The sequence below is a fragment of the Scyliorhinus canicula genome, chromosome 19, assembly GCF_902713615.1.
Source record: "Scyliorhinus canicula chromosome 19, sScyCan1.1, whole genome shotgun sequence".
Lineage (NCBI taxonomy): Eukaryota > Metazoa > Chordata > Chondrichthyes > Carcharhiniformes > Scyliorhinidae > Scyliorhinus > Scyliorhinus canicula.
Window position 1 is genome coordinate 18,565,732 of NC_052164.1, and position 54,184 is coordinate 18,619,915.

Genomic DNA, 54,184 nt, shown 5'->3' on the forward strand with positions numbered 1-54,184 from the left:
TCTGCGCTCCAACAATGCTGACATCAATAAAGCCAATGGCCTATTCTGACGGTGATAATGTCCTTCAAGATCCAGAAGAAAGCCTTCACGTCTCAAAGACGTTTTCACTGAGGGCCAAGAAAACTGTGGGAGATAGACTACCCCAAGATTGTGACTTGGGGAGAGGAAAAGTGGGAGTTGGAGCTGGGTCGAATTTGTAGTTTTTGGTTAGCACTGCTGCCTCACGGTGCCGAGGACCCGGGTATGATCCCGGCCCCGGGTCACTGACCGTGTGGAGTTTGCACATTCTCCCCATGTCTGCGTGGGTCTCACCCCCACAACCAAAAAAGATGTGCAGGGTAGGTGAATTAGCCATGCTAAATTTCCCCTTAATTGGAAAAAAAGAATTGGGTACCCTAAAATTTATATAAAAAAGAACCTGTAGTTTAGATTTAGATTTATAGATTTATTGTCATGTGTACCAAGGTATAGTGAAAGTGTTGTTATGCATACAGTCCAAACAGATGGTTCCATACATGAAAAACATAGGACATACGACAAGTACGCAATGTAAATACATAGACACAAACATCGGGTGAAGCATACAGAGTGTAGTGCTGGCATACAGAGTACAGTACTAACGTACTGACTAGAGTGCTACTGTCAAAATAGCAGTTGTCAAAAAGGGAGTTAAAGGAATGTAAATAGTTAAAGACAGAGTTTCATCCTGTTGTTAAAAAGTAGGATAGTATACCTGCAGAGGGGGTAGCATAACTAGTTAATAGATGGGATGTGTCAATTTATGACATAGATGATGATGTACTACTGACGTCAGTCAGTTGTGTGTTAGACTCATGTGTGTTAGAGAGAGAGGTTTAATAATTATCTTTAGTATTGTCCCAAGTAGGCTTACATTAACACTGCAATGAAGTTACTGTGAAAATCCCCTAGTTGCCACATTCTGGCGCCTGTTCAGGTACACTGAGGGAGAATTCAGAATGTCCAAATTACCTAACAGCATGTCTTTCGGGACTTGTGGGAGGAAACCTGAGAAAATCCACGCAGACACGGGGAGAACGTGCAGACTCCGCACAGACAGTGACCGAAGACTGCTCCCTGGCAATGGTGCTAACCACTGTGCTGCCAATACGCCCATAAAGTTTTAGAAGTTGTATCTGTCATGATATGCACTCATGCACATAATGAGATACAGACAGGCAGTGACAGACACCCAGTACAGCCAATCAACACACAGGACAGAACACAACCAATCACCAGGCAGAACACTCGAAGGGGGTTTCCCACTATAAAACCCACGATGCATCAGCACTCTCCCTCTTTCCACTGGTGACAACTGTAGTGACAGTCAGGGCATATATATCAGTTAGCACCTTCTACACGTGGCTCAGAGCTAGTCTGCTCTAGTTAGTTATAGTTAGAGCAATTAGATTAGTAGAGTGTCAACCCACAGCAAGCTGTGTGCACTGCTCCAGAAGTTCAATAAAATGTACTGAACTAACGTCTAAGTTTGGTGTCTACTTTCCAGTACAACTGCATCCAGTCGCAGTCCGTGTTACCTCAGGGTGAATAACACAACAGTATCAATAAACCAGTGTTAAGCAGACACCAGAGTATTTCTACAGTCTTTCTGAGAACCAAGTCCCAGGCCTGTCCAAGGCTGAAGGACGCATCTCAGAACAGAATGGATGAAAACAAAGGAGAGAAAATGGAGTGAACAGCAATACCTTACTATTCTCCTTCTTCACCCTCCTCAAACAGACCTACTGCGTGCAGTTCTGGTCACCACATTATAGGAAGGATGTGGAAGCTTTGGAAAGGGTTCAGAGGAGATTTACTAGGATGTTGCCTGGTATGGAGGGAAGGTCTTACGAGGAAAGGCTCAGGGACTTGAGGTTGATTTTGTTAGAGAGGAGAAGGCTGAGAGGTGACTTAATAGAGACGTATAAGATAGTCAGAGGGTTAGATAGGGTGGACAGCGAGAGTCTTTTTCCTCGGATGGTGATGACCAACACGAGGGGACATAGCTTTAAATTGAGGGGTGGTAGATATAGGACAGATGTCAGAGGCAGTTTCTTTACTCAGAGAGTAGTAGGGGTGTGGAACACCCTGCCTGCAACAGTAGTAGACTCTCCAAATTTAAGGGCATTTAAGTGGTCACTGGATAGACATATGGATGAAAATGGAATAGTGTAGGTCAGATAGGCTTCAGATGGTTTCACAGGTCGGCGCAACATCGAGGGCCGAAGGGCCCGTACTGCGCTGTAGTGTTGTACGTTCTATAACACTTCCTTTTTAATGAAAGCAATGCCACTTTAAGGGACAATGATGGCACTTTCTGTGGGTTTGTACTAAAGTGTTAACAGCCAGTGAGGATAATATGTAATTGTAGAAGCATGAAACCTAAATCATTTCACCGGACACACTAACAAGTATGAACTGAGTTTGGACTTGGTTCTTCAAAAGTAACTGAGAGTCTTTCAATAATTCATCTCGTGTGAATGAATGTTACAATAACGCTGCTCTTCTATCTAATTGGAACAAATTATTATTTTTTTTAATCAATTCACTTTGGATAATGTTTGACAAGCTGGCTTTACTAGAGTCACATGCTAGAGTTCTAACCATTGGTAGCTTGTTTCCCCTGTATTGCTTTTCCATGGGTGAACTTTCCAAAGGTATGCCTCAGCTTTTAATCAGTGAGCATATGTTTGTTTGCAATATAGTTGAATAACTTGCAATATTAAATAAGAATTCACCTGAGTGCTTACCGCATTGTAAGCGAGAGGCTTTCCCTTCCAATGCGGCATGCACTCAAATTAATATAATTCACAATATAATTTACTGTGCAATATAATTTCTGGCATGCCGAAAGGGGAGAGTCAGGAATGTACAACGACAAATGGGGGATTGAAAACAGAAAAGACTGGAAATGCAGAGTGGGTTAATTAACATCAGAGAATGAATTAGCCGCCATTTTGGGTAGCCCTTCACCAAAAGCGTTGGTATATTCCAACTGTCTGATTTTCCTATTGACATTGTTTTGCCCTCCTCCCAACCAGAAGAAAGATTAAGTTGAAACTCTTAATTCCAATAATTGTATGTTGAGGAAGAATGAGTCTAAAGTTGGCCAGCACCTTAACACAGGTTTATTTCCAAAACAGCAAACTTAAGTCACAGACACTACTAGTTCCTCCCAGACACACACACACACACACACACAGCGAACTGTTTTTTATACTCTTGCGATGATACTGTGGTAATGCGGCCCTTTTAAGGGGGCGGGTTTTGTGGTCCATGAGAGTGACTTGGGACCAAGCGTACAGGAGCACTTGAACCCCAGCCAAAAGGGAGAAAGTGCAGGACCCAAGGAACAGGGACCCAGGCAGTGTGGACACAGAGGCTTGAGTGTCAAGGCCTATCCCGGATTGCTCTGTGCCTGTTGACAGTTGCCTTTTCCGGCTGTTAATAAACCCCCTTTGTTGTTACTGGAAGGCTCCAGTGTAATGTTTTGAGCCACCATATCGGCGATGAGGTAAACAGTTTGATTGTTAATCTTCAGCAGTTCGGGATTTGAGGGGGAAGTAAGAACCCCCCAAAGACATGCAAGAATGGGGAACCATCAATCCGAAAGGTGAGTGAAAACGCCAATGATCAGAAAGTTAGAACCGTTCGATCAGTGGGCCGAAGACGGGAGCCAGTACATTGAACGGCTCCACTATTTTTACTCAGCGAATGAAATAGCAGCAGAAAAACGAGCAGAAGTTGATACTCTTGATGGTTTGTGGGCCTCGAACCTACAACCTGATAAGAAATCGTACATCCTCAGAGGGCCCCCGACTCAAAAGCCTTCAACCAGTTAGTCACGTCGCAATCGAAGGAAGAGGCCATATCCAGGTCTGTTCCCCAGGCAAGGCAGAGCGTGCCAATGCAAAAGAAAACATCAACAGGAGCAATCCATGACACCACTGACCTAAGTGGAGAAGAGCTCTGAGGAGTAGCACAATATGTAGGGCACGATTTAACTAAATGGGAAAAACGTCCCATAACGAGCATGTTTCGCTGTGTCATTCCTGGCTTTGCAGCGCAGAGAAACACAAGGCTATAAAATGCAACTTGCGTTTGATAAGGCGCCTCAACGGGGAATGTGCGGCCGAGACTGCACATAGCATTATTTTGTATACTGAGGCACTCTGCTCGCTGGAACTCCTCAGTGTAGCGAGAGATCAGGGTGCCATTTTTAAATGGCGCCCCAATCTCCAAGGCCTTCGAAGCGACCCCCGTCGCTTTCCAAGCTCCAACGCACTATAGGAGGATTCCCCCCCCCCCCCCCCCCCCCCAACACCCACACAGGGCACCCTGGCCCGAATGTTCCAGTGCAAAAAATGCTTGGCACTTTGGCAGTGCCAATCTGGCACCAAGGCAGTGCCCTGCCAGCTAGCAGTTCCATCTGGGTACCTTGGCAGTGCTAGGCTGGCACTTAGGTGGCATAGCCAGAGTGCCAGCCTGGCAGTGCCATGGTTCCACGGTACATGGATGGCACCAACAGTGCCAGAGTGCCACCCTGCCCAAAGGACGTGCACCTGGAGGCGCCGGACCCCCTGGGAGACTCCCACGAGTGCTGTTCCATCTGGTTCCCGTTTCTATTGTCCAGCACTGAATGGCGCTTGCCCGAGGCCTCCAAGGCAAGAGAGATTGATCCCTCGTCTCGGGTAACTCAGGAATCTGCACATTAAAGTGAGATTTGCTATCTCGATTTAATATGCAGATGCGCTAAAACATGACCTCGCCCACAATGGGCAGGATTCACATCGCAGTGTCTGGCAAGATTGCATTAGATCGCGTGAGGTGTTGCGAGCCGGGTAGATCCCGGGAGCAGGGTCTCCCAGCTGTTATCAGCCACACTGCGCCGCGGCGAGCTGTTTTTGGGTGCAGCGTGCCCAATAAATCGCATCTGAATGTTGTCAAAGTAAATAAGCCCCAATCAAAATAATTCTACCAGCGGGGGCGGCATGTGGCGCAGTGGTTAGCACTGGAACTGCGGCGCCGAGGACCTAGGTTCGAATCCCGGCCCTGGATCTCTGTTCGTGTGGAGTTTGCACATTCTCCCCGTGTTTGCGTGGGTTTCACCCACACAATCACAATGTGCTGGTCAGATGGATTGGCGACGCTAAATTGCCCCCTTAATTGGAAAAAAAAATAATTGGGTACTCTAAATTTAAAAAAAAAAGAATAATTCTACAAATTAATGGAAAACCTTTGAAAATGGAGGTTGATATTGGGACACCGGTTGCGGATGTGGGGGAGCAAACATTTGATTACATTCGAGAAGGGGTTCAGACCTGACTTTGGGGAGCACGATGGTCAAGCTATAAATCTATACGAGGGAATCCCAAAAAATTCTTGCGACCGCCAGTGCGGCAGTAACTTACAAAGAACGAGCTGCCTTTGCAGTAGAGGGGCACAGATGGAAAGGGACTAGTTACAGTGAATTAAACTAAATTGGCTGGAAATCTTTAAAATCTCAAACATAGTTTTTCACGACGTCCTACGAAGATACGAGGGCGTGTCCCGCAATGAGTTAGGCCGGATCAAGGGCATGAAGGTCAAAGGTTATGTCAATCCAGACTCGACGCCTAAGTTTTTCGGGGCTAGACCAGTCCCTTACGTCCTGCATCAAAAGGTCGAACAGGGGCAGCACGGTGGCGCAGTGGGTTAGCTCTGCTGTCTCACGGTGCCGAGGTCCCAGGTTCGATCCCGGCTCTGTGTCACTGTCTGTGTGGAGTTTGCACATTCTCCCCGTGTTCGCGCGGGTTTCGCCCCCACAACCCAAAGATGTGCAGGGTAGGTGGATTGGACATGCGAAATTACCCCTGAATTGGAAAAATGAATTGGGTTACTCTAAAAAAAAATTATAAAAGGTCGAACTGGAGCTAAAATAATGAGTGGAACAGTGAATAATTAAACCAATGCAATTTTCCAAGCGAGCAGCCCCCATAGTCCCATGCTGAAGCCAGACCAATCAATAGGAATATGTGATGACTATAAATACACAATCAACCAGGCTACCCAGGTAGATAAGTACCCAATCCCCTGAATCGAGGACTTCCACACCAAGCAGGCAGTAGGCCTCACCTACTCCAATCTGGGCCTCAGCCACGTGCACCTGCAGTTGGATTTAGACAAAGAGTCCCAAGTGTTCGCCACAATCAATACACTGTCATGTGAGAGTACCTTTAAGAAATGGGTGTTTATAAATGGGTGTGTATATAAATATCTGTAGCGAGAGCACCTTTAAGAAATGAGTGTTTATTACTGCAATGATGTCAGAGAGTGGGTGGAGCTGGGCTTTCTGTCAGCTTTTTACTTTTGTTTTGGGCTGTTTGCTGCAGGGTGGGTTTGGTTTCATTTTAGTTTTGGAGAAGCTGAAATCACAGCAGGATGTGTGTGAATCTCTGCAAGCTTATGAATGTTCATTTGGGATTTTCAAAGTGGCAACTGCTCTCAATAGTGAATTTAAACCTGGGGCGGAATTCGCCGACCCCCCGCAGGGTCGGGGAATCGCCCGGGGCCGGCGTAAATCCCGCCCCCGCCGTGGCCTGAATTCTCCGCGACCCGGGAATCGGCGGGGGCAGGAATCGCACCCCACCAGTCGGCAGGCCACCCGCGCCGGTCTGCAGGCCCCCGCAGCGATTCTCCGGCCCGTGATGGTGCGGAGAATTCCACACCTTTGGGGAGGCCCAACGCCGGAGTGGTTGGCGCCACTCCACTACGCTACGCCGGACCCCCAGCCCCGCCAGGTAGGGGAGAATTTCACCCCTGATCTTTGTGTTAAAAGGGTCTTTTGTCTTCTGAATGTTGTTTGGGAATTTATTAAGGATTACTTAGTGTTGTATTCTTTGGGAGGTTGTATTTGAATTGATGGTTGCTAAGATGTTCACTGTATGTTTTAAAAAGGTTAACTTGAGTTCATAGAATAAACATTGTTTTGCTTTAAAAAATACTTTTCCATTTCTCCTGTACCACCCCTGTAGAATGGACCGTGTGCTCCCCATACCACAAACTATTAAAAGTTGTAGGTCAAGTGAACTCCATGATACACTTTGGGGTTCTCCAAACCTTGACCCATAACAACACATAAGGGCATATTTCAGTACACCTGGCTATCTTTCGGCATTTCCTCGACCCGCGCTATTTTTCAGCACGCAATGGAAAGCTTCCTTCAGGGTATCCTAAAAGTAATGGTCTACCTACATGATGTTTTAGTCAATAATGCATGCGCGATGTGGGGTTCTCTTACGCTTCCGCCATGGCAGTCGCGGAAGAAAATAGTGCACCCAGGGCACTGGCCCGGAGTCTGATCGGGGGGCCCCGATCGCGGACCAGGCCACCGTGGGGGCACCCCCCGGGGTCTGATCACCCCCCCCCCCTCCCCCCCCAGGTCCCCAGGAGCCCGCTCGCTCTGCTGATCCCGCCGTTCCAGAGGTGGTTCAAACCTCGGCGGTGGGAGAGGCCTCCCAGCGGCAGGACTTCGGCCCATCCGGGCCGGAGAATCATCGCAGGGGTCTCTCCGATCGGAGGGGCGAGATTCCCGCCATCGCCACTTCCCAGGTGGCGGAGAATCTCTGCCACGGCGGCGGCGGGATTTTCGGCGGCCCCAGGCGATTCTCCGACCCTGCTGGGGATCGGAGAATTTCGCCCCAGTTCAGTCCATAAGAGGGTCATTCAGGAGTCTGGTAACAGTGGGGAAGAAGCTGTTTTTTAATCTGCTAGTGCTGTTCTCAGACTTTTCTATCTTCTGCCCAATGGAAGAGGTGGGAAGAGAGAATAACCCGTGTGGGAGGGGTCTTTGATTATGCTGCCCACTTTCCCAAGGCTGCGGGAGGTGCAGAGTCAATGGATGGGAGGCGGATTCGCGTGATGGACTGGGCTTTGTTCACGACTCTCTGTAGTTTCTTACGGTCTTGGGCCGAGCAGTTGCCATAGCAGGCTGTGGAGCCAGATAGGATGCTTTCTATGGTGCACTCGGCTTTCTGTGAAGATGTACTAAGTGCTGGCAAATGGGATTTGAATTAGCAGAGGATGCTGCCTGGTTTGCAGGATAGGTCTTATGAGGAAAGGTTGAGGGAGGTAGGAGGATGAGAGGTGACTTAATAGAGGTTCATAAGATGATGAGGGGGATAGATAGAGTGGACGTTCAGAGACTATTTCCCCGAGTGGATGTAGCTGTTACAAGGAGGCATAACTATAAGGTTCAGGGTGGGAGATATAGGAGGGATGTCTGCAGTAGGTTCTTTACTCAGAGAGTGGTTAGGGTGTGGAATGGACTGCCTGCTGTGATAGTGGAGCTGGACACTTTAGGAACTTTCAAGCGGTTATTGGATAGGCACATGGAGCACACCAGAATGATAGGGAGTGGGATAGCTTGATCTTGGCTTCGGACAATGCTCGGCACAACATCGAGGGCTGAAGGGCCTGTTCTGTGCTGTACTGTTCTATGTTTTATGAGGGCCACTGGTTTCCATGGAAACCACAAATCTGTAGGGCGCGATTCTCCGCCCCCCACACCGGGTGGGAGAATAGCGAGAGGGCCTCCCGACATTTTTCACGCCCGCCCGCTATTCTCCCCCCCGCACGCCCGAACCACGCCACTAATCGCCGCTCGCCGTTTTTTACGGCAAGCGCCGATTCTCCAAGGCTGATGGGCCGAGCGGCCGGGCCTTTACGCCCGTTTCAACATGGCAGCAAACACACCTGCTCGCTGCCGTCGTGAAACGGGCGCCAGAGGCCCGTTTGGGGCATCTAGAGACCCGATTGGCACAGGAGCACCACGACTGTGCTCGGGAGGGGACAGGCCCGCGATCGATGCCCACCGACCGTTGGGCCAGCATCCAAAACAGACCCACTCTTTCCCCTCCGCCGCCCGGCAAGATCAAGCCACCACGTCTTGCCGGGCGGCTGAGGAGAAAGACGCCAACTGCGCATGCGTGGGTTGGCGTTATCCAACCTGCGCATGCACGGCTGATGTCATCGGCCGCGTCAGCCGACGTGACGCTTGACGTGCGGCCTTGACGACCGTCGTCAAGGCCGCGCCGCCGTGACGCACGGGGCCGCGCTCCTAGCCCCGCCTGGGCGGGAGAAGGCTGCCGTGGGTCACGGCCTGTCCCACGGCAGCCTTTACGATTCTCCGCATTTGCGGACAATCTCGCCCGTAGTCTTTCACAATATAAGCAACACTTAAATGCAGTCAAATGAAATGTCCTTGCTTACCAATTTAACTAAAGCTTTGAGCTCCCCTTTTAAAAAAAAATTTAAGGAACTTTCTACATTTACATGAATGGAATTGTTACTAATATCACACAATTTGAAGCCAAGTCTGTTGGAAGAACTGGTGAAAACTGTCATTTTGAAAATGTCAGTTATCCAAATCCTTTAATTTCCAGGAATCACCAAATTGTTTGTTTCCTACATCACATCACCAACTCCTTTGCTGACCCTCTCTCTCTCTCTCTCCATGTGCCATCTAGTGGCCAGCGCAAGTCATCGTCCAAATTTCCTAAATTCTGAATTCTTGTTATATTTTCAATATTTTCAAATATTTAAAAGGTGGCATCATTTTTGGGAGGATGAAGAAGAAGGTTTTTGTAATCTAAATATATATTAGAGATGAAATATGGCCGTGGTTACAAAGTTTCAGGGTGCAGATAATGTGAGCAATGATCAGGATTGGTTTGGAGGCTCCAGGGATTCAAGCTCAGTCTCCAGGATATTGGTTGTGCCACCCTGGACAGAAAGTAGCGGCACATTAAAAAATATTGCTTTTTTTTGTCATTTCCTTTGAACAGTTCTCTTTACCAGATATAAAAATGTTGGAAATGGAGAGGGGGTGGGGTAGAGTTGAGGGGAAGGGAGTGGAGTTATTTGGCTGACAGTCACAATCAGAGTAATGAAATTGGCCTTCCAATTTGCGTAGGAAGGCAGTGCTTCATAAGGGTGGATGTGTTGGCCAACTAATGGCTGGGGCATGGGGACAATCTCCAGGATAAATGTATAAAAGCGCAGGAGGCCCGAGAAGGTCAATTTAACAACATTTAATTTGTAAACAGAAAGCAGAGGCCGCGACGTGACTTACAGCTCAAAGGTCCCAATTGGGACTCCCGGAGCTGCCAATCCCAGTCCGGGACGGCTTTCAAAGGGCGAACCTACAAGCCCCAGCTGGGTGGGCCTGCCAAGAGCGGTGGGGTTCGTTCTGTACAGGTCCCACAGGGAGATCGATCAATGTGTCCCCTTGGGTCACATGAGCGTTATTCTAATTCTACCTATTCATATTCTACCTAATTCTATATTCAACCCTAGCACTGTGCCTGCCTGTGGCATGTAGAAAAGTATATTACTGAAGATGATGTGGAGATGCCGGCGTTAGACTGGGGTGAGGACAGTAAGAAGTTTTACAACACCAGGTTAAAGTCCAACAGGTTTGTTTCAAACACTAGCTTTCGGAGCACTGCTCCGAAAGCTAGTGTTTGAAACAAACCTGTTGGACTTTAACCTGGTGTTGTAAGACTTCCTACTATATTACTGAAGACAGTGCATTTCAGTGGGTGGCTTTGTAAAGGTCTCCTAGCACTCAGAAATTCAAAGGGTGCCGTCACTTGTTGGAGATGCTAAAAGAGGGAAGAAGGGAAGAACTATTGCTGAGGAAGGAGTTTGAAAAGGCATCGAAACAGGATTTAAAGTGAAAGGCATGAAAAGCAGTGAGCGGCCTGAAGGAGGAAATGTTGTCAATGGTGTAGGTAGAGAGGACAAAGGCGCACACAATAATATGACATGTAAGCTACGTCACCAATGCCATAGTTTGGGTGGGGAAGATGATGAAATGTGTAGCCAGGCAGGTAGGCTTCAGTGGGGACAGATGAGCCACCTCCTGTATGATTGGCTTCTGTTAGAGGCACAATGTCAATGGCTCATGAACAATGAGGTTTTGTTCTTTGCTTCAGAGCTGGCTTTGGGGCTGCAGAGGAACCGGACCTCTGCAGTGGAATTGGATAGTTACAACTTCCTTGTCCGTGTTTCCATTTAAATCAAGATTAAATTAGTCGCACACCAGGAAGCTATCCTACCACTTGCCACAGCTCCCGCAAGTGCAGGAATTTTGAATTTATTGAATTTTAATGGTTATATGTACTTGGATTTGGATTTGTTTATTGTCACCTGTACCGAGGTACTGTGAAAAGTAATTTTCTGCGAGCAGCTCAAACAGATCATTTAGTATCTAAAAAAAGAAAAGGAAAAAAAAAAGAAAATACATAAAAGGGCAACACAAGTTACATAATGTAAATACATAAACACTGGCATCGGGTGAAGCATACAGGGTTGTAGTAGCATGGTGGTTAGCATAAATGCTTTACAGCTCCAGGGTCCCAGGTTCGATTCCCGGCTGGGTCACTGTCTGTGCGGAGTCTGCACGTCCTCCCCGTGTGTGCATGGGTTTCCTCCGGGTGCTCCGGTTTCCTCCCACAGTCCAAAGATGTGCGGGTTAGGTGGATTGGCCATGCTACATTGCCCGTAGTGTCCTAAAAAGTAAGGTTAAGGGGGGGGGGTTGTTGGGTTACGGGTATAGGGTGGATACGTGGGTTTGGGTAGGGTGATCATTGCTCGGCACAACATCGAGGGCTGAAGGGCCTGTTCTGTGCTGTACTGTTCTATATTCTATAAGAGGGTCGTTTAGGAGTCTGGTAATAGCGGGGAAGATGCTATTTTTAAATCTGTTCTTACTGTTCTCAGACTTTTGTATCTTCTGCCCAATGGAAAAATTTGGAAGAGTGAGTAAGCCGGGTGGGAGGGGTCTTTGCTGCCCGTTTCCCCAGGCAGCGGGCGGTGCAGATAGAGTCAATGGATGGGAGGCAGGTTCATGTAATGGACTGAGCTGAGTTCACGACTTTTGCGGTCTTGGGTCGAGCAGTTGTCATACCAGGCTGTGACGCAGCCAGATAGGATGCTCTCTATGTTGCACCTGTAATAGTTGGTAAGAGTCAGTGTGGACTCCACCCATTGGTAACAGAACTATTTGCATTTCAGGTAAGCTTCTCAATGTTTTTCACAAAGTCAAATGTCCCAATCGAATGCTGGAATATGCAAAAATCATGTTTGTTTAATGCAAACCTTTTCTGTGCACTCCTCTAATTATTTAGAAAATGCGCTTGTGCAAATAGTCTAGAATATCAAGTTATTTGCAAATTCGTTTTGAGTCAATACATAACTTCCGTTACAAAAACAATGTTTTGAAAAATCAAATCTTAACAGTTTTAATGAAAAGATAGCTATCGTTAGGGAAATGCCAGGAATAAAACTCATGATCATTAATCCCGAGGTAAATTTGGACTCCCTTTAACATATGGAGCTGTTTTTAAGAGTAATGGAAGTAAAAATATACAGACCAATGATGACTCATATACTCAAAAGCAAAAAGGATGAAAAGTCACCAACCTGAAATGTTTAACTGTTTCTTTCTCCAAATACCCGACCGAGTATTTCCAACATTTTCTGATTTTATAATGGATCATTTATTCTTGTTTAAAATTAAGGGTCAAGCTTCGATCTATGGGTTTTTACTCATTTTGTATTTCGATATGAATGGCCAATCTTTCAGTCACTGAGGAACACAAGAAATAGGAGCGGGATTCAATATCATCGTGGCTGATTTGCACTTCACTTTCTGCCCATTTCCCATATCCGTTGATTCCCTGAGGGAAATCTGTCTCTCCCACCCTTAAATATGTTCGGTGATGGAGCATCCACAACCCTCTGGGGCAGAGAATTCTAAAGATTCACAACCCTTTGAGTGAAGTAATTTCCCCTCATCTCAGTCCTAAATGATCAGCCCCAATCCTGAGATTGTGCTCTTGTTTTTTTACATTCCCTGATCAGCAGAAACAATCTCTCAACATCTATCCTATCAACCCTTCAGAATCTTGTACCTTTCAATGAGATTGCCCCTCATTCTTCTAAACGCCAGAGAAATTTGCTCAGCCTCTCAGCATAGGACAACCCTGTCACCCAGGGAACAATTTAGTGAATCTTTGCTGTACCACCTCCAATGGGCAGCATGGTGGCACAGTGGGTAGCACTGTTGCTTCGCAGCTCCAGCGTCCCAGGTTGGATTCCCGGCTTGTGTCACTGTCTGTGTGGAGTCTGCACGTTCTCCTTGTGTCTGCTTGGGTTTCCTCCGGGTGCTCCGGTTTCCTCCCACAAATCCCGAAAGACATGGGGCGCAATTCTCCGCACTCATGACGGTGCGGAGAATAGCGGAGTTCGTAAATTTTTACGGCCACGCTAGTCTGACGCCCTCCCGCTATTCTCCCCCACCCCCCCACGCCCGACTCGCAACACGAATCGCTGCCGCCGTTTTTTTACGGCCAGCAGCGATTCTCAGCTGGCCGATGGGCCGAAGTCCAAGCCCTTTACGGCTGTTTTTACGAACGGCAAACACACCTGGTCTGGCCGTTCGTAAAAACGGCCGTAAAGTCCCGATTTTGAAAACCATGGCACCGATTGGCACGGCAGTACCACGGCCGTGCCAAGGGTGCCATGGGCCCGCGATCGGTGGGCACCAATCGCGGGCAGCGGGTCCGATTCCCGTGCACTCTTTGTCCTTCCGCCGCCCCGCTGTATCACTTCGCGGGGCGGCTGAGGGGCATCCCGGCCCGCGCATGCGCGGGTTTCGCGCAACTGCGCGATGACGTCATCCGCGCATGCGCGGGTTGGAGTCTTCCAATCTGCGCATGCGCACTGACGTCATGTGACGCGTCAGCCGGCGTAAACTCTGGCAAGCGGGTTTAACGAAATTCGTTAAGCCCGCGATGCCGGAGTTCACGGCCGGGAGCATACTAGCCCCGACCGGAGACCAGAATCATTTCCCGGTCGGGGAGGGGGAGGCTGGCATCAAACCCGCCCGAATTTGACGCCAGCCTTACGATTTCTCCCTGTCTGGGAGAATCGCGCCCATGCTGTTAGGTCATTTGGACATTCTGAATTCTCCCTCTGTGTTCGAACAGGTGCCGGAATGTGGTGACTAGGGGTGTTTCACAATAACTTCATTGCAGTGTTAATGTAAGCCTACGTGTAACAATAAAGATTATTATTAGTATTATTATTAAGTATCTTTTCTTAAAATTCTTTGAGGAAGTGACAAATTTAATTGATGAGGGAAGGGCTGTAGATGTCATATACATGGACTTCAATAAGGCGTTTGATAAAGTTTCCCATGGCAGGTTGATGGAAAAAGTGAAGTTGTATGGGGTTCAGGGTGTACTAGCTAGATGGATAAAGAACTGGCTGGGCAACAGGAGACAGAGAGTAGTGGTGGAAGAGAGTGTCTCAAAATAGAGAACGGTGACTAGTGGTGTTCCACAGCGATCCGTGCTCGGACCACTGTTGTTTGTGATATAAATAAATGATCTGGAGGAAGGTATAGGTGGTCTGATTAGCAGGTTTGCAGACAATACTAAGATTGGTGGAGTTGCAGATAGCGAGGAGGACTGTCAGAGAATACAGCAAAATATAGATAGATTGGAGAGTTGGGCAGAGAAATGGCAGATGGAGTTCAATCCAGGCAAATGCGAGGTGATGCATTTTGGAAGATCTAATTCAAGAGCAGACTATACGGTCAATGGAAGAGTCCTGGGGAAAATTGATTTACAGAGAGATCTGGGAGTTCAGGTCCATTGTACCCTGAAGGTGGCAACGCAGGTCGATAGAGTGGTCAAGAAGGCATACAGCATGCTTGCCTTCATCGGACGGGGTATTGAGTACAAGAGTCGGCAGGTCATGTTACAGTTGTATAGGACTTTGGTTAGGCCACATTTAGAATATTGCGTGCAGTTCTCATCGCCACATTACCAGAAGGATGTGGATGCTTTAGAGAGGGTGCAGAGGAGGTTCACCGGGATGTTGCCTGGTATGGAGGATGCTAGCTATGAAGAAAGGTTGGGTAGATTAGGATTGTTTTCATTGGAATGACGGATGTTGAGGGGGGACCTGATTGAGGTCTACAAAATTATGAGAGGTATGGACAGGGTGGATAGCAACAAAGCTTTTTCCAAGAGTGGGGGTGTCAATTACAAGGGGTCACGATTTCAAGGTGAGAAGGGGAAAGTTTAAGGGAGATGTGCGTGGAAAGTTTTTTACGCAGAGGGTGGTGGGTGCCTGGAACGCTTTGCCAGCGGAGGTGGTAGAGGCGGGTACGATAGCATCATTTAAGATGCATCTAGACAGATATATGAACGGGCGGGGAACAGAGGGAAGTAGATCCTTGGAAAATAGCCAACAGGTTTAGATAAAGGATCTGGATCGGCGCAGGCTGGGAGGGCCGAAGGGCCTGTTCCTGTGCTGTAATTTTCTTTGTTCTTTGTTTGTTGACCCCAGATGTGGTCTCACCAAAATTGTCTGCAACTCGAGCAAGGCATTTTTATTCCTGTACTCAAATCCTCTTGCAATAAAGTCCAACATGCTATTTGCCTTCCTAATTTCTTGGTGATGAGGTTAACGTTTTGTGTTCCCTGTGTGAGCACGCCCAAATCTCTTTAAATATCCACATTTATAAGTTTCTAATTTTTTTTTTAAAAATCAGCTCTTCTATTTTTTGACTGAAATTAATAACTCCACACTTCCCCTGCATTATAATCCATGAAACTATGAGGAGGACAGTGTAGAACTTCAAAAAGACAAGTTGGTCGAGTAAGATAAGTGGCAAATGAAGTTCAACGTGGGGAAGTGTGAGGTGATTCAATTTAGTAGGAAGAAAATGGACAGAAAATATAAAATAAGGGGGTGCAATCCCTCAGGGTGTGCAGGAGCAGAGGGACCTGGGTGTTATCAGTGCATAGATCATTGAAGTTAGAAGGACAGGTGGAGAGTGCAATTAATAAAGCACCCAGTATCCTGGGCATTATTATTAAGGACATAGAATATAAGAGTAAGGTCACACTGAATTTACACACTATTTTGACCACAGCTGGAGTATCACGTACAGTTCTGGGTGTCACACTATGTGAACGCATTGGAGAGAGTGCAGAAGAGGTTTACAGGAATAGTTGCAGGGATGAGAAACTTAAATTAATGAGGATTGATTGTAGAGCTTGGAACTGTTCATCTTGGAGGGAAGGCTAAAAGGAGATTTGATAGAAGTGTTCAAAATCATGAAAGGGCTGGACAGTGTAGATAGGGAGAGACTGTTCCCGCTCGTAAAAGGATCAAAAACGAGAGGGCACAGATTTAAAGTGATTTACAAAAGAAGCAAGTGTGAAGTTGGGAAAAGCTTTTTCACACAGTGAACGATTCAGGTCTGGAACGCACTGCCTGAAAGTGTGGTGGATGTCATAATATACACATCAGTATATGACGGTGCAGGGATACACACTGACTGACACACTGCAAGACTAAACAACACACACAACACAGCAGCCAATCACCAGTTAGGACACGGCCACTATAAAGCCAGAGGGCACTAGTTTTCCCGCTCATTCGGGATGCAGCCTCTGAGACAGACAGAGCCCGCAGTCAGTAGCACAAACATCTACTATGTGCTAGCAGTATAGGCTGGTCAGGTTAGGCATAGGTCTTCAGTCAACCTAACATAGTGTCGGCCCACAGTGCAAGTATGTTTAACAGCTCTTAGTTAAATAAAATAGAGTTGTACTATTACAACTGTTGGTAGCCTGTCTATATTACTGCTAAGGTAAATGCCGTCTACACAGATCCAGAGTACCCAACGCATCAGTGGAGGCAGGTTCAATTGAGGTATTCAAGAAGGCATTAGATGATTATTTGAAAGAAACAATGTGCAGAGGTACAGGTAAAGGCAGGAAAATGGGACAAAGTCAGAATGCTCATTTGGGGAGCCGGTGCAAACACATTGGGCTGAATGGCCTGTTGCTGAGCTGGAACAATTCTGTGACATGCCACCTTGTTGCCAACCTGTCTACCTCTCCATTCAGTTGTTTGGACTCTGCTTCATCCCATGGTAATTCCTCCCTACCAACATCTCCAAAACCTTTTCTTCCGCCTATCATACATTCCCTTGCTTAAGAAAATACCAATTATTTCCCTCAAATAATAAGTTAAGGCCGTCAGTGCAGGAAATTTTAGACAGAACTTTAGGGCAGCACAGTAGCGTGGTGGTTAGCATAAATGCTTCACAGCTCCAGGGTCCCAGGTTCGATTCCCGGCTGGGTCACTGTCTGTCCGGAGTCTGCACGTCCTCCCCGTGTGTGCGTGGGTTTCCTCCGGGTGCTCCGGTTTCCTCCCACAGTCCAAAGATGTGCGGGTTAGGTGGATTGGCCATGCTAAATTGCCCGTAGTGTCCTAAAAAAAAGTAAGGTTAAGGGGGGGTTGTTGGGTTACGGGTATAGGGGGATACGTGGGTTTGAGTAGGGTGATCATGGCTCGGCACAACATTGAGGGCCGAAGGGCCTGTGCTGTACTGTTCTATGTTCTATGTAACTTGTTGCAAATGCACAGCAGGTCGACACATGTAAAGAAGAAAAGCTGGTTTTAGTGTTTGAAACTTGTTAGTTACAAATCCCACTCCCAACTTTTGGCTGGTGCTTGTCACCCTGCAGAAGGCAGGTGACAGTGAAAAGCAGAGAGGGCTGCCCAGGGGGAGGGGGTGGGACTGTTTGAAGTGGGACACTTTGAGCTGGTGCACTGATGTAGGAGGGAAGCTGGAAGGAAGCAGGACCTTCCTGTCCAGGCCGGCCTCCGCCATGAGCTTTGAGTGGCCCTGGCAGTATAACTTCCCTCCTTTCTACACGTAAGTCGCGCTTAAATATTTATCTTCACCGGAGACGTGGATTTTTGGACTAAAACTAAGTCGGAGCGGCGGAGGCGGTTCCGGGGGAATCGCTTCCCTGCGCGGGGCGGAGAATCTGCAACCAGGAAATGGGAAAGAGAAATGGTTCAGAGCCCCTCCCCCCCCCCCCCCCCAAAACTACAACCTCTCCCCCCTCCAAAACTACAACCCACCCCCCCCCCCCAAACTACAACCTCCCCCCCCCAAAACTACAACCTCCCCCCCCCCCTCCCAAAACTACAACCTCCCCCCCCTCCCAAAACTACAACCTCCCCCTCCCCTCCCAAAACTACAACCTCCCCCCTCCCCTCCCAAAACTACAACCTCTCCCCCCCCCAAAACTACAACCTCTCCCCCCCTCCCAAAACTACAACCTCCCCCCCCCCAAAACTACAACCTCCCCCCCCCAAAACTACAACCTCCCCCCCTCCCAAAACTACAACCCCCCCCCCAAAACGACAACCTCCCCCCCCCTCCAAAACTACAACCTCCCCCCCCCTCCAAAACTACAACCTCCCCCCCCACCAAAACTACAACCTCCCCGCCCTCCAAAACTACAACCTCCCCCCCCCTCCCAAACTACAACCCCCCCCCCCCCATCAAAACTACAACTCCCCCCCCTCCAAAACTACAACCTCCCCCCCCTCCAAAACTACAACCTCCCCCCCCATCAAAACTACAACCTCCCCCCCCATCAAAACTACAACCTCCCCCCTCCAAAGCTACAACCTCCCCCCTCCCAAAACAACCACATCTGCCTCCCAAAATAACCCCCTCCCAAAATGACCCCCTGCCCCTTCCCCCATCGATGGCCCCCTCTTTCCCCCGCCCCTCCCCACAACCCTGGCCCCCACCAGACCCAGCTCCATCTCCCTCCAGATTTTCCCCTGTGACGAACCCCCCCCCCGTGACAACGCCCCCTCCCCATGACAACCCGCCTCCCTCCCCGCGATGACCTCCATCCCTCCCCTGTGACAACCCCCCCGTGACAACGCCCCCTCCCCCATGACAACCCCCCTCCCGCCCTGCGACGACCCCCCTCTCTCCCCGCGACGACCCCCCTCTCTCCCCGCGACGGCCCCCCTCCCTCCCCGCGACGGCCCCCCTCCCTCCCCGCGACGACCCCCCTCCCTCCCCGCGACGACCCCCCTCCCTCCCCGCGACGACCCCCTCCCTCCCCGCGACGACCCCCTCCCTCCCCGCGACGACCCCCATCCCTCCCCGCGACGACCCCCCTCCCTCCCCGCGACGACCCCCCTCCCTCCCCGCGACGACCCCCCTCCCTCCCCGCGACGACCCCCCTCCCTCCCCGCGACGACCCCCCTCCCTCCCCGCGACGCCCCCCCTCCCTCCCCGCGACGACCCCCCTCCCTCCCCGCGACGCCCCCCCTCCCGCCCCGCGACGACCCCCCTCCCTCCCCGCGCCGACCCCCCCTCCCTCCCCGCGACGACCCCCCCTCCCCCCCCGCGACGACCCCCCCCTCCCTCCCCGCGACGACCCCCCCCCCCCCCCGCGACGACCCCCCCTCCCTCCCCGCGACGACCCCCCTCCCTCCCCGCGACCACCCCCCTCCCTCCCCGCGACCACCCCCCTCCCTCCCCGCGACCACCCCCCTCCCTCCCCGCGACCACCCCCCTCCCTCCCCGCGACCACCCCCCTCCCTCCCCGCGACCACCCCCCTCCCTCCCCGCGACCACCCCCCTCCCTCCCCGCGACGACCCCCCTCCCTCCCCGCGACCACCCCCCTCCCTCCCGCGACCACCCCCCTCCCTCCCCGCGACGACCCCCTCCCTCCCCGCGACGACCCCCCTCCCTCCCCGCGACGACCCCCCCCCCCCCCCGCGACGACCCCCCCCCCTCCCCGCGACGACCCCCCTCCCTCCCCGCGACGACCCCCCTCCCTCCCCGCGACGACCCCCCCTCCCTCCCCGCGACGACCCCCCTCCCTCCCCGCGACGACCCCCCTCCCTCCCCGCGACGACCCCCCTCCCTCCCCGCGACGACCCCCCTCCCTCCCCGCGACGACCCCCCTCCCTCCCCGCGACGACCCCCCTCCCTCCCCGCGACGACCCCCCTCCCTCCCCGCGACGACCCCCCTCCCTCCCCGCGACGACCCCCCTCCCTCCCCGCGACGACCCCCCTCCCTCCCCGCGACGACCCCCCTCCCTCCCCGCGACGACCCCCCTCCCTCCCCGCGACGACCCCCCTCCCTCCCCGCGACGACCCCCCTCCCTCCCCGCGACGACCCCCCTCCCTCCCCGCGACGACCCCCCTCCCTCCCCGCGACGACCCCCCCCCCGCCCCGCGACGACCCCCCTCCCTCCCCGCGACGACCCCCCTCCCTCCCCCGCGACGACCCCCCTCCCTCCCCGCGACGACCCCCCCCCCCCGCGACGGCCCCCTCTTCCCCCCCCCGCGCCGGCCCCCTCTTCCCCCCCCCCGATGACCCCTCTTCTCCCCCCCCCCGCGACGACCCCCCCCCCCGCGACGACCCCCCCCCCCGTGACGACCCCCCCCCCCCTGCGACGACCCCCCCCCCCGCGACGACCCCCCCCCCCGCGACGACTCCTCTCTGTGATGACCCCCCTCGGGACGACCCCCCCTCCCCCCCCATGCGATGATCCCCTCCCCCCTCCCACCCGCGATGGCCCCCTCCCACCCGCGACGACCCCCTCCCACCCGCGACGAACCCCTCCCACCCGCGCGACGTCGCCCCCACGACCCACGCGATGCCCCCCTCCCGCCCCGCGCAACTCCCGCCCCACACGACGCCCATCCCACTTTGCGCGATGCCCCGCCCCGAGCGACACCCCCCTCCCGCGCGACGCGGCCCTCCCTCTTCTGCCCCGCCCCACAACCATGTCTCTTTCCCCCGACCCAGTTCTTTCTGCCTCCAGATTTTTCATTCTTGCTTTTCATTCAGGATTGTGCAACAGCGAGCAAGGATCGTAGGCAGAGCTTTAAGGGAGCTGTTCAATTAACAACCTGCATTATCACAGAAACGTCAATGTGACAAAAATATCCAAAGGTGCTACAACAGTTATGATTAGTAGAAATGATTCACTGCATGGTCAAGGTTAGGGGGTGAGCTAAGTCTATGATGAGTACACATGAAACCGGACTAAGTAGAGGCCATCATCACGAGCATGCTCTGCCACTGCATCATACCTTTTCCTTGTCATGTCATTCCCTTAGTATCCAAAAATCTGTTGATCTCTGGATTCGAGGTTTAAAGGTTCACAATCCTGAGTGAAGATGTTCCTCATCATCTAAGTCCAGAAATAGCAGGCCCTTAATTCAGGCAGTGCAATGCCTAGTTTTAGATTCCCCAGCTAGCAAAATGTCCAGCATTTGGTATGATTCTGTGAGTTCGCCTCTCACTGTTCTCAACACCGAGCCTTGTCCTCTCAGATCTCTCTTCATGGGGCAACCTGCTATTCCAGTATCCAGTTTAGCGGAACCTTCATTGTACTTAAGAGAAATATATCTTTCTTTAGCTAAGATCCACACTACCCCCACTTTTGATTTCATTTATTCCTGTTGTAACAAAAGCATACCTCTTGCTTTTCTAATGGATTGCTGAACCTGCATGTTAACTTCCTGCCAATCATGTTTAACTCTGAAAATTCTTATTTCCGAGTCTTCTCACTACGCAAAACAAATTCTGCTTTTCCTACCAAAATGGATAACTTCACATATTTTCACGTTATATTCCATCTGCCACACTCTTGTCCATTCATTCAACCCATCTCAATCTTTTTGCAGCCTCCTCATAGCTGACTTTCCCACCCAACTTTGTATCATCAACAAACTTGGATAGTTACACTCGATCTCCTTATCTAAGTCACCGATATAGATTATAAATATCTGAGGTTCAAGCATTGATCCTTGTGATAGCCCATTAGCTACAACTAGTCAGCCCGAAAATGACCTATTTATTCTAGCCCTGTTTTGTATCCAGTAATCAGTCCTCTGTCCCGCTGATATATTATCCTCAGTACCCTGAGACCTCATTTTGTATAATGACCTGTTGTGTGGCACCTTAGCCAATGCTTTTTGAAAATCCACATGTACTACATTCCTTCTTATCCACTCTATTAGTTAAATCCTCAAGAAGGTTTTAACAGATTTGTCAAACACTATTTCCTTTCATAAATCCATGTGAACTCTTGCCCAATCATATTATGATTTTCTAAGTGCCCTGGTGTGACATCCCTAATTATAGATTCCAGCACTTCCCCTACTACTGATGTCAGGCTAACTGGCCTGCAGTCCCCAGTTTCTCAACTCCTTTCTTTAACAGCATAGTTACATTTGTTACCTTCCAATCTGACTTTCTAGAATGTAGACAATTCTGAAAGATCAAAACCACTGCTTCGACTATCTCAATAGACACTCATTTTAAAACCATAGGGTCTAGGCCAATGGGTTCAAGGGATTTGTCGACTTTCTGTCCCATTAATTTCTCCAGTTCTATTTCTTTACTAATACAAATATCCTTAAGCCCCTTATTTTCATTAATTCCCCCTTATTTCCACAGATATCTTCTACCATCAAGACTGATAGGTTATTTGTCTACTGTCGCTGCCATTTCCTGACAATGTATTACATATTCTTCCGTCTGCCTCTCCAGGATTCTCGTTACTCTCGCTAATCTCTTCCCTTTTTACATAGTGATAGAAGCTTTTACAATCTGTTTTTATGTCTAGCTAGTTTCTGTCCATATCCTATTTTCTTCTGATCGGTTTCTTTGCCAAGTTTTTAAAATTCCTCTTGACCACCAGGCTTGCAACTTTTTTTAGCAACATCTCTTCCTTTCGTCTAACACTATCTTTAATTTCTCTTGTTAGCCATGCTTGGGCGAATTATCCTGTGTTTTTTTATTTCTAAATGGAATGTATCATTGTTCTAAATTTAGAATTCTTTCAATGTTGCCATTGTTTATCATCATATGTTTTAATCTAGTTTCCAAACTACTTTAGACAACTCGCCTCTCGCATCTACATTGTTTGCTTTGTTCAGATTTAAAGATTCTAGTTTTGACCTTGACTAGATCACTCTCAAACTCGATATAAACTGCCATCATACTATGATAATCATCCCCAAGACTTATTTTTTCCACTGTAGGGGTATTAGTTCATCTGCTATCATTGAAGAAAGCTAGATTGAAAGTAGTCTGTCTCCTAGTTGGTTCCTCCAAATACTGATCTGGAAAACGATCTTGCTTTTCCGGTCTGTATGAAGATTAAAGTTTCCCATAATTGCTGTATAGCTCTTGCTACATGCACCTCCCTGCCTGATATTACAGCACCTGTTAGGGGGTCTGTAAACTTACTTCACTAATGTTTTAGAAGGAATAGAACAGTACAGCACAGAACAGGCCCTTCGGCCCTCGATGTTGTGCCGAGCAATGATCACCCTACTTAAACCCACGTAACCCGTATACCCGTAACCCAACAATCCCCCCATTAACCTTACACTACGGGCAATTTAGCATGGCCAATCCACCTAACCCGCACATCTTTGGACTGTGGGAGGAAACCGGAGTACCCGGAGGAAACCCACGCACACACGGGGAGGACGTGCAGACTCCACACAGACAGTGACCCAGCCGGGAATCGAACCTGGGACCCTGGAGCTGTGAAGCATTGATGCTAACCACCATGCTACCGTGAGGCCCCTCAATTTCTGCCCCTTATTTCTCAGCTCCACCCATGCCAATACACAATACTATTTATTGATTTTCCAACTGGAGATCTTCTTTGTACTGTCTTTATTTCATACTTTAGTATCAGGGCTACCTCTCTTTTTTCCATTTTGCTGATCTTTTCTAAAGGTTCAGAACCTAGGAGTATTTATCTTCCAACCGTGGGTCACTCTGGAACTAGCTCTCTGTACTGACTCTTAGATCAAACGCATTAATATCTGTCTGTACATAAATTAATTCATCTATTTTGTATTGAATGCTTTACATATTGAAATATGGTGCTGTCAACTTTTGGACTTTTCTATCCTTTATATCATCCTAGAGTGGGCCAAACAGCTGGCTTGTAATGCAGAACAAGGCAGCAGCACGGGTTCAATTCCCGTACCAGCCTCCCCGAACAGGCGCCGGAATGTGGCGACTAGGGGCTTTTCACAGTAACTTCATTGAAGCCTACTTGTGACAATAAGCGATTATATATTTATATATAATTTGAATGCCTCATTACCTGTGTTAAGCCCTTTTTCTCTTCCTGACCCATTTTCTGATTTTCTTTTTTACCCACATCACTACTCTGCTCAACAGCCTCATCATTTCTCTTTTTAATTTTTAATTTATCCTTTCCTGAATCGTCCGAGCACCACCGGCCCACCATTAGTTTAGAGTTCTAACTCCTGCCCGAGATATTCAACTCACTGAGTCACCACCGGCCCACCATTAGTTTATAGTTCTAACTCCTGCCCCTTTTATTCAATTCACTGAGTCCCAGCTCTGTCGAAGTTCAGTCCATTCCCAGTGGTAGTTTGCTCTTTCTCCAGTGCCTCATAAATCAAAACCCCTACTTCATGATGCTCTCAAGATCAAAAACCTCAGATATGTTTGACCCTATGTCAATTTGTAAGTGGCTTTTGTAACAGTCCAGACACTAATGGCTGTGAGGTTCTGCTTTTTAATTTTGAACCGACCCCTCAAATGCTCTCAGCAGAAAGTAATTCCTTATCCTCTGTGTGTTATTAGTTCCAACATCCACCATTACAACTGATCTTCCCCTTCCCATTCCAAATTCTTCTTCAGCTCTGGTGCCAAGCAATCAACACAACCTTCAAAACCTCCAGCCCCAGCTGCGAAGAACAGTGTCTATTCCTGACTCTAATGTCCCCGATTACTGCAACATGCCCTTTCATGGAATCATAGAATACCTACAGTGCAGAAGGAGGCCATTCAGCCCATCATACCTGCACCGACCCTCTGAAAGAGCACCCCACACAGGCTCACTCCCCCAGCCTATCTCCATAACCCCACTTAACCTTTCGACACCAAGGGGCAATTTAGCATGGCCAATCCACCTAACCTGCACATCTTTGGATTGTGGGAGGAAACGGAACACCCAGAGGAAATCTATACAGACACAGGAGAATATGCAGACTCTACACAGACAGTCACGCAAGGTCAGAATCGTACCTGGGTCCCTGGCACTGTGAGGCAGCAGTGCTAACGACTACCATCGTGCCGGGCCTCACCCTCTTGAATAACCTCCTGCAACAGATATCTTTGGACAGTTTGCTCATCCACACTGCAGACTTTGGTCCTCATCCAAACAGGCAGCAAGAACCTCGACTTTTGTAAATAAGGACAAAAGCCATGGTTCCTCCAACACTGCAACTGGGCTCCCTTATATCATACCCTCCCTTCCCTGACCTAACCAGGCCGGTACCACTTCCGAATCTGAGGGGTGTGGCCCCCTGTGTATTCGCTACACCTCAAACTCCAGCTCAACGACTGTGAACTGAAATTTTCTCAAGATGCAAACCGTTACTACGGATGTGGTTGTCCAGGATCACGATGCTCTCCACACATTTCCACCTTCTGCAGTAGAGGCAGACCACCTGCACTGCCATCCTATATAACCTTGTTTTATTCATTTGCGGTGATTAAATGTTCACTTTTTTGTTTCTAAAGTAATTCCTTGATCTGGTTTAATTGATGGATGGACTAAATTGCATGCTTATCTGTAAACATACCCTGCCCACCCTACTGTGACTTAACTTTGTGATTGTATTTTTCTCCTGCACTGTTCCCTTCCCCTTGCTGTTGTTCAATCTGCTTCACTTTAACTCCTCGGGACTGCTTCTGTGATGCTCCTCACTCTCCTGAGGCTCAAGGCAACCATGTATAAACTACAGAAGTTTTGTATTCCCGTTTCTTGTCCCAGTTGTTCCAGCAGTATATTTTTAATTCATTGCGTTGGAAGAGTCACTAACATGATGCACTGTCTGCAACATGGATGGGTTGAGCCGGCTTCATGTTAAGTGCACTATCATGTAACAGCAGCCAAAGATTTACAGGAGTGATTTAAAGAAGTGGTATAAATGAACAGAGATGAGGAGAATTGCTTTCTCTTGAGGGTTGTGAGTCTTTGGACCTCTCTTCCTCAAAAGACAGTGGAAGCAGAGTCGTCTAATATTTTTTATGGCAGTGGTAAATAGATTCTTGAGAAGCAATGGGTGAATGATTATTGGGGATTGACGGAAGGGTACAATTAGGTCAACCATGATCTAATTGAATGGCAGTGCCGGCTGGAAGGGCCGAGTGGCCTACTCTTGGTCCTAATTCATATGTTTGTATGTCCACGGAACTGTATTCCAGCAAATAGTGAATATCTTTAGCAGCAAAGAGGGGAACGTTTCTAAGCATTCTTAAAAGAGCAAAAATGTCACTGTTCTGTGCTATCCCCTTTTTATTTTGCTCAGTTTTCTCAATGAGCCAAGCTTGAAAGAGAATTACGTGTATACACACACACACACACACACACAACAGTGACACTTTTCAATTTGGGAGGCAGAAATTAGACTATCTTCCCTTCAATCTCAGGAAGGACACTTTAAGGGGTGGCAGGGTCCCTGGGTCAGTCGCATGCATAAGCGATTATGTTGGGGTGGGAATGTAAATAATTAAATATCTCTTGCTATTTGTCTCACTTTATTGGGAAATGTAATTTTAAAGTTTAAGCAAAAAGAATACCAAAAGAAACAAAAGTCCAAAAGTTAACCACATACGTCAATGGATGTTCAGTTTACCCATCATTAAGTCACCAATAGTGATTGCTGCTTAGGGCATGGACACTAAATATAGCTCAATGCAAAAAATTGGTATTCATCATTTTTCCTCACTGTTGGCAATGATAGTAGGCAGTCTTCAATGGATGTTCCAGTTCATTAAATCAAGCATTTGTAAACAAAAATTTAGCCAAATTCCGGCATTAGGGCTGAGAAGCTATCTGATGCTAATTATTTTCTTGTTTAATCTCCAGTTTCATCTTGCCTTGTGTGAACATGCTTGTACAATGTCTGGCAGGGTGAGGTGATAAAATCAATGTAAGTCTTGGTCTGTCATTTGCTGATTTGCAGGGCAGCAGCAGGGCAATTACAGAGGTGTCCCCCTCCACCCCTTCTCTCCAGAACAACATTTCCAAACTTTAGTTGGATACAGCAACTTTTAAGGAAACAGCATTAATTCTTCAATAATGTTACCATTACATTTCTATCCAAATGCTATTAATGTTAATGTTCTAGACAGAGATTAGTCATTTCTGCTTAATTTGATGCTCCTTGTAAGGAATACTGTGCTAGATACAATTGTCACAAACCTGGAGTGAGGCTGGGAACATGGAAGGGATTAAATTGGATTAAAGAATGCCCTTGACACACAAGGACAGAAGACCAAGAAACTAAATGTCGGATGAGTTGGAAATGGAATGTTAATTGTTGGTTAGACGCCCATTCTCAAAGGTGTGCAGAAAGTGTGAATGAGCCAAAGGTCTCATTGTAAAAACGGCAAGTGAGATAGGGAAGCAAAGATGCTGAATGCCAACCATAGTTGATCATGTAGGTGAAGTGACTGAAGAACAATGAACACACCATGTCACATCTGAAGGATGGAGGGAGTGGTTTCACGACAACTGATGTAGAATAACCTTGCATGTTGATGCACTAACTACATGTACTAGGAACGTGCATGCTTACCTTTCATATTTGACCATATACGGGTGCAGCACGCTTTCGGAACTTTCAAGTTGCTTTGCTGACACAACTGTGAGCGGTCAGAGGTTAAGATTCACAAAAACCCCATGGGTTCTGGGTTTTAGAATATAATTGAGGTTAATCTCATAAGCACTGCCTCTGCTAGGTTTGCATAACTGCATTGATAAGTTATTAATAAGGTATCTCTTTATCGTTTGAGTCCCTGAGCCAGTGTTAAAAGTGACGGATATGGATTATCCTATAAACATGTTTCACATCGTATTTTATTTATTTTTGGGGTTTTTTTAAATTTAGAGTACCCAATTCATTTTTTACAATTAAGGGGCAATTTAGCATGTTCAATCCACCTACCTTGCACATCTTTGGGTTGTGGGGGCGAAACCCACGCAAACACAGGGAGAATGTGCAAACTCCACACGGACAGTGACCCAGAGCCGGGATCGAACCTGGGACCTCGGCGCCGTGAGTCTGCAGTGCTACCACTGCGCCACCGTGCTGCCCTCACATCGCATTTTATTATCATTGATCAGCTGGTCCACTGAAATAAAGGAATGTTTGCAATTTACAAAATGTGCTTCATCAGGTTGGAATGTCTTTTAAGTACTTCATTTAATTAATTACTTTTGGGATGTATTGATTGTCATGAATTATTTAGGTGCAAAAAAAAGTTTGTTATTCCTACAGTTCTTTCCTTTTGTCCACCTCTAGTCTGCAGCCAAATGCTAACACTCAGCACAAGCAGCTGGCAGCATGGTGCTCACTGGTGCTCTCCTACCTGCGTTATCATAAGCTTTATACTATTGATGTGTTGGAAGCTCATGAAAGCCCACTCTTCCACAATAAGAAGATCCAGCGTATCCTTTACTGTGTCAGCCTCAGAGATAGAGGAATACTAAACTTCATTAAGTTTGTTTTGTTTTTGTTTATTCATCCAAGTTTGAATACTTGAGCTCCTGTCCTACAGTTTATTCATTGGTGCAATTTGTCCATTTCAAATGTTTTTCCATTATAACCATTCCTTTGTACTCTTCTTGTACACAGGTACTCAGAGTCATTTATCAATATAATGGACCTTGTACTACCTTCAAGGCTCAGGCATTCCCTCGATTGGATGGTGCCTGAGTTGTGAACAGAACTGAAGATTTGCCCGTTGATTATAGTAATCAGAGATGCAGCAGCATCATCTCATTATTGATAATATCCGCTGTGTATTTTTTTCAATTTAGAGTACCCAATTCTTTTTTTTCCAATTAAGGGGCAATTTAGTGTGGCCAATCCCCCTACCCTGCACATCTTTGGGTTGTGAGGGTGAGACCCACGCCGACACGGGGAGAATGTGAAAACTCCACATGGACAGTGACCCAGGGCCGGGTTTGAACCCCCATCCTTATATCTGCTAGGGTTAGGTAAAATCTGTCACAGATATTATATTTGTACTGTATAGCTTTACCACCTCACCAACAAAACAGGTTAATTGTGGTGTAGTAAAAGTACTGTATTATTGTATGTTGCAAAATTGAATCACTTGGTGAAAGAAATGAGTTTGCTGACAAAAGATGGGAGGGGACAATGCTGTCCAGAACATTGTCAAGAAAGTAAGATATTTCCCTTAACTTTGATACAAAGGCAAGTTTCCCATAGAAGCTATCCAAGTTGTCTTCGAAGAACTGCGGAAAAAAGGTTTGTGCATAAGAGTAAAACTGAGTCTTCAACATCTGTTTGTACATTTCTTCAGATTTCTTCTAAGTTCAGACTACATTCTTAATAATAATAATAATCTTTATTGTCACAAGTAGGCTTACATTAACACTGCAATGAAGTTACTATGAAAAGCCCCTAGTCGCCTTATTCCGACGCCTGTTCAGGTACACTGAGGGAAAATTCAGAATGTCCAAATAACCTAACAGCACGTCTTTCGAAACTTGTGGGAGGAAACCGGAGCAGCCGGAGGAAACCCACGCAGGCACAGGGCGAACATGTAGATTCTGCACAGACAGTCGAACCTGGGACTCTGGCGCTGTGAAGCAACATTGCTAACCACTGTGCTACCGTGCAGCCATATTAACTCTTAGTGTATGATGGAAGAATAATACAGCAGCAAACATTCAGCTGTATCCGTTTATACTCTTTTGGAGGTTATGCCAGTAACCATTACCTGTCTTTAATAAGGCAATTAGCTTAACAATGCAATTGTCCCAGCGTGAACTTGCGGACACATTGACCTGTTCCCTTTTTAATATTAACAGAGCTATAAATAACAATTGTTTATTCTCAGTTTACATATTGTCATCTATATGAATACTTATACTATGTAAACTGCTCATTGGGGCCCCGGCTGGCTCAGTGAATACACACGTCTCAGAGTGGTACAGAGTCTTGCAGACTAAAATGCTCCAATACATATGTTGAGTTTGCTGGTTTCAGTAAAGGCAGCATGTTAAAAAGGGCTTGTTGACGTGGGTATTATAATTGATCTCACTGGGGCGGAAAGGAAAAGATCAGCCAAGGATTGGGCTCCTGGTGTGGAAATCAAGTGAGGACAGGATTGATTACGGATTTGCTTTGATTATGGTGCTGTGCATGATCAAATAGTCTGACACTGGATGTATAAACTCATGTACGGTGAATGACTACTTGGGTAAAGGACACCAGCACTTCCAGTACTACCCTTTTAATTTCACTGTGAATTGAAGTTGGTATCATGAAATATGTAGCTCCACATATTTAAGGAATGTAATCTGTCATTTGTTTTCGTCTTAGGAAACTTAGAGTGGATTGATAAAAGTAAAACTCGTTGTCTCATAATGTGGAGGAGACCAGAAGAGTGGGGGAAACTTGTGTATCAGTGGGTAAGAACCTGCTTTGCTACATGTTTTCTTCACGTGTTCTTGCAGCACATTCCACACAGTACACCAAAGATCCTGATAAATACGATTTTTAACGTAATTGACCACAAATCGTATCTTTTTACCTCCATTTGCTTTCAATCAGGTAGAGTAACAGATGATAGGTAGAGCTTTCCTTAACAAAACAAAAAGCAATATATTCGATTGTAGCATTATGATATTTAATAGTTTTCAGTCTCAACTGCACCAACATGGTATTTCCATTTCATGCCCTTGAAACCTCTCAGTGAGAATCACTATTTAATGCCAAATTGTCCAGGTCGGCATGATTAGTTTTGTTTTGGGCTTGCGTTCACCGGGCATGAGAAATAATTCAAACAAATTGCACTTTGGTTCTTAGTTCCAACAATTAGAAGGGCCTTTTGTCCATCAGTCCCAAAGGTGAAAAAACATTTGCCAACTTCTTTCAAGTCTTTTAAAATACCCGCAAACTGCTTACTTTTTTAACATGTACAAGATTGCTTACCAATTTACAAGCTTTATATTCCTATCCTTTTTGTTTCTCTTTTACTTCCAAATTTAGCTTGAAATGGAAATACCTTGCTGGTGTTCTATGTCTGACCTGTGCGTTCTTGATGCTGATCATATCAAAAAATGATGATGCAAAAACAAAACGGAAAATCCTTGCATTTACAGAATGCTAATATGCTTCTGATGAATAAAAATAGAAAAGGATTCTCCAAACCCATCCTAATGTCAGAAAACTGCAGCAAATGTTGTTGCTGTAAAACTATTTTAGGATTATATTGCTTCAAGAAAGTAAATTATATTCCAAGCTTGCTTTATCCTGTTGCTCGTTCTGGGTGAGTGTGTTTAACACTCAATTTGGCTCTGTTTTGTTACTTAGCTCTGGAGTCGCCAGGTATCGTTAAGATACCGCCACAAGTTTCAAGGTCAAGTTCAAAGCAATAAACCATACACCAGTTAGTAAGTTCAAACAAATGAGTTTATTATAATACAATTATAATACTACCCATGCACACGCTAAGATGATTAAACTATTCCTACCACTAAATAAACCAATACTTATCTTAAAGGGAACTGCCGGATCAGGGGACAAGGCCTCTTGCTCTGCACTGGTCCGCAGACTTCAGGTTGGTACGGGTTAAAAAGGGGTCAGGAGTGTCTATCTCTGGTAGTGACCATTGTGAGACACTTACTTGCTGGCGGCTGCTGCCCCAAACCTCTCCTCTCTCTCGGTCAAGGTCTTCTTTGGTAAAAGCTGGCCGAGAGGGCTGGTCAAGAAGAACAAACTAAGTTTGGGACCTGTCTTTTATAGGTCCTAGGGCTTCGCGCCCTTTTGGGCGGACCCTCTACCTGCTGGGACCCTCTTCCCAATCGATTTGTTTGAATCCCCCCAATACTGAGGCTGTCCCTCGGTTGCTGGGCAGGCCTTCAGGTGCTTTGTTTTCGAACCCCGCTGGAGCCGGGGTGTCTGGTTTCCCATACACTGTTGCAATCACTTCCCTATTTGTGTCCATTGTCCCTGGATTCGTTCCATTACTATGTTAACTATCCCGGAGATTGCCTCGTTAGTATGCAGAATGTTCGTTTCGGTGCTGTCTGCTCTCTTAGCAGACAGAATACACATTGGCTTGGTGCAGCCTGCTTGTGCTGCAAACTTTGTCCATTTTAACCTGCAAGCTTTGCGTTCCTCCATTTTGTATTGAGGGAATAGCGAACTTCGGTGGCTACAATCCTTCTTGAAAGCTATGGGTTTCACAATTTACCTAATGTAGTAATACAGCTAACAGAACTGCAGGGAGCACTGGTTCAGAGGTGGAAATTAGTAAATAAAATCTAATCTACAAGCAACCCAGTAAAAACAAGACTTGCATATAGATAGCATTTTATTATTACTCAAAGATCTAACATCACTCCATATACAACTAATTCCTTTAATATGTGGTCATTGTTTTCAGCAAATTAGCATTTTTTTAATTCTTTCATGGGATGTGAGTGTTGCTGGCAAGGCCAGCATTTGTTGTGCACCCCTAAAAGCCCTTGAGAATGCTGTGGTGAGCAGCCTTCTTGAACTGCTGCAGTTCATCTGGTGCAGGTACTCCTATAGTGCTGTTAATATTTTGCCCCAGTCACAGTGAAGAAATGAAGCTATAATTCCATGTCAGGATGGTGTGTGACTTGGAGGGGAACTTGTAGTTGGTGGCTTTCCCATGTGTTGGCTGACGTGTCCGAGGGATAGAGCTTGCAGGTTTGGAACATGTTATCAAAGGGACCTTAGCAAGTGTGAGGTTTCCACTGCTGCAACTATGCGTCAGTGGTGGAGGAAGTGAATGTTTAGGTTGGTTGAATGGGGTGCAATCAAATGGGTTCTTTTGTCCTCAATCGCATCAGTGAGCTTCCTGAGTGCCGTTGGAACCACACTCATCAATGCAGGTTGGGCACAGCAGAATTCCAGTAATGAGATAAACAACCAGTAAATGTGTATAGCTTGAAGGAGAAACCGGCTGTCTAACCAAATTAGCTAAACCGGCCCCCAGTTTAACATCCACCAGAATCGTGTCACATGAAGCTGCTAAGTGTCAGCGACATATGGCAGAAATGTCCAAAGCAACAGTAGTCTTTGATCAATAGTTTGATCATCAAAATGGTACGTACATAAATTGATTTTTACGTGGTGCTTTCACCAGTCTACATAACTAGAGTTAGATTAGCTTAAACGTTCAGGTGAAATTCACCTTGATTACAGCTATGCCTAAAAGTCTGGTGCTGAGAGACTTCATTTCTTAAAAAAAGATGTTTAACTTGTGAATGAACGTCTGCTATTAATATATTTTGCAGGTTTCAAAGAATTCCATGACAAACTCTGTTTTTACATTTTATGAACTCTCCAATGGAGATGACACTGAAGGTGAAGGTAAGGAGCATTGATAATCACCTATCATTAATTGAGCATTGGTAAGTTGTCTACCCTTTAAATCATTTGTTCTTGTTTTCTTACTGCCTGTACATCCTGACATCGAGCATGTAGAGTTTCCTTCTACACTTCAATTGCCATCATTATTCCCGTGAACTCTCCATTGATAAATAAGGAGGTGCTGTGTACGGTTGACAAACTGGTTTGCCTACATCTAATGAAAACAAACTTGTAACCACCTAGCTGTATAAAAATAGCTTTTATCAATGTACTGTTCAGACAATTCAAAAGCAATGGATCAAAGTCAGAAGCTCACTGAATTAAGGCATTTGGTTACAAATGCATGTCCTAAAACGTATCGCCCTTAAGTTAAACTACCCTCATAAGATAATATAAAAAATAAAAAGGGTGTTCATCAATTTATTACATAATTTAGAGCCAACTATAAAGGAGACTTTTTGGCCTATTACATCTGTGGCAGTCGTTACCTGAAGTTATCTGCGATCCCATTTCTCTGCCTGTTTGTATCTGTTCCCTTCCCACACTTATCCGGTCTACTTTTTAAATGACGTTGTGTGGTAAAGCATTGCATATTCTTTTTTTTAATATAAATTTAGAGTACCCAATTTTTTTTTCCAATTAAGGGGCAATTTAGCGTGGCCAATCCACCTAACCAGCACATCTTTGGGTTGTGGAGGTGAACCCCACGCAAACACGAGGAGAATGTGCAAATTCCACATGGACAGTGATCCAGGGCCGGGATTCTAACCCGGGTCCTCAGCACTGTAGTCCCAGTGGTAACCACTGTGCCACCGTGCTGCTCTAGCATTGTGTATTCTAATAATCCTCCCAAGGAAGAAGTATTTTCCAATTTCTGCCTCATTCTTTAATGATAATTGGGTCTGTGCTCTTATATTGCTCTTTCATCAACCAGTGGAAACAGCCTTTCTCTGTTTACGCTATCTCTATGATGGCAACACATCAGCCTCACATTCGGATGGGTCATCCTCAGCACGCTGTTCTACAAAATGTCTTATTTATGTTCAAGAATATCATTGCAAAATAAACTAAGGAATATATTTCTCAAGCAAAAAAGGTCCATCGGTCTTGAGAGCTAGCTTGATTCTGTAGGCATGTGAATAATCTAATGTTGGAATCTGACATTAAAAAAATACACTGCAGATAGTGAATGAGAAAAGATCAGTAACCTTTTTATGCTTGACCTTTTGTCAAAACTGTCACAATGATGAAAGATAAGATGAAGAATGATACCTTGCAGCCAACTTCCATCATTATAAATAGATTACTGACTTGTGTCAACTCGCCTAGTAAATTTCCAGAGAATTATATTGTTAGCGAGAATGAAAATAGTCATGATTTTGTCACATGCACTATATTCTGTCCTTGATAGAGTTCCATGGTTTGGAGGAGTGGCTTCTGCTACGGGCACTTCAGTTTTTACAATCTGAGCGAAAGGCAGAGATCATCACCCTCAGTGACAGCAAAGGGGTCAAGTTCTTCTGATGGCATCCTTGCTGGTCTGAGCAACTGCTAGAGACTTTCACAGATTGTGCACAGAATGAAGACTTTAGTGGCAATGAAGACTAGCCCCCAAGGAAGAGCGTATTGGATTACAGATTTCCAGACACAAGACAACATGTTTGTCATGACGTTGACTTGATTGATATGCACAGTCTGGCTGCTTTCAATTGCAATTTCCTTTTTATTCTTCACCTAATCTTAAAACAATTATGGTTCCATGTATTAAGTGGGAAATGCAGCATTTCTGAATGCAATGTACTGATCCCTGTGTGTGCCAGCTGAGAAAAACATCCACAAGCAGGATATTTATATATAGGCAACCAGTGCGGATTTAAAAGCATTTCAAGAGGTGATTTCAAGGTATTGAAAAACCCACAATAATATGTTTCCCCAGTTGCAAGAATGCCAGGTCACAACTAAAGCTAAATTAATTTAAATGATTTGCGGTTTAGCACACTGGGCTAAATTGCTGGCTTTTAAAGCAGATCGAGGCAGGCCAGCAGCACGGTTCAATTCCCGTACCAGCCTCCCCGAACAGGCGCTGGAATGTGGTGACTAGGTGCTTTTCACAGTAATTTAATTGAAGCCTACTTGTGACAAACAATTTTAATTTCATTTCATTTCAAATGGGGCCCTCCATCCCTCTTAGTGTAACTTCAAAATGCCTGTCAGCCTGATCTTGCTCAGGGACAGTGACAGAGATTAGTTTGGCCACTTCTCATTCATTATGAGTATTTTCCAATCTGGATATCTTTTCTATTTAAGCAGTGTGTTTATTTTCTATAGGTGTCTTACGGAGCATTAGATAGCAGGGAATTCTTTGCCGACACTGAAATTTATGCATGCTTGCGTTGCTTTGAAAAGCTGCAGGGTTTCCTTGGTGTACAATTCTTGTAACTAGCCAATATAAAATGTACAAATAATGAATGCGACATGAAACATTGCTGGCAATGGAACACCGACCTCATGAAAGTGCTAGGCATTCATAATGACCACATATTGCAAATGTGACTGTGCTGGAAGGTCACGGCCAAGGAAAATAACTGGGATGGAAGAAATGGATCCAGTCCCGACACAATTTAGACAGAGTTAGAATTTTCCACAGTATGTGGAATATATCAGGCACCCAAAACGGAATAATATATAACTATCGACCTTGGAATTATTTTTGACTTTCCAAGATTTCTCGTGGGTGTTTAATGATTTAACCTCTGTTGCATTCCACCTCCACGTCCCAAAAAAAATCAACCCTGTTTGCAGTACTGAGATTTTGATTTGAGTGTTATATTTTGTGATTTAAGTCAACGTGACATGAAAATATCAATATTTGACAGGAACCTTCTTTTTTAAAAAACTACTCCATTATTAGCGACAGAATTACAGTAGTGTCATCCCCAGACACTTGAACTCATAATGTGATACCTCAGTGCAGGACTGAGGAAAAGCTACTTTGACGAAGGTGCCACCTTTCGCATGAGACGTGAAACGGAGGCCCCGTCTGCCATCTCAAAACAGCTGTAGCAAATCCCACAGCACTACTCCAAGAAGAGCAGCCTTTTTTTCCCCGGTGTCCTGACCAATGTTTATGCCTCAACTTAAGTAATTAAAAAAATCATCTGGGTAGCTTATCTCATTGCTGTTTTGGGAGCTGGCTATGGGGCAGTTGGCTGCTGTGTTTTCTACATTACTACAGTGACAACGCTTCAAAAGTACTTCATTGGCCTCCAGAAGCTTTGGGAAGTCCTGAGGTCAATGCACGACATAATCACATATCTTTATTTTCTTTTATCAAAGGGCTAGCTTTATACACGTGTTAAAAGCATAACGGAAGGGAACTACTCCTATTTGGCTGTAATTGGCTCTTAATTGAAATCTGCGCAAATTGGTCCATGCAGTCACTTATGTCCCCTTTTTTTGCCAATGTTCTGACGGCAATTCAAATACAAACGCTGATTGGTGAAACATGTTTGGTTAAACAAGATTTTTCAAGTAGTTTCTTTGAGAAATCAGGTTGAATGCTGCAGTTACTTTATGACCAATTGCACAAAATGGTGATTTGAGCAGTACAGTTGCTGCAGTATTTGTTTTGAACGTCGAAACTTCAAACGTTGCTTCTTGTTAAAGTCAATACTGAGATAATTAAAACATATTTAAAAGTTATCTCAAAGTGCATGTTGTATTTTTTTAATTTCCAAATGACTTGTGTTGCGGATAGCATAGACAATTTGATTGTCACTGACTGCAGGGATTGATCATCAATCATTTAGTTGCATACCTGGGTCATATATGAAAAATAATGAAGGCAAAATACTGGATTCAAAGAAAGTCTACCCTCCCGCCCCACAATGAAAAATGTACAAATTAATTGTTTAAATATTCTGCTCCCATTTCGGGCTGACTGCAGGAGTCAAATGATCAAAGCTTTACAGACTGATAGCCAGGTTCACAGGTTGCATGTCAGTTGTGGGCAATAGTCTTGTGTATCTCTAATCTATCATGTTCGCCATCGGTAGCTTAGTGGCAAAGAAGCTCTCCTTTGCTAACAGAACAGAACAAAAGGTCATCGTTTTAGATTTAAAGCTAGGCCAGTTCGAAGTCAGTTCTTAATTAACCTTTTCGCACAGGGTAGTGGAAATCTAAATCTCTTTCCTTCTCGCACCCCACAATTTTCCCGAAAGACTATGGATGCCTATACAATTGAAATTTACATGACCTACGATTGATGGATTTTTCTTAAGCTTATCAAAGGATAGAGAAAAATGTGGTCTTTGACCCTTGGCCGCCCAATAATTACAGTCACCAGGTTTGTAAATTCAAAATCAATTACTTTTTATTAATAGCAAGAAGTATAATGAAATAGCCAGCAAATGCAATTATCTAATTCCTAATTCCCCACTTTAATTTGTTCCCATCCTCTACACACACAAAATGAACAAACAGAGGGGTGAAAATCATAACTAAAGGGGAAAAAAAGAGTCTTTGTTTCAGATGGTGGTTTTTAGTACCTTACTCCTCTTCAAATTTTGCTTTCAGTTCAAGGTTTTACTGTAGGTTCATTCAGGTCTCTAGGTTCCGAAATACAGCACTCGCAGCCTTTCTGGAGAAAAAACAGGAGGCGAGTAGGTCCTGGTCTTTGTGTGTCTCGAACTCAAACTGAGCTCATTAGGTCTCTGAAAATCATCCCATGGAATAGGATCCAATCACCACCAGTTACTTGGCAGAGTACAACCTCTTTGCCAATTAATTGGCCACCAGCCAATCAATTGAACCGAGTCACACCCCATCTCTCTGGTGCTGAAAAGTATGAGGCTTCCTGTTCAAACTAGTTAGAGATTAGCAGAGTGTTCTCTCCTGTAACCTCTGAATTCCTGACTCCTCTTTACTGCTTGACTGAAAGGCACAAGTCCATTAATCATCTATAGATCAAAAATTATAATGGCAAAATAAAAGAAAGGGGAAGTAAGGGAATAAATAAGAAGGGCCCTCACAACATCACTTTATTCTCAACCAAAATTGGCAACAAGCCTCATAAAGAGGAATTAGTGCCGATGATCAAAAGCTTGGTCAAAGAGGTAAGTTTTAAAGAGACCCTTAATGGAGGAAAGAGGTCTGAGGTGGGAATTCCAGTGCTTAGAGCCTTGGCAGCTGAAGGCATAGTTGCCAATCGTGGAGGATTAAAGTCAGGGATGCTCAAAAGGTCAGAATTAGAGAAGCATAAGAGATCTCAGAAGATTGTAGGATTGTCTCATCATAACCTCTCCTATCAGTTCAAACAGTACAATGCATTGGATTGTTTGGCGGCAGAGGCAGTTCACCATTCGTCACTGGCGGAAACTTCCAGTACCACCAAAGCCGGTGGCTATTCACATTGCTTGCCGGCCACACCTCTGGGGAACCTACTGTGGGGGGGTCATCTACGGCAGGACTGGAATGGCCAGAAAATCTCAGTCATCATCTCAAGAGGCCACTTTAGACCTGCTAGTCTGTTTCTTTAAATTGGTTATAAATGATAAGAAGGGTAGCACGGTGGCACAGTGGTTAGCATTGCTGCCTACGGCGCTGAGGACCCAGGTTCGAATCCCAGCCCTGGGTCACTGTCCGTGAGGAGTTTGCACATTCTCCCCGTGTCTGCGTGGGTTTCACCCCCACAACCCAAAAGATGGTTGGTGGATTGGGTAGGTGGATTGGCCGCGCTAAATTGCCCCTTAATTGGAAAAAATAATTGGGTACTCTAAATTTATAGAAAAAAAATAAAAATAAATGATAAGAATGCAATCAGCTCTTAAGCAAATAAAATATGTATATGAGAGGTGCTACCAGACCCAGGAAGAGGACTAGGCTGTTGAGCCTGTACAACCATTTAATGATATCACCCCTCAACTCCATTCACTTGCCTTCTCTCCATAAGCCTTGGTGTACTTAGCTAACAACAATCTATCAATCTTTGTATTTTGACTCTACATACACAGTCTTTTGAGGGAACACAAGTCTGGAGAGAACAAAATTGAATCCATTAGAGATATAAATTATGTATATGTGTCACTGAATTAAAGGATCATGTTGAAGATGAAAACAATTTATATTTCTGTTGGGAACCTCCCAAAGCAAGGGGGGGTGGGGTGGGGGGGGGGGGGGGGGGGGGGGTTGAGTTCAGTTTGGAATTCATGAGGGAGAGAAGCTGGAAGATTTGCCTGGTCTGAAGCTAGGGGAAGAAATCTCCAGTGGACTTCATAGAGCTTTCTGACAGAAAACAGTTAGCTTGGAAGTTAGGTATCTGTCAGCAACCAAAACAGAGCTGAGGTATACGCAGTCATGAGTCATAGCCTTAAAGGAACATCAGAGGTTTGCTTAGCCAAAGAGCTGATGGAAGGACTCCCATAAAATTTTGCCTCCAAGAATAGCTGGAACATATTAAAGTGAATTTCAGAAAGCTAGGGCATATCTTTGGATTGATCACAAAAGGAGTGAATTAACCTTCCAGATTCTTGCATAGTTTTGGGTCTCTTGGGAAGGGAGCGGGGTAAAATATTGAAATGCATTTAGAGCAAAAACTATAGTGTTAAGTGAATAATTTTTTAAAAAATAAATTTAGCGTATCCAAAAAATTTTTCCAATTAAGGGGCAATTCAGCGTGGCCAATCCACCTAACCTGCACATCTTTGGGTTGTGGGGGTGAAACCCACGCAGGCATGGGGAGAACGTGCAAACTCCACACGGACAGTGACCCAGGGCCGGGATTCAAACCCGGGTCCTCAGCGCCGTAGGCAGCAATGCTAACCACTGTGCCACCGTGCTGCCCAGTGTTAAGTGAATAATGATTGCTTTGCTTTTTATATACAGTAAAGATTGTTTTTGTGTAAAAATCATAGAATCGTAGAATTTACAGTGCAGAAGGAGGCCATTCAGCCCATTGAGTCTGCACCGTCCCTTGGAAAGAGCACCCCACCCAAGCCCACATCTCAACCCTAGCCCCTTAACCCCACCTATCCTTTTTGGACCCCAAGGACAATTTAGCAAGATCAATCCACCTAACCTGCACATCTTTGGACTAAGGGAGGAAACTGGAGCACCCGGAGGAAACCCACGCAGACATGGGGAGAATGTGCAGACTCCGCACAGACAGTGACCCAAGCCGGGAATCGGACCTGCGACCCTTGTGCTGTGAAACAGCAGTGCTAACCACTGTGCTACCGTGCCGTGTGGAATCTTGTAGCATAGTCTTTTCAGTAATCAGATGGTGTTCCCTTTAAATTTTAACAGACTTTGACAGGATCATAACAAAATTGATGAATCCCATATTAACTTGAATACTGTTACTGGACTTCCGGTGGCGTGGGCGAGCCGGGCGGCTGCAGTAAGAGGACCTCCCGCCGGTGGCCACGATTTGCGGCGATTTCGGGGATTTCCCCGAGTCTTCACTCCCCCCACCCCCACGACTATCATCGGCCTTTGGGGCCGTCACGAGCAGCTAGCGGGGCTGGTTTAAAAACCGCCGAAGAACCCCGCGTGGGTGTCGGGCTGCGGGGGCTGAGGCGCTAGGCCCAACGCTGTGTGGAGTTCGGAGCATCGGGGGCAGAGCTACAAGATAACCGAGGCGGCAGGTCCGAGACCAGGGGACGATGTAGGTGAGGTGTCCCACATCGGATGGTGGGTGTAAACTCGGGAGAAAATGTGAAAAAGGAGGAGAATAAAAATACTTTTAAAAACAATAATACTGTTACTGCATGCCATTTTATAAGTATATTTATTGCATTGTATCTCAGTGTATCAACATACATTTTATGGGTTGAATGCAATGATTACGTCTATGATATTTCCATTCCAATTTAATCCAGACTTATCTTTAATTGCATGAAATTATCATTCTCAATGGGAAATATAGAATCGTAAAATGGTTACAGCACAGAAGGTGGTGGCCGTTTGGTCCTTCTATCCATGCCAGCTCTCTGGAACAGTAACTTAGCTGCTTCTACTCCCTTGCCCTTTTCCTCTGTTTCTCTTTAGATGGTTACTGTAATAATCCTCACGAGACCTACGGGAACTTCCAATGGGAAGTTTCTCCCTGCTGATTTTTATCACCTCTATTAAATCTTGACTTTTAACCAGTGTAGCCTCAGCTTCTTCAATCTACTCACATACATTAACCCCCCCCCCATCCCTGGATCTATCCTCAAAAGGGTTTTTGTGCCCCCTCTAATGTCTTCATATCCTTCCTAAACTGTGATGCTCATGAAACTCCAGTTGAGGCAGAACCCGTGCCTTTTAAAAGGTGCACCATAACTGTGCTTTTGCATTCTATGCCTCTATTGATAAAGCCCAGGGTCCTGTATGTCTTATTAATCACTTACTCGATCTGCCTTACTACCTTCAACTATTTGCCCACATATACCCCTCAATCCCTCTCCTCCTGTCCCTCTTTAGAATTAAATTCCTTTATCTCCTCATTCTACCAACCAAAATATCACACTTCTCAGCATTAACTTTCATCTGCCACTTGTCTGCCCATTTCACCAGCCTTTCTGCGCCGTCTTGAAATCCACCACTGTCCTTCTCGCAGTTCTCAATTCTTGCAAGTTTTGAGTCACCTGCAAATTTTGAAGTGTACCCTACACATCCTAATCTAGGTCTTTAATATCGATCAAAAAAGCAATGGTCGTAATTCCTGCGGGGAACCCCATTATATACCTTCCTCCAGTCTGAAAAACAACTGTTCCCCATTACTCTCTTTTCCTGTTTTACTCTCTGAAGATCACTAGTACTGCTTGTTTATTGTTATATAACTGTTGCAGGCTTGAGTCGAGCTCCAGTATGTCAGAAGGAAGGAAGACAATGAAGCTGTTGGTTTCTGCCCTTTCTGCCAAGCGTCCAGTTACAGTTTTGGTGAAAGTTGGTTCCTATTCTAGGCTGCATGCCCTGGAATACGATGCACAATGAGGTATGCTGTCGCACGATGCACCGTTAGACAGGAAGTCATAATGTTATATGGTTTCAGCTGCAAGAAAAATCATTCCTGCACTTAGTACGGATAATAGGATTCTTGGCAACACCAGTCATGGTTTGGTAATAGCACACGTGTGAGTCAATTTGGTCCTGGAGTGGGACTTGAACCCAACAAATCAAAGCTGACACTCCATTGCAGCACTGACAGAATGTTGCACTGACAAAAGACACTGATTTTTGATTAAGACGTTAAACTGAGGCTCTATCTGCCATCTTAACGGAATGGAAAACATCCCACAGCACTATTTTGAAGAAGACTTAATGTCCGAGCCCATTTCTATCCCTCACTCAACGTCACAAAAACAGATTATTTGGTCATTATCACATTACTATTTGTGGGATCATGCTTTGCACAATGGCTGCTGTTTCCTACATTACAATAATACCACACTTCAAATGTACTTCATTGACTGTGAAATGCTTTGGGACACCATGTGCTATATAACTGCAGATCTTCCTTTCCACTTCCGCAAACGTTGTCTGTTTACTATCTCAAGTAAAATCAAAATTCCAAACAAATAAATTTTTAAAGTATGTTTATTGGAATATTTTCATAACACAAACCAGAACAAAAGAATGCAAAAAATCACAAGCATCTATGAAAATTAAAAAAAACTCACAGCAAATAATTAACTTAAATACTAAAACTAACCTAAACCCCCCCCAACAACTGATGGTGACTAAATCCTTAGAAGTAAATAAATGGTTGCCATCTTAGGTAGAACCTTTCCACCGACCCCCTGGTGAGGAATGACATTAAATCACCCAACCAGGTGGAGGTACTGGGCGGAGTGGGAGACTTCCAACCAAGCAATATTCGCCTCTGGGCTACCAGTGAGGCAAAGGCGAGAACATCCACCTCTACCCCAGACTGAATCACTGGCGAATCCGACACCCCAAACGTGGCTATCAGCGGACACTGGTCTAAATCAGCATGGAGTATCTCCATCATGAAAGAAGCCCAGAAGCAGGCAAGTTTGGGGCAGGATTAGAACATATGCGTGTGGCTAGTCTGCCAGCGATCATGCCTATCCTCAATATTTGGGAAAAGCCCACTCATCCTTCCCCTAGTCAAGTGCGTCCTGTGTAACACCTTAAACTGAATTAGGCTCAACCGAGTTTATGAGGACGTGAAGTTGACCCTGTGAAGGGCCTCACTCCAAACCTCACCAGTAAGAATAGGGCCCAATTCACCTTCATATTTCGTCCTCAGACTGCTTATTGGAGGAGAATCTGATGAGAGAATATGGCTATATAGGTCCGAAATAGACCCTGAGCCAGAGACCGAATCCTCTTACAGCAAGGAAGAAGGTGGTGCCAAAGGAAAGACCGTACGCGAAATGACTTGTAAATCCTGAAAAGAAAGGGCTGGAGTTGGGCAGCTGGAATTTATCACCTGACTCCCTAAAACCAGCAAACATCCCCTCCAGGAACAGGTCCCCAAAACACTCCAGACCCTTCACTTCCCAAGATTAAAATTTGGGGTCCAAACCGGAAGGTAGGAAAAGGTGATTTTTCAAATTCTAAGAGAGGAGATGGCCACTGGGGTTTGAGGAAAATCCAGCAGAGGAAAAGGAAAATGGTGCAGTGGCCATGACAAGAAGAGTAGAAGTGGTACAGGAGCATGCCCATTTGTCCCCAAATAGAATTGGGGTCACTAATCCGCGACAACATTTTTTGAATGTTAACAGCCCAATTATAAAACAATAAATTCAAGAAAGTATACAGAATGCTTGCCTCCATTGGAAGGGGCAGGGAGGATAAAAACAGGCAAGTCATGCTGCAGATGTATAGAACCTTGGTAAAGCCGCACTTGGAATATTGCTCACAATTCTGGTCTCCACACTACCAGAAGGATGTGGAGGCTTTGGAGAAGGTGCAGAGGAGGTTTACCAGGATGTTGCCAGGTCTGGAGGGTGTTAGCTATGTGGAGAGGCTGAATAGACTCAGACTGTTCTCATTAGAAAGACGGAGGTTGAGGGGTGACCTGATAGAGGTCTACAAGATTATGAGGGGCATGGATAGAGTGGATGGGCCGACACTCTTTCCCAGGGTGGAGGGGTCAGCCACCAGGGGGCATAGGTTTAACGTCCGTGGGGCAAAGTTTAGAGGAGATGTGCGAGGCAGGTTTTTTACACCGAGGGTGGTGAGTGCCTGGAACGGGTTGCCAGGGGAGGTTGTTGAAGCAGATACATTAACTGCGTTCAAAAGGCATCTTGATAAAACATGGATAGGATGGGTATAGAAGGATACGGCACAAGGAAGTGATGAGGGTTTTTGCAATGGTTGGTATCATGACCAGTACAGGCTTGGAGGGCTAAAGGGCCTGTTCCTGCGTTTTTTTCAAATATTTTTTATTGTGGCCTGATCGTGTGTTGTATTGTTCGATACAAATCACAACCCCAATAACACATAGGGATGGTGGCATGGTGGTTAGCACTGCTGCCTCACAGCGCCAGGGACCCAAGTTCAAGTCTGACCTCGGGTGACAGGTCTGTGTGGAGTTTGCACTTTCTGCTCGTGTCTGCTTGGGTTTCCTCCGGGTGCTCCAGTTTCCTCCCATAGTCCACAGGTGTGCAGGTTAGGTGGGGTTATAGGGATGGGGCAGGGTAATGGGCCTAGTTAGGGTGCTCTTTCAGCGGGTTGGTGCAAACTCGGTGGGCCGAATGGCCTCCTTCTGCACTGTGGAAAGTTTACACCAACAATAGCAACATAAAAACAACAACAAAAAAAAGAAAGCACTACACCCCCCCGAACTATTTGCCCCTTCCCCCCCCCCCTCCACTAACAACTAACAGTGACCCGCTCCCTAAAGTGCAATATAAACAGCCCCCAACTACGATAAAACTCATCAATCGACCCCTTCACCGTAAACCTGACCTTCTCAAGGTACAAGAATTCCTTCAAACCACCCAGCCATGCTGCGACGCTAGGCAGTGCCGCCTGGCTACAATTTAGCAAAATCTCCCGCTGCCTGGGGAAAGCGGGCAGCATAATCAAAGACCCCTCCCACCCGGCTTACTCACTCTTCCAACTTCTTCCATCGGGCAGGAGATACAAAAGTCTGAGAACACGCAAGAACAGATTCAAAAACAGCTTCTTCCCCGCTGTTATCAGACTCCTAAACGACCCTCTTATGGACTGACCTCATTAACACTCCAGCCCTGTGTGCTTCACCCGATGCCGGTGTTATGTAGTTACATTGTGTTCCTTGTGTTGCCCTATTATGTATTTTCTTTTATATCCTTTTCTTTTCATATAACCCAGATACTCAATACAGGTGGTAACTTAATGATCTGTTGAGCTTCTCGCAGAAAAATACTTTTCACTGTTCATCGGCACATGTGACAATAAACAAATCAAATCCGTCTCTGGGCCATCAGAGAGATGCATGTCAATGCATCCGCCCTCGTCCTCAGCTCTGGCTGGTCCGACACCCCAAATACAACTCCCAACGGACATGGCTCTAGATCCACATTCAGGATAGCCGATATGGTGCTAAAAAAAGGACCCCAAAAACCCACCAACTTAGAGAAAACTGTAGGGCTGGATTCTCCGTCCCCCTGCGCCAGATTTCTGGTTCAGCATGCTGACGGGATACTCCATTTCACCAGCTGGTCAATGGGTTTCCTATTGTGGGACAGCCTCACTCCATTGAGAAACCCCTTGGCTGCCGGCAAAACGGAGCATCCCGACAGCGGAGATTCCAGCCTGTGGAATATTACGATCACCGCATGTGATGGATCTTCAGAACGAGGCTTCGGTCAAAGTGAGCAATGGGCCTGGTCTAATTCAGGTATGGTTGCAAATCGACCCTCACCCACCATTTTGAGGAAAATGTCTGAGAAATATTCCATGGGGCTATGGCCGTCAATCCCCTTTGGCAACCCTACAATCTGGATGTTCTGCCTCTTGGATCTGTTTTCCAGGTTATTCAACTTGGCTCTTAACGACTTATTGGTTTCAGCCACCAAAGTCAGATCAGACTCCGGCACGGCAATCCAATCACTGTGGTGCGATAAAGCCGCCTCCACACTCCTAATCATGACTCCATGGACCTTGACGGTCCTACTAGTTTTTTCCAGAGTCACACGAGTGAGATCCAAGGCCTCTCCGATTGATCTGTTAAGATCCTCCGACACGATTTGTTGGTGTTTCTCGAACTCTTTCACCAAAATTCCAGTGAGAGCCTCGGCCGTTCGTGGAGTGAACGGAGAGAAAGAAACCAACTCCCCCACCCTACCTCCCATTGAGTCCCGAGAGGCTTGCGACTCCATTGACGAGTTTCTCCTTAAAACTTTCTTAGCTTTGTTTTTTTGGGGGCAACCCAGCCAAGGGAGAACTCTATCCCGATAACTATCTTCCAAAGAAGAAACAACTTGTGGCGCTATGAAAAAGGGCAAAAGGATCGGTTCTCCAGTGGGACCAGTGGGAGCCACCTTGTGCATGTCTTCCAATTACATCGCGCCACCGGAAGTCCAACACAAATAATTTTAATAACTAGATATACTGAATGAAGAAGTCTTCACCAGTGTCTCTTTGATCTTGCTGTCGGCACTGTTGTGTTCGGTGTTCGATGTCTAGCAAGGAATCTACCAAACGACTTGCTACGTGTCCAAACCAGGATCTTTATTGAATCACACATAGGAAGATAACGATCTGTTACAGAGCAAGTTATGAGGGAATTTCTTTGTACTCCCCTGGAACAGCCCTAGGTACAACTGTCCACTTGTAAGTCTTATAACCATCTGCCGATGACCAGATGTGCCTCCACTTATATCTAAGTGCCTTGTCACATGACCCCTGTCTGGAGACTGCATGGTGTGTCTATACTGCCACCTGCCGGTTGGAGGTCGCACCACCAGCCATCTATGATATTGCTCACAGGCATTTCACCACAGGCACCAGATGTAACTATACCTATCATTAGTAAAGGAAAGAGGTCTTTTATTCTCAATCTAGATTCCTCATACCTCAGTTCAGATGTTGGGTGACCAAAGTGGAAAAATGTTGAATTCTGTAGTCCTGACATTTTTTATATTGCTGACCACAAAATTTCAACGACAGGAAGAATAAACCGTTAGTGAGGACGTTTTAGACCAGCACCGATCTATATTTGTGCCTGGTTAGTGTGCTCCCTTCTGTGCAACAGTCTACTTTGTCCTAAATATAAAACAAATTAAGGTATTAATTAGCCAATAGTTTACAAACACGTGTTCATGCCTTCCATATCCCAGTGCTGCAACAGGGGGATTTGAACAAACAAAATAAATCAACAAAGGTTTGAAGGAATAAAGGGAGTGTTATGCAATAATGAGGGTAGAACAAATCAGCACCCATTGTATCAAAATCAACAGTCATGCAACAGTTTAGTCTATTAAAAAATTGAACAGCTGTTTGCAACATAGACTGGCAGCCTCATATTCATGAGATGAAAGTCATTGCACTTGTTTGAAATGTCACCCATGTTTAGAATGTCATCTTTGTTGGAGACTAGATGCTTAACTTTACAACAGCTGCAATAAAGCACTTAGCTCAGTAGGTTTTCCAAATCAATCAATAAAACCTCGACCCACACTCATCCACAGTAATACTGCAGCCATCTCAGATGGCCACCTACAAAGGACCATGGGAATTACGGCCAACCCAGGACTCAGACAGACTCAGAGCTTGTGTGTGTATTTGCAAACCAGATAGCTCAGGGGTGGGCAAACTTTTCCGTGCAAGGGCCACATTCAGAAATTCACAATTCACAAAGGGCCGCATAGTATATTAAGTAAAATAATTACTTCACCCGGTTATGATTCTGGGCGCCTCATATAGAACATAGAACAGTACAGCACAGAACAGGCCCTTCAGCCCTCGACGTTGTGTCGAGCAATGATCACCCTACTCAAGTCAACGTATCCACCCTATACCAGTAAGTAACCCAACAGCCCCCCCCATTAACTTTTAAAAAAAATTTTTAAAAAAAAAAAATTTTTTTTTTTTTTTTAATGACTTGGTGGGCCGCAGAAATACCTTTGGCAGGCGGGCCGTAGTTTGCCCACCCCTGAGATAGCTAGACGCGGATGAAACCCCTGCTCGTCTGTATTCTAATGGCCAATTTCCCCAGAACAAAAGGACTGTACTCAGGTAACCGATACAGATGCAGACTAACCGGTGCCACTCCCTTTGCTAAGAAAGCCCTAACAGCCAAGGTCATTGACCGCTCAGGACACGCCCAGCCATCAAAGCATCCGCCCTTTATTGGCCAAAATCGAAGGCAGTGATCGAAGCCTGTTGAATTATTGGGTCCAAAACTAAGGACCGCCTCAAAGAGCGCAAAATCCCAGAGGGATAAAAAGAGACACAGCCACGTGTTCGCTCTCTCTTGGCCCAGGCCTAAAACCAAGTGTAGCATTATGACCAGAAGACAAGTTCAAGACCAACAATCGCTACCACACGGATGAGCCCAGCAGAAACAAAGCCACTTCTTCTACCCAGCCACGCAAAATCCAAACAAAGGCCTTGTTCATCTGCAAAGAGCCAGTTGCCCTGAAGTTAAGTATCGGTTATTGTAGTTGTTAGGCGTAATTTAACTTGTAGTGTTTTATGTTGCATGTCAAAGTAACCCTTGTGTGTAAATAAACTATCTTTGAACTTGAACTGACTAACTGGTTGTTTGGTCTTTGATTGATATCCGGTAAAGCCTTGTGGTGGTATCGTTTGATACCTGGTGATTCTGAAAAGCAATATTATCGGGCAGCACGGTGGCGCAGTGGCTAGCATTGGTGCCTCACAGCGCCCAGGTCATTGGTTCGATCCCAGGTCAATGTCTGTGTGTAGTTTGCACATTCTCCCTGTGTCTGCATGGGTTTCGCCCCGACAACCCAAAGATATGCAGGGTAGGTGGATTGGCCACGCTAAATTGCCCCTTAATTGGAAAAAATGAATTGAGTACTCTAAATTTATTTCAAAAATGAAAAGCAATATTATCATTAATAACTGCCATATTTAGTTAATTTGGCAACATTATTGGTGATGCTGGTGGGGTAGTATTCCACTCATTAAAAAGAGCAACATTATTGGCATCTCCGGTGCCGATTGACCCTGTGTCACTAAAAGATCTGGGCAATTTAACTTTTGTCGAAGGCACTTGTATAATTGTGGCGTCACATACCTCCACCAACATTTCCGAGTCACGCTTATCATCAAATTTATTCTAACCTAAAATGTTTTCTGAATGTATTCCACCATGGGGCCAGTTTAGCTCAGTTAGCTTGTGATGCTGAGCAAGGCCAGCAGTGCAGGTTCAATTCCTGTACTGGCTGAGGTTATTCATGAAGGCCCTGCTTTCTCAACCTTGCTCTTTGCCTGAGGTGCGGTGATCCTGAGGTTAAATCACCACCCGTCAGCTCTCCCCCTCAAAGGGCAAAGCAGACTACGGTCACCTGGGATTATGGCGACTTTAGTCTACCACATCTTGATTGGACCATTCTTCCCAAGCATTTAAGGGGAAGCTTAATGCAAACATGTAAGGGTGAATAGGGGGCTATAGCAACTGATTTTAATGAGGAAGGAACCCAAGTATACATTTTGTTTGGCATGGCATTTCCTTCCTTATAAAACACTGTGTCCTCTGCCTTACCGTGAGCATTGCCACTGGAATTTCACTATCCATTTTCTTTTTAAATAGTACATACAGAGCCTCGAGATAGCCAAACTTCTGTCCAATTTTGAAATGCTGTGTGCTTATAAGCTTGACCTGAAACTGACAGGCACATTCCAAATTTCTAATTTCTTACACCGAACAGTTTAAACTAAGCGATATGAGACTTTTGTTTCCTTAACCAAAATTAGACTTTGTGGCCATAAAAGGACACATATCCACACACAGCAGTACAGCACATTGTGTTTTACATGGAGTAACATAGTGTCTGTATTTGAAGCAGATCAGTCAACTAGCAGAAGCAGCAATACCATCAGAATTCATTTGTTTAGAATAAACAGAAGGCAAATAGATTAGAATGAAAGCACTCTCACGTGATGTTAAAATATTATGTAAACTCCCTCAATGGGACTATTTTCTTGCAATCACCCCCAGCCAGACACTATTCCCTACAGCTCTGAAATGATGCTGTGTAAATATTAGAATTGAGATGACATCACCATCAAAATAGTAGATCAGAGAATTTCATATATCTGAGTTACAGGAAGATTATGTAATTTACCATCAGTTATTTATTTTGCAATTACTGTGTCGTCTTCTGATTACTGGACAGTACCAATCTTTCAGAAAATGACAGAATTTTACAATGCAGAAACAGACCATTCGGCCCAAAGGGTCTATGTTGGTTTGTAAAATGCCCACGACCCTTCTCCCATCTTATTTAATCTCACCTTTTCAACAGCATGCACATTTTGCCACGTTAATTCAATGCAATAAATCCTAAATTCGCCTGAACAGCTTGTATAGCAGAACCACTTCTGAAGTTTACCAATTGCTGTGCTTAAATTTAAAAAATGACAATTCCTTCCTCCTTAGGTGCAATCGTTTTGTAAAACAAATTGCTGACGTTCTAAACACAGGTGGAAATAAGATGCCATTGTTTGCAAAGGGGACTAAAAAACAATGCATTTAAACTCTTGCTTTTGTTTATCCAATACTGTGTAAATCAAAGAGCCTGTTCTGCTGCTATTATTGAATAAGATGCTGTTATAGAATGGTGATGATGCTTTAGTTATACCCCTTAGTTATAGTCAGGCACAGTTGTACCTAGCGTTTAAAGTGAAGGTTGTATTGCATGCATTCTGGACCTGCTGATGTAAGGAATCCCTTTGTATTGCATAAGTGAAACCAATGAATAATTTAGCAGGTGGGCTATTTAGCAGAACTACAAAACTATCAACCGCTTTCAACAGGCTCATTTAGAATAAGAGAATACCATGTAATTCACTACTGTACAAAAATAAACTGGAAAATGATAGCTTTAACAATGTATACGGTACAAATTGGGCTTTGAGTGTATAAGAAATCACTGAAGTAGATTTACTCTTTATAATAACCAGCCTTATGACACAGCGTTATTTGCAATAATATTTTGCGTTAATGGTCTTTTACGATTAACAAAAAATAATGTGTTATGATGCATATTTTACAGTATGCATTTAATTTTATTAATTATTTTCTGTATGGCAATGCAATGTTGTTTGTCTCAATGTGTAGTTTGAGTACTTTGCAGCCATCTGGACTCAACTTTGAGTTCAACAGTTCCAGATCATAATCCCAGCTCCCATTTTGTCCACGCAGAAGGTGCTTGCAATGATTCTGCTGTTGTAATCTACACCACTTATAGGCCCACCTTTTGTTTCTTGACTTGTTCCATTACTATCTGCTTTTGCCTTGCACCGTTATCCCTTCAGTCATTTAATCTCTGCCACGCACATTGTTACGACCTCCCTTTTCCCATAACCTCCCCTCCCTGCTTTCCCTGCCTTTATCAAGCTTAAGCTCTGTTCCGCCCCAAATGTTTTTTTGCCAGTTCTAATGAAAGGTCAACGACCTGAAACAGTAAACGTTTCGCACCCCACGTACGCTGCCATACCTCCGGCTGAGTATCTCCGGCATTTTCACATTCTCATTTCAGGTTAGGTGGATTGGCCATGCTAAATTGCCGCTTAGCATCTAAAGGTTAACCGAGTTGCCTGGGTTGGGGGGCTCTTTCGGAGGGTCGATGCAGACTCGATGGGCCAAATGGCCTCCTTCAGCACTGTAGGGATTCTGTGAGATTCTTCGGTGAGATTGCCAGTGTCTTCAGTATAAATATTCAACTGAATTGATTAGGATACTGCCATCTGAATTATTTCCTTTTGAAAACTTCAGATAGTTCTGATTTTTAAAAAAAATATATCTTTGGGTGACAGCCCATATGCTGAAAATTGATCTTTGGCAGCTTGGTTCAGTTGGCAGCATTCCTGCTTCTGAGTCAGAAGAAAGTGGGGTTAAAGGTCTAATCTAGGCTGACACTACATTGCAATATCGGGACAGTGTTGTATATTTGAGGTGCAATTCTTTTGGACGAGATCATCATGAGATACTGAAGGCGTTCACTCAGCCCATCAAGTCCATATTGGCTCTCTGTGCAGCAATCCATTACCCCATTCCATTACCCTTGTCTTGCTAACCTCCTGAACATAGATGTAAAGCAGACACCATCATTTGCAAAGGGGACGTAAAAACAATGCATTTACAGTATACTTCTGTTTAATTAATGCTTCTCAACCCAAATAGCTTGTCCTGCTGTTATTATTAAATGAGGTGCTATTATGGAATGATGATGCGGTAGATATAAACCTTAATTACAGTGAGCTACAATTTAACCTCAGTGTTTAATATGAGAGTTGTACTGCATTCATTTTAGATCTGTTGATGTGAGAAATCCCTTTCTATTGCATAAATGAAGGTAACAAATAATGATTTAGCAGGAGGGCTATTTAGCAGAACACTATCAACATGCAGTATTAACCAACCTTTTGGAGTCACGGCACTGAGCATCCTGTAATTCACACCTGTACAAGAAGTGTTCATCCACTTCGGAAATTATTGCTCAGTCTGCTTCCACCACCCTCTCAGGCAGTAGGTTCCTGCTCATTATGACATGCAGCTTTAAAAAGTTCTCCCTCGCATCTTCCCTGCATCTTTTGTCCAAAAACCTTATAACTGTGTTCCCTTGTTTGTGTACCATTAACTGATGGGGAAAAAAAAGTTTATTTGTCTGCCTTATCTAAACTCATCACAATCTTGAAAGCCTCTGTCAAATCTCCCCTCAATCTCGTCTGCACCAAGGAGGACAATCTCAGCTTCTCCAACCAAACCTCATCCCGGGAACCATTCTGGTGAATCTCCTCTGCACCCTCTCCAAGACCCTCACATCCTTCCTAAAATTAGGTGAGCGGAACTGTTTGCAATATAGCCTAACCAGAGGTTTAGAAAGGTTCAGTGTAGCTTATCTGCTTTTATACTCAATACCTCTATTAATGAAATCCAAGATTCCATATGCTTTGCTAATTACTCTTTCAGTATTAACTAACACCTTCAAAGATTTTTTAAAAAAATTTAGAATACCCAATTTTTCAATTAAGGGGCAATTTAGCGTGGCCAATCCACCTAGCCTGCACATCTTTGGGTGGTGGGGGCGAAACCCACGCAGACACAGGGAGAATGTACAAACTCCACACGGACAGTGACCCAGAGCCGGGATCGAACCCGGGACCTCAGCACCATGAGGCAGCAATGCTAACCAGTGCGCCACCGTGCTGCCCTTACACCTTCAAAGATTTATGTCAATGAACACCCCCTCACTTCCCCCTGACCCCCGCCCCCTACCCCCCAGGTCCCTCTGTCCCAGCGTTGTCTATATTACCTCTTCTTATTCCTTCTGTCAAAAGGCATCACCTCATACTTCTCTGTAATTTAAATTCCATTCTGCCAGCGAATCTATGTCCTGTTGCAGTCGATTGGTACGACCTTTACTGTACACCGCACCTCCAAGTTTGATATCATCAACAAATTTTGAAATTGTATTCCGTATTCTACATCCAAGGCATATATTTATATCAAGAAAACAGTGGTCTTAACACTGGCCCTTGCGGAATGGTACGGTCTACCAAACTTCAGTCTGCAAAAACAGCTTTTACAATGGCTTGATCATTTTTGTCCTTCAGACTTTAAGCAAGCTGACTGTTCCTCCTATTCCGTGGAGACTCCGTTTTGTTAACCAGCATTT

At 45.6% G+C, this 54,184-nt stretch overlaps 1 protein-coding gene across 1 annotated transcript; it reads left to right on the forward strand.

Moving 5' to 3' along the window:
* Nucleotides 1-17,666: 17,666 nt before the first annotated feature.
* vps25 (vacuolar protein sorting 25 homolog) lies at nucleotides 17,667-37,076 on the forward strand. The gene is made up of 6 exons (XM_038779101.1): nucleotides 17,667-17,806; nucleotides 28,299-28,444; nucleotides 29,217-29,270; nucleotides 30,351-30,439; nucleotides 33,299-33,374; nucleotides 34,786-37,076. Exons 1-6 carry the CDS (start codon nucleotides 17,760-17,762, stop codon nucleotides 34,896-34,898), a joined length of 525 nt encoding a protein of 174 aa, XP_038635029.1. The 5' UTR covers nucleotides 17,667-17,759; the 3' UTR covers nucleotides 34,899-37,076.
* Nucleotides 37,077-54,184: the final 17,108 nt, after the last annotated feature.

What these genes read in the sequence shown, in the direction of transcription:
- vps25 (XM_038779101.1), top strand. Translation starts at nt 17,760, where the DNA reads ATGAGCTTTGAGTGGCCCTGGCAGTATAACTTCCCTCCTTTCTACAC. An exon ending in AACTTCCCTCCTTTCTACAC is followed by an intron (nt 17,807 to 28,298) that starts GTAAGTCGCGCT and finishes GTCCACCTCTAG; the next exon opens with TCTGCAGCCAAATGCTAACA. An exon ending in GGAAACTTGTGTATCAGTGG is followed by an intron (nt 30,440 to 33,298) that starts GTAAGAACCTGC and finishes TATATTTTGCAG; the next exon opens with GTTTCAAAGAATTCCATGAC.